The following is a 72,089-nucleotide window of genomic DNA, read 5'->3' as shown; positions in this document are numbered from 1 at the left end:
ATAAATAAATGTTAACATAACCTTGAGTCCAAGATTTCCACCTCCCCGAATAAAAGTCTGATACTCCTTACTGATAGTGATTTATCCTGTAGTAGATAATTAATTTCAGGGGAAACCCTCTGTGATTTCAGTATCCCGGGTGCCTAAGAGTTTGCATGACTGAATGGACCATGCTGCATCTTCGTAGGGTTTCAGGACAGAGATGCCAGAGAATGAGAACTTTGTGATTATGATAATGAATTGAATAAATATTATTCAAAAGTACCAAGGATTTTGTTTTCTTAGGCAAGCCACAGTGCTATGGTTTTCTATTTTTAATATTATTTTACAATATATAATTTTCATATTAATTGTAAAACTAAACAAAAAGGAAGAGTGTACAAATGTGCCTGCATCTTAGACTAATTATCACCCACTTTCCTATCTATCTGTGTCTGAAAGTCTGGATGAAGGTGTTCCTTAAGTGTTAGACATAATAAATATTCATATATTTTTTTCAGGTGAAAAGTGAATCTGCTTTTGACATGCTCATGCTTCCTTTTATAGTAATCAAGAAGCAACTATAGTGATGGCTCCATTGCGATATTAATCATGCAATGGATATTAAAGGAGGCATATGTCCCAATTTTAGTCATATATGATTACAGTTTTCAATCTGGAATTACATTTTGGAAGTCTTTTGTGTTTACCACAGCTATACTTTTTATCTTTTCATCAGGATAGCATTTACTGATCAACGGAGATGCAATTTCCAGGTGGAGAAAAACTATAGTATAAATTAGTCAGTTTAAAGTGGAAACTGAAAATCAGGAAGGAAATGACTTAATTGTCATAGAAAGGCATGAGTTAGATAATTGGAGCCCATATTTCAATGCTTTCTTTCTTAGCTTTCCAGGAGCTATAACATGAGCAAGCCTTTGAAACATGTAAAAAAACAACAACGTTGCTTCCCTGCATCAAACATACACTTCTGTTTTAGATTGCAAGTCTCACAGCTGTGCTGAAGAGAAGATATATAGTGATCTATAGATGGCTACAGGCAGCCTGTGAGTTACAAACATCCAGCTTACATACTAATAATTAAGAATGGGGGTGAGACAATAGGGAGAAATCTACACTTAGGAAGAGAAATTCACTTCTGATAGAATTCTAATGGGGGATATGTGTCTCCACTGAAGCTTTATCACCAATCCTTGTTTCCACAACAATCCAAAATTTTCAAAATCCAATTGTCATAGGGACAGAGAGTGAGGTGAAATCTAAACACCACATAAGTATTAATCCTTCCGTATGGGATCCAAAGTGCGCGCGTACGCACACACACACATTAGGGCTGTGCAAAATTATCGTTAGTTCTCATAATTCAGATTAAATTTGATTTACTAATAGACTACTGCAATGCACTCTACATGGGGTTGCCTTTGAAGACTGTTCAGGAGCTTCAAGAAGTTCAACGAGCTGCTGGGTTCCTTGCTGGAGTGGCGTACAGGGAGCATACAACCCCTCAGCTGCATCAGCTCCGATGACTGCCAGCCTGCTACTGAGCACAATTCAAAGTGCTGGCTTTGGTCTATAAATACCTAAATGGTTTCAGTCCAGCTTACCTGTCTGAATGCAACTCCCTTTATGAACCAGTTCAAGCATTAAGATTAGTGGGGAGTTCCTGCTCTCAGTCCTGCCACCCTTGCAGGTGCAATTGGTGGTGATGAGAGACAGGGCCACCTCGGTGGTGACCCCGTGACTATGAAACTTCCTCTCCAGCAAGGTTAGATTGGCCCCCTCCTTCCTGGAGAAAGAAAAAGAAAAAAAAAACTAAAAACCTGGCTATACAAACAGGCATTTTATGAGTGATAGTACTATTGAAGCAGCTAAATGACAGTCATAGGATTGGTGCAATGTCTAAATGTTTTATGTCCATGTTTGATGTTTTAGTACAGTTTTAATGGTTTTAATTCACAGTTATATAATATTGATTTAGATATGTCAGGTATTTCTTTCATATGTATGCCTGGCATTGAATTTTTGCCATTTATTATGTTGTACACTGCTTTGAGCACCCCCCCCCCCCCCAAGGTAAGAAAAGCAGTATAAAAATGCAATAATAATAATGATTGAATTTGTTAATTACAATGCAATATCAGACATGTGGGCATGGTCCACGCCAAAAACGTAAGAATCGAAACTTACCAAATACTTTTTCATTTGAATTTTGTAAACCACAGAAACCTCCCAAAGTCAGTTTCATTTTCAGCACAAGCAAGCAAAGCAAAACCAAAAAGGTTGCCATTTCTCTTTAAATTAAATTTCTCTTGCCATTAGGAGAGGGAAACACTAGGGAGAAAGCGGAGTTTGCTGAGAAAGAGACCAAGAAAACACAGAATTCTGGCAAATGTAGTTTGGGAAGGCGAGGAGCCCTAAGCCAGAGAATTCAAAAGGCCCTGCCCTAAACTACGTTTTCTAGAATTCTGATCAGCATCAGAAAGCCCAAATCTGGAAAGGGGAGAGATTTGCCCCTCCGTAGCAGCAGCCAGCCAGAGTTGCAACAAATTGTTGAATCCGCAAAGAGAAGGACTGACTTATACTTCTAGTAAGTAAATCTCTGTGCTGGGCTGGGAAGACATCCCTAAATGGAAGTTTTATTAATATGAGAGACATTTAGTAAGATATCTGTTGTGGGTTTTTTATAATTACAAAACGTTTTTGTCAAAACTTTTAAAAATAGCCCCTGAAGTTTCCCCAATTACAGTAATTTAATTATGCACAATTACCTGCTATAACAGGTAAAAAAGTAACAAAATTTCATGACTCTCGTGATAGTAACAAATTTTTCACTAACAATATTTTAGAAACAGTTAGAAATAGCTGGAGTTACATTTAAAATGTATCTGTTCTGACTTACATACCAATTCAACTTAAAAAGAAACCTACAGAAAAAGAAAAATGGCCTATTTTAGCCATTTTTGTTGACACAGTTATTGCCCTGCCTACTGCATTCTCGGAAAGATTGCTAGTTTGAGTGAAACTGGATGTTCTGGCAAGACATTTCTTAAAACAGAGCCTGGCAAAGTAACCTTTTAGTATTCAGTATCATTTACTATAGACTGGCTATGGTCTGATTACTAATTGTGCACTCTTGCTTCAAATTAGCAAAGAACACTGGTTGTTAAGCAGGAGACGGGTCTAAAAAGGAAAGGAAAGGAAAGGAAAGAAGCACAAGCAAATGTGAAGGGCATTATCACACAAGGTTTGTCATGTGAGTTGCAGCCTCCCCAACCATGAACATAATTACTTACCATCACATGATGTTGTCCTATTTTCATTCCAAACCAATGTTCAACACAATTGTAACTAGTACCTTTCAAAAAACAAGAAACTCACATTTTTAGGCAGCGGAAAGTACTTTGAATCTGTGTTCAAAGTGTTTCCAGGTCTGTGATAAGACTAAAAGCGGTTCAGCAATGTGTTTGGGGACTTTGTTTTGTAGTTGTGGACATGTTGGAGGTGTCATATGGCATTGCTCCACTTCCCCATAACCATAGTTCTAGGCATTTTATTTCTGGTGATCAGAACAAGAAAAGCTTTGGCTGCATAGTCATAAATGTCCCCTTGTGCCCCATATGCTTCCTTAAAAAAAGAAAGAAAAGAAAATTACAGTTTCAGTTCTAATTCCAGGTACTTATGGGACTTTCCTTTTTTGATTTGGTTTTTGTGCACTGTTTGTTAACTTTTCTTTGTTCTTTCACCAATGTGAAATCAAAGTGTTGGAACTGCACTGTTCAAACCACAGCCCGAACTGGTTTGGCAATTATATATACACAAACCAGGGAAAAATCTTCTAATCGCAAAATACATCTTTCCTTTCTTATTAATTGAAATAGTCTTTTTTACAATATAGGAAAATGCTACAAAATAGCAGTCTTTGCAGATTTGCAATGAGAAGTAGTTCTCTCCCTTGCAGAATACATAAAACAGGCAAATTCAAGTAAATGCAAAATGCATGTTTACTTTATTATTCATATTTAAAATGTTTAAAGGGACATGCTTGTGAACTTGCATAAAAACTTAATTCAATAATCTCATGAGATTTTGAACTTATGAAGCTGAGCAATTCCTTTGGAAAAACTGGTGGGGAACCCATGGATGAATTGAATGGACAATGGAAGGAGACAAGTCCCACCTGTTGCAGCAAGCTAAAAGTGCTTGCAAGTTGTAATATGATTTTTGATTGGTTTAATAAGAAGAGTGGCTATCCTCATGTGCTTCAGCTGAAAGACAAATTTGCATTGCTGGATCCATGTTTATAACCTCATGCGGTAATGTTTGAAGCCATTCAACTCTGCCTCCAGGGCTAGCTCTTCCATGATGACAGGTGAATTTGTTGTCTCAACCTTATTGTGCCTTTGCTCATTAGCTGCCAAATTTTTCATTATTTACTGTATTTGTATACCGCCTTTCTCAGCCTGTTGGCGATTGCATCCCTCTCTCTAAGACTTTAGACATAACATGTATCCATACCATTTTCTTTCTGTTAGCCACACCCTCTTTCTTCCTGCAACAGTTTGAGTGTGATTGTTCTACATTTTATAGTCTGCTGTTCTCTTTTTTCCATGTTTGAAAACACATGTACACAGCCTGTCATCAGAAGATGTTATGAAATCTTTAATATGAGGGTTATCTGGAAAGTAAGGTTACAAGGCATGGGGAATTTTCTCAGGGAAAGTTGGTATCATTGCCGTGTAGCGGGAAGCCAGCAGAAGCGAACAAGCAGTGCCAGTCATCAGTAGCTCATCAACTGGCATTGTGGTGAAAGTTAGAGATGAGAATTCTCCTTCCATTTCACTTCAAGTGTGAAGTTTGCACTGTAATATGCTACCTAACATCACACTGGCAACAAAGATCCGCCTAGCTAAAGCCATGGTATTCCCTGTAGTAACCTACGGATGTGAGAGCTGGACTTTAGGGAAGGCTGAGCGAAGGAAGATCGATGCTTTTGAACTGTGGTGTTGGAGGAAAGTTCTGAGAGTGCCTTGGACTGCGAGAAGATCCAACCAGTCCATCCTCCAGGAGATAAAGCCCGACTGCTCAATGGAGGGAAGGATACTAGAGACAAAGTTGAAGTACTTTGGCCACATCATGAGGAGACAGCAAAGCCTAGAGAAGACAATTATGCTGGGGAAAGTGGAAGGTAGAAGGAAGAGGGGCCGACCAAGGGCAAGATGGATGGATGGCATACTTGAAGTGACTGGACTGACCTTGAAGGAGCTGGGGGTGGTGACGGCCGACAGGGAGCTCTGGCATGGGCTGGTCCATGAGGTCACGAAGAGTTGGAGACGATTGAACGAATGAACAACAACAAATGCTACCTAAATGCTAAGGGCATGAACACCGCTGCAGTTAATCACAAAATTGTTTCAGTTTATGGAGAGGACGTAATGTCAAGACAGCATGTGGCAAAATGAGTACGGAATATATTGTGTGACCATGAAGAAACTTTGCAAAGCCATCCAAAACAAACATCATGGGATGCTGACAGTGAGAGTCCGTCTCCTTCATGACAATGCATGTCCGCACACTGCTCATGCAACACAAGAATTGTTGACTTCCATTTGTTGGGATGTTTTAAGCCACCCCTCTCACAACCCTGATCTCACATCTAGTGACTATCATCTGTTTGCTAAATTGAAGGAACACCTTGGTAAAAAACACTTTTCTGACAAGGAGAATGTGAAAATCGAAGTGACTAACTGCCTGAAGAAGGTGGAAGGAAACTTCTATGACACAGGCATCAAAAACCCATCTTACAGATGACAATATGTATTGAACTGAATGGTGATTATATGGAAAAATAATAAATATCTATACTACAATCTATGTAAGTTTTATTAAAATATATTCATTTTTTTTGCATTTTTTTAAAAAAATCTTGTAACCTTACTTTCCAGATAACCCTCATATTTACACATGATGCCTCCTTCATATGTTTTTATTTGTTAGTATTTGTAAGAGGGTCCTATTCCATAGGCTCATCCATCAAAGAAGACTAAGCTTGCTTTATTTTTCTCTTAAACCCTATATTTGTGGAATGATTGCATTGCATTGGTCCATGTTCATCTTCTGCTTGCAAATACAAATTCGTCTGATTGTGAGATACACTACTATCTATCCTTCTTCAACAGAATGTACTCACATTACCAAACAGAATATGCTGATATATCTCACATTCCCCAAAAGAGGAACTCTTGGCAGAATTAAGAAAACTAAATTTCACATCTCTCCCCCATGGAAGTTCCTCATTGGAACTGCCTTTATTGGAAAGAGGCAGTACTGTAGCAAGTTCTCAGGAGAAACCCACTGGTGCCACATTTCCATCACAACAAATGTTGGAGAATAACTGGTGGGGTCTAAAGCAGCACACTTCCTTCTGAATCACTCTGCACCTGCTGTTTTCAGAATGATTTCTCTCTGTGTGCAATTTTCTTTGGAAAACCATGCCATCTGGAGAGAGTAGCCAGAGTACTTTTTGATAAAGCTGTCCAGGTTCTGGTTTTGGGGCCATTCTTCCTTTGAGCTAAACCCCTCTTAGCTGCAGGGAAAACAGCTGCCTTGATCTGGATGAGGCCAGGGTGAAAGCCTTCCCACCCAGTAATCATGAAGGAGAAACAGCAGGTCATTGGAGGTGCCTGTGGATTGCAGTTGCCTGCTCCCTCCCCCTTTTCTGTTGCAGTGTGTGTGTGTGTGTGTGGGGGGGGGGGGGATTCTCTTTTTTTGCTGAAACAGAAAAACATGGAACTGCTCACTTGCCTTCCTTGTGCAGCTAAATAGCTGATTCTTTGGGTAGTTGAAAGTAATGGATAGAACACTATTGCTGCTCATGGGACAGCAAGACATATCCTAGGTAGTCAAATCAATTGCAGTGGTTTGTTTTTAATGAACAGTATCTTCTTTTCCTCACTCTCTTCTGTTCTCCTTTCTTCATCTTTCTCCCTGTGATTTTCCTACATTCCCTTCTCCTCAGCAAGCAAGAGTCCAAAAGTGGCAGGCTACAACCCAGAACCTCAATCAATGGCTGGTACCAAATGAGGGACTCCCTCCTGGGTACACAGAAAACTGGGCGACTTGGAAGGCGCTAAACAGACTGTGCTCTGGCACCACAAGGTGCAGAGCCAACTTTAAGAAATGGGGCTACATAGTGGAGTCCACAACATGCGAGTGTGGAGAAGAGCAAACCACCTATTACAATGCAACCTGAGCCCTGCCACATGCACAATGGAGGACCTTCTTATAGCAACACCAGAGGCACTCCAAGTGGCCAGCTACTGGTCAAAGTACATTGAATAGAATGCCAAGTTTGCAAACTTTGTGGGTTTTTTTGTTTTTAAATACAATACAACTGTTTGGTTTGCTCGTGATATGATAAATAAATAATAGCAACATCAAAAGTCTAGTTTCTTATGGCAATTTACAGAAAAATGCACACAGAAATAAATTGTGATACATTTGATGTTTATTCGTTGTAATCCTACATATGTACATGTGTGCATGTACAATTCCACATCCTCCAACCTTCTGGCTGCTGTTGAATCCCGAGGAGATCCCTGAAGCTGTTGCTTACCACTGGGGAAAGGGCTGGGCATTATCTCAGCTTGGTTGAGGGGAGAGAAAGAATTGACTGTGTATTCTCAGGTGAAGTGATGCCAACTTTTCCTTTCCTGAAGAGTTCAGAGCAGCCAAATCTTCATGCTCTGAATTGCTTCCCCTTCGTTTTGGTAAGAAGAAACAGCTGTAGCATGAGCAGTTTTTGTCATAGTTTAAGGACAAGTGAGCAGCCCATTGTGTCACACACCCAAAAGGGGACTTACACATGTAGGTCTCCAACCGGAAGACAGTGATTGTATCATCTATATATCTGCTTTCAGCATAGTGAATACTGTAATACGATGCAAGAGGAAGCTGATATTTGAAAACTCAAACTTTACTTAATCTTGTACAACTGATCTGGTTATGGCTAACCTTCTGCATTTAAGCTCCTCACCCGGGTGTTCCTTAGAATGACTTTCCTTCACGAAATATTTTGGCATAGAGACCTTCATTCTTACTTACAAATGGATTCAATATCCATGGTTTTAAGGATCTACGTGCCAATAATATTCTTCATTTCCAGAATTGTTTGTGGGCCTCTTTAGGTTCTCCAGTGTAATTCTATAGTATGCCACCATCCTAGGTGCAGCCAAAGTAAGGAATTTACTATTATCCATATTTTCAGATATGCATAAGCATGTGTACCACCTGTTGACTATTCTTTATCAAAGTAGCAAAAAGCTCTATTTCTCCTCCTTTTTATACATTTCAGCCCTCTCATATTAATTTCCTCATTATTCTGAAAGATATCCCATATGTAGCAGGTTCTCTAGTATATGGCACAGGGGCTCTGAATGGCTATCAAAGAGGATAAAATGTCCTGCACTGTATTGCATAGTTATGTCCCATTTCTTTTAAGTAGAGATTCTGTATCTCACATTCTTTTAGCCCTGAAAGTTAAGAAACTTCACTTTGTTGCCTTCAAATCCAGTTTGTGTGTTTTCATCTGGCTACCAAGTGATGGATCCACAATCCTTCTTGGCGAACAACACACAAACACAGGGGAACTCCAGACAGGAAACAATCAGGAACAACTAATCACCTCGCAACAAAAGATTTCCCCAGGCACTAACAAGCCACACCTAAAAACTGCCAGGCTATCAAATGCTATTCAAGGTGGCTAATTGAAACATTCACACCCACCTCCAACAGACAAGAGTTCCTTCTCCCACCCTGGACATTCCATAGATATATGAACCCCATTTTCCTAGTTTCCAACAGACCTCACAACCTCTGAGGATGCCTACCATAGATGCAGGTGAAACATCAGAAGATAATGCTTCTAGATCATGGCCATATAGCCCAAAAAAACCTACAACAACCCAGGACAGTTGAATTTCGACTTCAATATGTCAATCAAGTGAATGTGCTTCTTTCTGGAGTGGTTATATTACCCAACAAGCATGTTACACATATTGGTCAATGCCAACAAATTTCATTCTTTTACCAATGTAATTTTAACTTGCCAGGCGGACCAAGAGCGGAGCCAATACTAGACCAGATGGTAATTCTGAATGCAAGCCAGTCTTAGCATAGTGTGTTGAAGATTACCTGATAATATTCTTTTCTGGGCCTAATTCTGTGGCTGGCATTGTGGTTGTGGCCCTGGATGGGAAGAGATTTGATTTATTAACTCACTTACCTATCCATTCTCTATATCTCCTTCTTCTATCATGCTACTCATTCTCCAATCCTGTTTTGGCTCTTTTGATGCAAGTTATATGTACATATAACGGATACAGCAAATGTTACTTGTTTCTTTTTTTTAACGTTGCCCCCTTTTCTTTCATCTCTCATCAGTCCCTGAAGAAACCTATTAAATATTACTAGGCAGAAATGCATCAGGCTAATTGGAGAAATAAAAACATCTTTTTCAACCTCTTGAGGCTGTCTCTTCTCTATATTTCTTCTGCCAACAGGTCTTAGTCAGCAGAGCAGTTCTGCCAGCAAATTGATCTGTTGCAGTTCTATGAGTTTTGCCAGTGGAAAGACATGGTTGCAAAAAGAAAAACAAAACAAAACAAAAACCATCAGTCTAATCCTATCCCAGGACAGACAGCAGATCTTTATAATAATAATAATAATAATAATAATAATAATAATAATAATAATGTATTGTTGAAGGCTTTCATGGCCGGAATCACCGGGTTGTTGTAGGTTTTTTCGGGCTGTGTGGCCATGTTCTAGAGGCATTCTCTCTTGATGTTTCGCCTGCATGTATGGCAAGCATCCTCAGAGGTAGTGAGGTATATTGGAACTAGGAAAAAGGGTTTATACAAGTCTACATAGGGACCACCAAACGCAGCATTGCCCAAACATGAATCAAGGAACATGAAAGGCACTGCAGACTACTTCAACCAGAGAAGTCAGCCATAGCAGAGCATCTGATGAACCAACCTGGATTCAGCATTTTATTTGAGAACACAGAAATGCTGGACCACTCTCGCAACCACCATGTCAGACTACACAGAGAAGCCATTGAAATCCACAAGCATGTGGACAATTTTAACAGAAAGGAGGAAACCATGAAAATGAACAAAATCTGGCTACTAGTATTAAAAAAACTCTAAAATTACAACAACAAAACAACAGAGAGGAAACAATCTGGAACATCTAATCACCTCTCAACAAAAGATTGCTTCAGGCACTGCCAGGCCATCAAATGCTAATAAAGGTGGTCAGCTGAAACATTCACACCTAGCTCCAGCAGACACCCTGGTCATTCCACAGATATATAAACCCTTTTTCCTAGTTCCAACAGACTTAAATACCTCTGAGGATGCTTGCCATAGATGCAGACGAAATGTCAGGAGAGAATGCCTCTAGAACATGGCCATATAGCCCGTAAAAACCTACAACCAGGGGCGGTTCTTCCATTACGCGAAGTAAGCGACCGCAGAACACTTTGTTTTTCCCAGGGGCGCTCAGGCGCCTCCTTAAATGCCCCTCCAATTGGGCCTCATCCCATGAGCAGCGCCGGTGGCAGGGGCAGCGGCGGGAGGAAGCAGAAAAGCCGTGCATGGGGCAAGGGGGAAGGGAAAGGCGTGCGCCTCTGCCCTTCCCCTCTCGCCCTGCATGTGCTTTTCTTGGTGGCAGAGGCAGGAAAGGTGTGCGAGGGAGAAGAGAAAGGTGCACGCCTTTCCCTCCCCTCATGCCCCGTGCACCTTGTAGAGCGGTGAGAGGAGTGTGGGGAAGCAGCGAGGCTTGGCCATCTCCTTCTCCTCTGGGCTCTTCTTCCTCCTCCTCTCCGTTTAGACACCTCCAAATGGGGAGGAGGAGGACTCTGGAGGAGAAGGGGGGAAGACCTCGCTGCTGCTGCTGCTCTGTGCCACCCTTTCTCGCCCCCTTCGAGGTCTCGCCTCTAAGGGGGCGAGAAAAGGAGCGTATGGCGACAGCAGCAGCGAGGCTTGGCCATCTCCTTCTCCTCTGGGCTCTTCTTCCTCCTCCTCTCCGTTTAGACACCTCCAAATGGGGAGGAGGAGGACTCTGGAGGAGAAGGGGGGAAGACCTTGCTGCTGCTGCTGCTCTGTGCCACTCTCTTCTCGCCCTCTTCGAGGCCTCGCCTCGAAGGGGGCGAGAAGAGGAGCATAGGGCGGCAGCAGCAGCGAGGCTTGGCCATCTCCTTCTCCTCTGGGCTCTTCTTCCTCCTCTCCGTTTAGACACCTCCAAATGGAGAGGAGGAGGAGGAAGACTCTGGAGGAGAAGGGGGAAGACCTCGCTGCTGCTGCTCTGTGCCACCCTCTTCTCGCCCCCTTCGAGGCCTCGCCTTGAAGGGGGCGAGAAGAGGAGCGTAGGGCGGCAGCAGAAGGGAAGCTTGGCCATCTCCTTCTCCTCTGGGCTCTTCTTCCTCCTCCTCTCCGTTTAGACACCTCCAAATGGAGAGGAGGAGGAGGAAGACCCTGAAGGAGAAGTGGGGAAGACCTCGCTGCTGCTGTTGCCCCACTCTGTGCTCTTCTCTCTGCCCTTTGAAGCCTCTGCTTCACCTGGAAGGCTCAAAATGTTCCAGCAGCATTCTCTCCTGACGTTTCACCCACATCAGTGGCAGGCATCCTCAGAGATTGGGAGGTCTGTTGGAAACTGACTCGCCCCCATTTCCTTCTCAGCTTTGGAATTATTACTATTATTATTATATTTTATTATATTTATTATTCTATTTACAATTATTATTTATTACGTTATTATTTTTATCATGAATTATTTATATTTATTAGATTGTTATGTGTTATAAATGGCAGACATCTTCAGAGGTTGGGAACTCTGTTGGAAACTAAGCAAGTGGGGTTTATATACATCCCTGTGGAATGATGTCCAGGGTGGGAAGAAGAACTCTTGCCTGCTTGAGGCAAGTGCGAGTGTTGACATTGGCCACCTTGATTAGCACTGAATGACCTTGCAGCTGGATGCCAAGTTTTTAAACTTTGTGTTTTCTATATACATTACAAATTTACCCTTGGTTTGCTTCTGATGCAGCAAATAACCTTGCAGCTTCAAAGCCTGGCTGCTTCCTGCCCGGGGGAATCCATTGTTGAGACGTATTAGCTGGCCTTGATTGACTCTTGTCTGCAAGGCCATTGAATGCTAATCAAGCTGATGGGATTTGGAGTACCTTCAACTGATTCAGCTCAGACTTCCACAGACCATTAAAACTCCCATTAATGACAGATCTGAACCAAACTTGGCACACAGAACCTCCATAACCAGCAGAAAACACTGGAGGGGTTTGGGAGGAATTCACAGTAATAGGATCCTAGTGTTGCAAGAGACCTCCAAGGGCCATCCAGTCCAACCTCCTTTTGCCATAAGGGAAAAACACAATCCAAGCACTCCTAACAGATGGCCATAGAGACTCTGCTTAATTATTAATAATAGTAATAGAATCATAAAGTAGGGAGACCTCCAAGGTCCATCCAATCCAACTTCCTTCTGGCATAAGCGAAAAGCACAATTAAAACACTCCTGATAGATGGCCATTTAGACTCTCAATAATAATAATAATAATAATAATAATAATAATAATAATAGCAGCACCCTGGGGTAGTGTGGTGGTATGCAAAATAAAGTAATGAGAAGCAGCCAGAGATTTTTTTGTTTGACAGACATAGATTGGATTAGTATGTGTTTTGCTGCCAAATTTGGTGCCAATTTGTCCATTGGGTTTTGAGTTATGTTAATCCCACAAATGAACATTATATTTTTATTTATATAGATAAGGTTATTCTATCTTTAGTCGTCTCAGTGGACTTACTTGTCGTGGTCCAAAATATTTTATTTTCTTTGGAATTGCTATGCATTGCAGAAGAAGTCCTTGCAGAAAGGAAGCTGTTCGTTCCGTAAACACACAATATTTATTTAAATGTGTGTGTGATGGAATGTATTGCAATTTGCAATTCCAAATAAAATAATATATATGTGTGTGTGTCTGTGTGCATGTATGTGTGTATGTGTATGTATATGTATGTGTATGTATTAAGGGCTGTTCTGTCTTCAATTGTCTCAGTGGAATTGTCATAATGCAAAGATCTTGTATTTTCTGTGAAACCTTTGTGTCGTACTTGTAGATCAAAAATAACAACAAAAACTTAAAATTGTTGCCAAGTTTAATAAAATATTTGCATTTAAAAAACATTAATTTGTGTTAATTCTATGTAATGTAACTATATGAACATAATGTAAGTAACCTTCTGGTTTTAAGGTAACTCTTTATTCACCTCTACCTTTTTTTTTTCAGTGATTGGTTTTTTTTGGGGGGGGGGGGGGGGATAATGTTTGCTTACCATTGAAAATTACCTAGGGCCGGCCCTGCCTACAACAACCCAATAATAATAATAATAATAATAATAATAATAATAATAATACACTTTACTTCTATTTTGCTCTATCTCTCTTAGGAGACTCAGAGTGGATTCCAGTATACACATATAGGGGCAAACATTCAGTGTCTTTTATTCAGTGAACAATGACATCCAATACATAAACAAAGGGAAAGGTTTCCCTTTCCATCTCCGGTGTCTGGAGATGATGCTCAATTCTGGCCATGGGGAGGTGCTCTTGTTCCATTTTTCCATGCTGAGGAGTCTGTTGTCCATAGGCCCTCCTGGTCATGTTTGCCAGCATGGCTGCCAATGTGGTAACTGTTGATCTACTCACATTACATGTTTTCAAACTGCTAGGTTGACAGGAGCTAGGGCTAACAGCAGGAACTCACCTCGACCCATGGCTTCAAACTGCTAACCTTCTGGTCAGCAAGTTTTTCTGTAGTTAGCAGTTTATCCCACTGTGCTACCATGGGCTAAACTGTTTGAATGATTTTCTTTCTAGTACTTTGCACAGGTGTAATGGTAAAATATCACTTGGAAACAGTTTAAAAATGAATTGTAATGTGAAATGTTTGTTGGCTAGACATGTTAAGGCAATAAGAGTTTAAATTTTATACATGTAAGAAATTTATGAGTCAGAATAATGCAGGAGTTGATGGGATCAGATGAAGACTGGGGAAAAAATAAAGCTCAAAGCCACTGTGAACTCCATTAAAATGTTAACATCCACAAAGAATGCTCAAATTTAGTTCTACATTGGCTAGCAATTGCGGATTCATAGTCTGTAGAATGAAACAATTATACAATGCTTATATACCCTCACAAGGAACTATGGGCTTTAATTTTGACAGCAAATAACAGCTACTCTTTTGACTATTTTGTTTAGATTCCATTTCAATTCATCTTATAATGCCAAATATTGCACTTTGTCTCTCAAATTTAAAATGTTATAATAACAATAAAACATTTACTAATAGGAAGGGGAATACTTACCAGCAGAAAATAATAAAGTGTCTTCCTTTCTGCTGCTAGTAAATGAAATTCCCCAGGAAAGGAGCAATCTGAACCCTTGTTGAGCAACCATGAGTGAGTTGCGAACTTTCAGTGTCATCTACCCCACAAAGAGGTTGCAACTAAAGCATTGCAAAAGATATTGCCAATTTGTACTCATGGGCAGTTGGAACAAAGTCATACCACATGAAAGAACGAGAGGAAACATCAAGAGAACATGAAATGTTAAATATTCTATGCTCTGGTATCATTGAACAGGATTTACATTTGGAGCCAGATGAAAATTAGAATCTAGTCTTATGTGGTGAAAATGGTCAAAGACCTGTTGAACCCAATCTGGTCAGGTGAAACGAAACCCAACACAGCATAGAAATCAATCTGTTTGTTTCCCTGGTCTAGAAGAAGTTTGGATTTGGCAAATAACAGGTTGTGCCATAACTTGTACTCCCCCCACTCATTTTGGCTCTTCTACTGCCACATCCTAGCCACTAGCCAGCAGCCACGCCTAACTAAAGTCCTATTGATTTCAATGGATCCATTCAGAATACAGTTATCTCACTCCTTTGAATTAGGCTTGTGTTCCTATTCATTAAAGGCGGGAATTATATAGTCTACAGGAGCATTCCATCTCCTTGGTTCAGAACAGCAACAACAACAGTTATCCTCTGCAGAAAGAAATCTTAGGCTTTCTCCCCCCTGGGCGAAATGAAGTTCTGCTCGCCCAAAGCATTTTGTAAATAGATATGGATACCAAAATCCATGAAATGGACATTGCTTATTAATTGAGAATGCCTAAAACCAAACATAACCATTTTGCAATTTCCCATCAATGCACCCTATGTTGGGTCCCTAACCAAAGTTGGCCACCTATGCAAAATTGGCCTGCAAGCTACTCACTGAAGTTGTCCACCTATGCTGTGGGTGGAGTAAATCTCAATGAATGAATCTTGCTTTAGAGATATTTCAAAATGTACTGCCTGTAAGTTTATAAAGGCCACATAAATTCAGCACATGAATGTATTGCTATTTCTCAGTGTCAGCAAAATCAAATAGTGCATGTCATGAATTGTGATGTTATTTTCAAATTGATATTGAAGAACAAACAGATTGAGTGCACAACATTGATTTGTGATTGCCACCGTCTTATATGTATAAAAAAGGAAACCTTTAATTTAACGTTTTTCTCCAATGTTAGATGATAGTTAGATGAAATTTACCACCTCATACAGCCGTACAGTTCTGACTCTATTTCATTGACTGTGTGAGGATGAGAATGAAAGCTTACTGGTCTCAGACTGCTTGCCCTTCATCCCACAGCAAAGTTTGCAAAGATCTGTACAGAGAGGATTTTCATGGATTCACAGGAACTGAATGTCTCCCATCGAAACCAAGGTGGGCATCTAAATTCTTTGTTTTTCTCCCGCATTTACTTGTATCAAAATAGTTTAATAAATCAAATAACTTTGTATTTATTTTCTAATAAATATTCCATATTTCAAGTTTTATTCTTCTTATCTGTCTTGGATCCTTTCAGATAGATTAATAAGTTCAAACATTAGAGTAAAACTAAACAAATACATTAAGGGCATGTATGTATATACCAGACAACGTGGCCTGGAGCAGCTCCAGATTTAGGAAGTTGTTCAAGTGAAAGAGATGGAATCAATCCAAATTGTATTCAAAAACCCATCTACAAATATAGGAAAGAAAGCAATAGCTCACAGACCATAAATACTCAGTATAATAAATCCCCAAGTAAGGGGACGACAGAGATTACAGTTACCAATAACCGTCAGACTAATCTCTTATCCTAGGAAAGTGATGCTCAAGATTTTTCAACAAACACTTCTATGATATATGAAACAATAAATGTCAGTTTGTCCAAGCAAGGCTAAGAAAAAGAAGAGGCCCTAGGGATCATAGTGCAAATATATGTTGGATAATGAAACACATAGAATTTCAGAAGGAATTAAACCGCATGACTTACTGTTTGGAGCAGTTGAGAGGTTCAATAGTGATGCCATTGGCAGCATATATTTTCTGTCCAGAATTGCTTGGTACTTGCTTGCTTGTTGGGGATGAGTTGGTCAATGTCATTGGCTAGGCTGGCAATCACTTCATTCTGATCTGATAAAGATGTAATTAGCTTCTTGCTTACCGAAGCTCCATGTGGTGCAGTGGGTTAAACTGCTGAGCTGCTGAACTCACTGACTGAAAGGTTCAAATTTGGGGATTGGGGTGAACTCCTGCGGTTAGTCCCAGCTTCTGCCAACCTAGCAGTTTGAAAACATGCAAATGTGAGTAGATCAATAGGTGCTACTCTGGTGGGAAAGTAATGGCGCTCCGTGCAGTCATGATATGTCTGTTTTTTGTAGTGTCTCAACTTCAAGGGATATGGATTAGCAGTATTCTTTAGCCATTGGTAATGTTGAATAGGTCCCCTTACAGGACTTGTGGTGTGTATGGTGGAAGCAGGCCTGGCCTTGACAATAGGATCAGAAGCCTTTGTGGCACCTTCTAGTGGCAGGGAAGCTATCATCTCAAATCTTAGACCCACACAGTTCCTTTCCTGTCTGGCAGTAGGGTGGAATATTGGGATCATTAACCCACAGGTGGGATCCATGTGCTTGGGTGAACCCTCTTTACAGCTGTAATCTATAAAGCTGTGACCCTTTTCCTACTACATGGCTGTTCTGTGTGTTGGATTCTTTTTATCGCAGAGGGGAATTGGTCTTGAACGTAACTCCTTTTATGTTTTATAACAAAGCATCTCACTGTGTCTGTCTTTGCTCCACTGCCTTCCCTTTTTCTTAAGTTATGTCGTATCTAGATTATAATGATGAGGACAGGAAATTATTATATTAAGGATTTGGAAACTACTTTGGGAGTCCTTTTGATTGAACGGTGAGGTATAAAAATAGATAGATAGATAAATAGATAGATAGATAGATAAATAAATAAAGCCTGGTAAATTAGGGTTGGTTCTAACATAAATAGGTATGCCACATCATCTGATTGTCTTGATGCATAAACTCTGTTCTGGACAAAATATGGAGAAATCCAATGATTTTCACTTGGTAAGGAAATAATTCAAAATTGCATTTTATTGCCTAATCTGTTAATGTATACAAAGGACTACATCATATGGAAAATGGAATTATAATCAGAGGAAGGATATGTGAAAACCTATATGTAGAAGACACAAGCAGAAAATACAACTACTGAAATGACTACTGATGAAAAGATAACAAAGGAAGTACAAAAGAAGGGTTACAGGTGAAAGTAAAAATATTGACTGAAAATTATTTATATATCAAAAGCATTGCATAAATTAGTATAAAACTGATAGAAATAGAAGGAGCACAGGTGGCTAAATATCTTTTGACCAAAAACAGATAACAGCAATGGCATTGTCTGTGGCCTCCAACAATTCCTCCTCTGTACATGAGGCAGGGCATAGTGGACAAGCATACAGATGCAGAGTTGTCTGTTGTGCTCCACAGTTACATAAGGTGTGGGATTCTTTTAGGTAGTGCCATTTTGCCAGGTTGTCTTTTGATCTGCCCACTCCACTTCTGAGTCTGTTCAGGAACTTCTAAGTTGCCCATTCTTGGTTTGCCCCTGGAGGAAGACCCTCGTGGGGGGCCATCCAGTTGGGATTTCCTGGTTTTGCTGCCAAGAGGGATACCCTTGCAGTTGCTGGAGGGATGCCAAGGGGAGTGGTAGTTCTCATAAAGCTTTGACTTGATTTGAGTCTACTGGGAGGAGGCTGGTAGCCATGTAGTGGATGGCTTTCACAGTGTTCAATGGGTGATGAAGACATTGAAATAGTCTGATTACATTATCAGAAATGCTTATGGATTCACCTTGCATTGGGGCAAATCCATGGGCTCTTGGTTGAGGGCATGGAGAAACTGCTGCTCCATGCCCGCATTGTCCGCCTTACCTCCCTCCACATTCCATGGGGGGAAGTGTCCCTGCCCAGCTTCTCGCCATTGAAGGGAAGGCAACACGGGAAGACTCCCCTGTTGCTGTGGTGGTGGTAGATGCTGCTTCACCTCCCCTTTTGGTACAGGGCCTAGCCGGAAGTTCCTTTATGTTGTTTGAAGGGCTCCATGCCAAAAAGTGAGATGAAGCAGCATATGATGGGCAAATCGGCCTATCTGTCTTTCTGTAACTTGCTTCAGCTACTAATTAAAGTGGAGACTGTAATAAAAATAGCAGAAGATTTAGGCCCCTTCTATACTGTCCTTATACCCCAGCATCTGATCCCTGGTTTTCTAATGTGAACTGGATTATATGAGTTCCCACTGCCATATAATCTGGGATAAGTAGATAATTTGGGATAAGATCCTGGGATATAGGGGAGTGTAGAAGGGGTGTAAGAGCCATGAAGAATCTAGACCTTCAAGTGTAAAGATAAATCATTAAATGTAGAAGGTAGTATTGTCCATACTATAGTATTTCCAATTTCTATGTGACAGTTGTGAAAGCTGGGCAATGAAGATAGCTGACAGGAAAAAACATCAATTTATTAGAAATGTGGCGCTAGACGAGAATTATGTGGATTCCATGTACTGCAAAAGAACAAATAAACAGATCAGAGTAATTCAAGCTTAAAATCTCTTAGAAACCCACATAACTAAGCTGAAGCTGTCTTACTTTGGATGGCTCCTGAGACAACGTGACATACTGTAAAAGACAATAATGTTTAGTAAAATAGAATTCAATAGGAAAAGAAAAAGATTCCAATACAGATTGATTTATTCAAGCCACAACCTTGACCACCCTTCCAGAGAGACCATATCCCAGGATCTGTTCCCAGGCCTTCTGCTTTAAACTGGATTATATGATTCCACACTGCCAGATAATCCGGGTTAAACAGAAAACCTGGGATCAGATCCTGGGATATAAGGCCTGTCTGGAAGGGCCCTGAGTTTGACCTTGATGGAGGCCTCTCATTCAGAGGGACACCATAAGTAAAAGCTGGCTTGATGGCAAGTAACAAAAAGAATAGAAATGAATAAATGTGGGAAAAATCTCCAACTCTTAGATGAAGTTATTAGCTGAAAAGAAACGAAGCTTCATTTCAATGTCCTGTTATTCAGACAGAAGAGTCTGATTCGTTATCCCCAAGAATTATTCCACTAGAGTCTTTGAGCACTCATTGAAGCTTCAAAAAGTCTAGAACTGTCTGCTGGAAAGTCATTCTTCTTGTGTTGAAGTACCAGCATGCCAAATGTCACCGCTGACAAGACCAGAGTGGCCCGGGAGGAAATAGCAGCCTGCCATAGCCAGTAATGAGCCATTGGGTACCAGTAAGAGCTATGGATAATGCTTCTTTTCTCCCACGTAGTTAGTTCTTGAATTCAAAAGCAAGTGCTAAATACAGAGTAGTCTACTTTTCACAAGGGAAATGTATGGGAGAAAATGAGGCTTTTTGGGATAGGCCCTGGAGCCTCAGAACAGTTTGCAGATAAAGTGTGAAAATATGTCTTCCTCACCATTTGGGTAGGCAGAAGCAAATGTGATACCTGATATTCCACTGTTAAGTGGTATCTGGTTGCATCTATTAGCCTAACACTCTGGATGTAAATAAGATACAGCTATAGTTAATTAACACTCAGTCGCAGAGAAGGCAGAGATTTATATTAAGCTCTGTACACTTGTCTTCTCCATGTGAAGAGTTACGGTGTGTGCGTGTGAGATGGTAGTAGAAAGGTCCCGGAACATGATGTTGAACACTGTATTGGTGCCAACCTCTTCAGCATAGAAATCTTCCTTGCCTGGATGTTTCCTCTGGTCTTCACGATGACCAGTGGCTATGTTGGTTGTGAAATGTTCAAGCTCTGCCAGCCCCTGGTTGCTATACATTAAACACAGATGTCTGGTAAATGGTCCCTGTATAGGAGTGGCTCCTCACACATGAGTTCCCCAATGAATATGTTTGTGTTCAGTGAACAACCATCAGGGTCTGGGGTCAACATGGCACACAATGTTGAGAGCAGAGAGTGGAGCATTTGTCTCATCCATATTAGCTATATGCTTTTTTTTGGGGGGGGGGGGGGACAAGAGAAGAAAGATTACAGTCATGATAAATTTACTCTACCATTTTCAGGGGACATGCAGTAGACTGCAATCCTTCACACAGAAATCTATGAGTCAAAGTACGTTTAGTGGGCACTAAGTGTGTTTTGGATTGTAGCCATAAACATGCTTGCCTTTGCTGTCTTGGAGCTCCAGTCTGCCAAGGAATTCCATTGACATCAATGGATTTCCCCCACAAAGCAGTAACTTTGACCTCAATGTGAAAAGCCATGTAGCAATGTAAACATCTTGCTCTGCTTCAATGTGCTTATCAGACTTAATAATAAATGCCACAGTACACATTGCAAAACATGCAAATCTCCCGAGCACATAGAAAAGTACATAGAAGGAAGTAAACAGCCGGCATGAAATGATGTACAATAATCGCATATAGGGAAATAGTTATCTATTCAGAATGGAAACTTTAAAAGTCAATCTCTGTTCAAGGAAATGTGCCTGCTGCAGTTTGTTTGAAAAGTAATTAGTCTGCCTTCAACTTCACTTTTATTGCTTCTAAATATGTTATTTCTCATTTAAGAGAAACCAAGTGGAACTCTGTCAAAAGGAGGGACACATCAGCTTTGTTAAATGCTGGGAATCTGGAGCACCTGCCATGGTGCTTAGCACAGCGGGGCTCCCACTGTTGACCTACTGTTCCTACTCCTCCTTGATGTTGCCGCTCACTCACTTGCTGCTCCAAACACACAGAATAGGGACAAGAACAAGGAACAGAAACAACTTCTGTTGGTTTCTCTCTCTTCTTCTGAGCAGTGGTGCTGAGCAAGTAACCCATAAAACTGCAGTGACAGACGCAGGGAAGTCATGGATAGATATAGATATGGTTATATCAGTCAATTCTAGTTCTTCCAGCATGTAAAAGGTTTAAATTTCAAGCTCTTTCCATTCTATTCAGGAAGAAATTGGTAGTTGGGGTGGTGATGGTAAATTCTTATCAAAATACAAGCTTCTGGTCGCTGGGTGAAGGAAGAACCACAGAGAGCATCTTGCTCAACCTGCTTTCCCAAATTCTGGAGCCAGCACTGACAGGCCTCACCAGAACAGTGAAAGAGAATGGCAGTGGTAGTCAAGTGGTAGATCTCTGCTGAATTGGATAATTTTTCCCACAGTTAAAAAAATCTACATCTCTATAAAAATTGCTGAGAGGATTGCAGATTCTAGTTGGAGACTTCCCTCAGTGGTCATGCCATTCAAAGACTGGTGACAGGATCAAGCAGCCATTGGATTTATAATTTTTTTTCGTGTCAGGAGCAACTTGAGGAACTGCAAGTCTCTTCTGGTGTGAAATAATTGGCTGTCTGAAAGGATATTGTCCAGGAGACACCCAGATGTTTTACCATCCTGTGGGAGGCTTCTCTCATGTCACTGCAGTTGATTAGAGCTCACCCTGTCCGCCACATTTGAGCCACTGACCTATTGGTCAACAGTCCTGCCGGCACAAGGGTTTAACCCATTGCACCATCAGGGGCTCTGAATTTATAATGAACAGTGCCCTCTCTTCTGGTTGCCCAGCTCAGCAGGAGGGTAAAGGAAACTCAAGTAATGTCTGTAGTAGCTGGGGACAGCTTTGAAACAAATCCAACTATTATACTGATGGAAGTGGGTGCCTGGAGTGTTGAAGTTTGGCCGCCGAAGAGAAATGATGGGGACTGGAGGAAAAAGTAGGAACAGCCAAAAGCAAAGTGTCTTGTGGAGATGGAAGACCGAAAAAGGAGACCTTATGAAGCAGGTAGAGGCAGAGCTAAAGAAGGCAGAAGGCAGAGCCATGGATAGGATAGGGAAAGTAAAAAAGGAAGAAAAGCCAAAAAGTTTGAAGCTCATCATCTAGTTGGGGATGTTTCTAAAGGGGATAATCACAGCTCTCACTTACCTGAAAAACATGTTGTTTTGATCACACCAGGAAATATGGACAGGAATATGGAAGATCTAGCTTAGCCCACTGGACTCTGCTCTATCGAAGCAACTCTCCAAGGCCTTGGAACTTAGTCTATACCCTCCAACATTTCATAGATCAAAAATGGAGAACACACAAGCTACAAAAAGCAGTAACAGTTGCTTTTGCCTAATTTTTTTTGAGAAGGCAATGTTCCAGTTTCCTCCTCTGCTGAGTTAAGTGAATGCAAATTACTCTAGATCTTTACTGTATTTGCAGTAATTAAAGCAAGGTGAGGACAAAAGAGGAAACTGGTATTTTTAAAAAACAGATAAAAAGTGATATGACAGAGGATTAATTAGGAAAGTCTATGTAAAATTGGGACAGTTGGAGGGTATGTTAGCTTGACCATGAATGACTACCTCTTAGAACAGTGGTTCTCAACCTGTGGGTCCCCAGATGTTTTGGCCTAAAACCCCCAGAAATCCTAATAGCTGGCAAACTGGCTGGGATTTCTGGGAGTTGTGTAGGCCAAAACACCTGGGGACATACAGGTCGAGAACCACCATATTGGAATGTCAAGTAATTCAAATCACCAACTATCCATCAAGGATAGCTGGACTTCTCTTCTCTGGACTTAAAATCCGCCTGCACAGAACCACCACCAAGGAGAGAGAAGACTTTAAGAGGTCTTGTAAGTAAGGATGGATTTTTGAGTAAGCATCATTTATAATAAAGACAAGGAATGTGGGCTGCCCTTACCTATTGAGTACGCTGCATGCTTTAGAAAAAGAGTGAAACGTTTCCTTGTTTTGCAATGAACCGATCTTGTAATGATTACAGAATTCCTTTCAGAGAAGACGCCTTTTGTAATCAGATTGGGCAGAAAAATGTCTTCAGAAATCTGCACGTCCAATCACTTGGTTGTGTGGAGAAGAAAGAATGCTTCCTCTGTCCTTCTGAACTTGATTCAAAAATATTTGAAAGGGGTAGGTCATTTGCACATTCTTCGAAAGGCATTGCTAAACTCCAAAATTAAATAAAGTTCACATAGAATGTGTTGGGTCTGGGATCTTTCGTCCATGGGAAAAGTACACAGCTGACAAGTGCCACCACCTCGGCTTGTGAGATACCCTCTCCATCTATTTCACAGCCTTCCCCATCCAGAAGGAGTTTCTGTTCTCCAAGTTGCCTTTTCAGGACCCTTCTACAAAGCCATATAACTCAGAATATCAAGGCAGATAATCCACAGTGTCTGCTTTGAACTGGATTAGCTGAGTCCACACTGCCATATATCCAGTTCATTTTATACAGCTGTGTGGAAGTGGCCTCAGTGGGCTGCCATGAGGAGGGGCAGGAAAGTCTTCACAGCCTAGTTGGAAACTATGTAAGGAGAAAGGTGGGAGATAATTTAAATAAATATATAATTGCACACACACAAATCTGGATCTAACAAAGTGCGATGGAAATACTTCACTAAGGTTATCACAGAGGCATAAAAAGACCACAGGGTAATTTTGGATTTGGTCTGCAGTAGGCATGGGCAAACTTTGGTCCTTTGGGAGTTTTAGATTTCAACTCCCAGAAATCCCAGCCAGTTTACAGGATGTTAGGAATTGTGGGTCTTGAAATCCAAAACACCTGGAGGGCCGAAGTGTGTGTGTGTGTGTGTACACACACACACACAGACAGACACTATCCACATGGGAAACAGTGATGGATGTCCCCTCCCACACACAACAGCTTGCCCTGCCGCCTTCCCATATAGCACTTGGCTGGCATTGTTCTCAGTCTGCTTAGGTCAAACAAGCAAACAAAGAAAAAAGAGTCTCACTCTCCCTCATGTGCGAACTAGTCCTGTTCCTGTAAAGCAAATACAAAATTAGCCCTTCATCTTTTTATATCTCTGTGATAAACTTAGTGAAGTATTTTTATTGTACTGTGTGGGATCCAAAGTGTGAGCACATTGGGAATGTCATCACAGAAGCAAAAGGTTAGGGTAATGTCCTGTTCCTGTAAACCAAATACAGAATTAGCTGTGGTCTTTTTTCCTGTCTATGTGATAAACTTAGTGTGGTATGTTCATTAGAGTGAGGGCACAAAAGCAAAGACTTGAGAGTAATGTAGTGGCCTGCAATGAGCTGCTCTTTTATAAATGGCTAATTATGGCTTAACAAAAGTCATAAGTAACACAATAAGTGAAAACAAAATCACAGTTTTAATATTTGGAAGTTGGTTTTGAGCTTTAAGCCTTTTTAGAGATTTAATTTTCAAGAATTTCCAGAATTCTTTCAAGGTTCATAATGACAATGAATGAATTTCTGAACAGTGCAATGTGTAATAGCTATACATTACATTTTTAGAGCCCCCAGTGGTGCAATGGGTTAAACCCTTGTGCCAGCAGGACTGCTGATCAACAGGTTGGTAGTTTGAATCCGAGGAGAGCAGGTTGAGCTCCTTCTGTCAGCTCCAGCTCCCCATATGGGGACATGAGAGAAGCCTCCCACAAGGATGGTAAAACATAAAACATCAAGGTGTCCCCTGAGCAACATTCTTGTAGATGGCCAATTCTCTCACACCAAAAGTTTTTCAAGTCACTCCTGATACTAAAAAAAAAAAACTTTTTAGAAAGTAACTTTTCAACCATTGTGGAACCCCCATAGATGCTTTTCACCTTCTGCATCCTCAAAGCAAAACATTGGCTGGGGGTATTTTGGAGAGATTTGCCAGGCTCAGTAGCTCATCAAGAAAAATGGATATGCCTGGCCCAATCCAAGCTATGTATTTTTTCACAATTCCTGTCCCCTTTGAAGTGTTCTTTAATCCATAAAATTATTTATGGAAGTTTTATTTAAGAGTTTGGGTACATTTCATTTGAACTGGCCCAAAGAGGATGAATGAAAACTGTGATGTATTTGAGGACTTTCTGTGTATGACACAACTGTTTATCTCATAAAGGCAGTTGCAGAATGAGTTTTTTAGACCGTCATTGGGAAATGTGTGGGGAATTCCCTAAGCAAAAGTAATTTTGTGCCTGCCTTCCTTCTCCCTCACCACCATTATTTTGAAATATGTTTCAAGTGAATGTCTTCTTTTGCATGAAAGAATTGTGAGGGATTGGTTTTAATATATATATGTGTGTGTTGATAAATTTTTATGCCCATGTTTTGCTTATTCTGTACGTGTCTGTATATTTTGTTTACGTGGACACCACCCTGAGTCCCCTAGGGGAGTTAGAGCGGCATATAAATAAAGTTTTTTATTTATTTATTTATTTATTTATTTATTTATTATTCTTTGTTTCCACTTGTGTAATCCTCCTTATCAAGCTTTGATAGATTTCAGGTGATATTATTTTCTTAATTTATACACATAATAAAAATGAAAATATGTATGTATGTGGCTTGGCTGTCCATTTATACAGACAAACTCCCACCTCCACAAACAGCTATAGCTCCCACTACTCAGGAGACACTAATGGCCCTCCCTCCAATAACATTGCAGGTTATAGTGAGTGCCATTAATATGTATAAGAGCTCTGCCAATGTCCTCCACAAACACCTTACTGCCCACTACCCAAGTGAAGGCTTTCATAGGGGACAATTTCATCCTAGATTGTATGTGTTTCCTCCACCACAGTCATCTCAGTCTTTCTGACTCTCTCAATTGGTGTGGAATTTGCATGACCCCGCCCACTGCCTTTCCCTTAACCCTTTCCTATTCTTTTCTATTACTTCCAAGAGGCAGTAATTTGGTCTGTACATGTTTTACCTAAGTTGTAATCTCTTTTGTCCCCGTGTTGTTTATATTTCAATTTTCATACTCACATTCTCATAGCTCTTTTTTCCGAGCTGGCATTTGTTCACTGTTTGGGTTTCCATGTAGATATTCAACAACTGATGTCTGCAACTCTCTGTATCAGTTATGAATGCATACTGGAGTGTTACACACACATGACTGTTACATGTTCATGACTCATGCATAGCCCCCAGTTTAGGGGCTAGGTAGTTTAGGGGTTATGTATGGACTGTGAATGTCCCACAGCTTATACAATACATACGTATCTACCATATAGGACCTTGGTTGTAGTTTTCTTTGGGTGAGGATTTCCAAGGATTTGGGATCCTACTTGAGTCATCTGTGCTGAGAGTTATCATTATTATCTCAAACACACACAGCCCCCCCCCACCCTGTAAAATCATGCTCAATAGTGATTACCAAAAATATAGAACATTTCCAAACCATCCAAATAATTGCAACTCAAGATACACGTAATCATACATTATAATAAGCAAATCACAGTAAGAAGCATGTACTGAAATTAAAAATCCATTAATAATTCGTGTGGCGATCGGACCCAAGCGAGTCAAACCGAACACGGTTTGTGTCCTTTTTGAGGGCATATGCCGCGGCAATAAAAGCCGCAAAGAAAACCTTCTTTGCGGCCACTATTGCGTCTGCAAAAAACCGTCCGGCGGAGTTGTTCCGGGTTGTCAGAGGTCTTTTAACTCCCCCCACGGGTGGGAGCCCTGACAACTCGGCAGCGCGCTGTGAAGCATTTGCTCGGTTCTTTGCAGACAAAGTCGCTTTGATCCGTTCTGGGCTGGACGCCACATTAGATGCAGTCTCTGTGGATGTGACCCAAGCACCTGCTTGTCAGTTTTTGTTGGATTCTTTTCAGCTTGTGAAACCCGAGGATGTGGACAAGATACTTGGAGGAATGAGACCCACCACGTCCATCCTAGACCCCTGCCCATCCTGGCTTCTTAAGGAGGCCAGAGGGGGATTGGCCGAGTGGGTAACGGTGGTGGTTAATGCCTCCCTTCGGGAAGGCAAGATTCCAGCGAGCCTAAAACAGGCTGTTATAAAGCCGCTGTTGAAGAAACCATCACTTGACCCCACCAAATTGGACAACTTTCGGCCTGTTTCCAATCTTCCCTTTTTGGGCAAAGTCATGGAAAGCGTGGTGGCCTCACAACTCCAGGTATTCTTGGGAGACACGGATTATCTGGATCCGGCACAGTCTGGTTTCAGACCGGGACATGGTACCGAGACGGTCTTGGTCGCCTTAGTGGATGATCTGCGCCGGGAGCTAGACAGGGGGAGTGTGTCCCTGTTGGTGCTCCTGGACCTCTCAGCGGCCTTCGATACCGTCGACCACGGTATTCTTCTGGGGCGCCTTGCAGAGATGGGTCTTGGGGGCACTGCTCTGCAGTGGCTCCGGTCATTTCTGGAGGGTCGCACTCAGAAGGTGTTACTGGGGGACTCCTGTTCAACGCCGCAGCCGTTGACCTGTGGCGTTCCTCAGGGTTCCATCCTGTCCCCCTTGTTGTTTAACATCTACATGAAGCCGCTGGGTGAGATCATCCGGAGTTTCGGGGTGCGGTGTCACCTGTACGCAGATGACGTCCAACTCTGTCACTCCTTTCCACCTGCTACTAAGGAGGCCGTCGAAGTCCTGAACCGGTGCCTGGCCGCTGTAACGGTCTGGATGAGGGCGAACAAACTGAAATTAAATCCAGACAAGACAGAGGTACTCCTGGTCAGTCGCAAGGCCGAACAGGGTATAGGGTTACAGCCTGTGCTGGACGGGGTCGCACTCCCCTTGAAGGCGCAGGTTCGCAGCTTGGGTGTGACCCTGGACTCATCGCTGAGCCTTGAGCCTCAGGTTTCAGCGGTGACCAGGGGAGCATTTGCACAGCTTAGGCTCGTGCGCCAGCTGCGCCCGTATTTTGGGAAGTCTGACTTGGCCACGGTGGTACATGCTTTGGTCACATCCCGCCTCGACTACTGCAACGCTCTCTACGTGGGGCTGCCCTTGAAGACGGCCCGGAAGCTTCAGCTAGTCCAGCGCGCGGCAGCCATGTTGTTAACGGGAGCTGGGCGCAGAGAGCATACAACGCCTCTGCTGTCCCAGCTCCACTGGCTGCCGATTCGCTACCGGGCCCAATTTAAGGTGCTGGTGTTATCCTACAAAGCCCTAAACGGTTCCGGCCCAAAATACCTTGCAGACCGCATCTCGGCCTACGAGCCCACGAGGGCCTTGAGATCATCCGGGGAGGCCCTTCTCTCGGTCCCGCCTGCCTCACAGGCACGTCTGGCGGGGACGAGGGAGCGGGCCCTCTCGGTGGTGGCCCCCCGGCTGTGGAACACTCTCCCTGCTGAAGTTAGACAGGCGCCCTCCTTGATGGCCTTTCGTAGGGGCCTAAAAACATGGCTCTTCGAGCAGGCCTTCAATTGAGTGTAGTTAAATTGATACTGGAATGAACTAGGACTACGAATTTTGGCTATGACCCCAGGACTTGACGAAGCGGATTTTTAGTATAAGTATATGTTATGTTGTATCTGTTCGGTTTGTATCGTCTTGATTCACTGTACATTGTCTTCTTGTTGTTGTTGTTCACCGCCCCGAGTCGCCTCCGGGCTGAGAGGGGCGGTCAATAAATGCAAGAAATAAATAAATAAATAAATAATAATTCAAGCAAATGTCTAATAAAAAGAGAGGAAAAAATCAAAGAGAAAAAAAGAAATCAAATAGCAGCCTTTATGGCTGGAATATATAAAGGTTCTGAACTATTGTTGAAAAAGTGCAATCCATGTTTAAAACACCTTAATTTTTTTAAAATGCTATGTATTAATAATACTATGCAATAATAGTAATGACAGAATTAAATCATTCCTGTCCAGAGTATTTCCTTTCAGAAACAAAACAGCTTGTGTTTTCAAAAAAAATAATGTGCAAACCAGTTGCCTCTGAAAATGTACAGAAAGCTATAAACGCTATCAACAAAACAAATCTTACTTTTTAAAAAGTAATCTTAAAAGGGAATCATATACATTAGGCTTGTGCATTTTGGCTGAACCTCAATCCGTTTCTGCTGGCCAAATTTCAGGAGACCCCCAGATCAGTTTTTGTGTATCTCCTTAAAATGGGCAGGTAGCTGAATAGCTGTTTTTAGTCTGCAGCTGAAAAATGTGGCTCTCCCTTCCTATCATTTTGAGGGCTATTGGGATGAAAATGATCACACTTGGAGGACACATCTACCACTGTTAGCCCACCAAGTTTCATAATGTTTGAGTTATCCCTTGATTTTTAGAAATGTCTTTTCTTTTTGGAAATAAGATCTCCTTAAAAATTCCCCAAAAGGTATCCCCCTGCAGGCCCCACCCTTTAACTTCTCTAGGAGCAGCAGCAGGGCACCATTCATTTCTGCCAAATGTCAAAGATGCACTTCCACATCACACGGCCCAGTGCCCCGCTATTTCACTTTCCTCTTTACAAATAAAAAACAACAACCGCAAGTAACTTTTTCTAAAGCCTTTGTATTTCTTGTTCATACTTTCCCAGATTCCAGTCCCACTAAATAAAAAAAAAATCAAGAAAATAAAGAAACATAAAGAAAAATAAAAAAGACTAAATGCTAGAGAGAGGCCAAGCCAAGCCAAAAAATAAAGCTGAAAGCGAGCAGCAAGGCAATTGGACAAGCATCTCTCTAGAGCCAGGATGCAATTGAGAGCAATGGAGGTGCTCGCCCCATTAAATATACATAATTTGCATAAGACACATCACGGCATTCTATTTTGATTGCCCTAACAGGCAGGGCTCACAGGGAAACCCCGTGCGAGCATGTGGCAGTCTCTTTTCGTGCCACATTATGCTGAATAGGAGAGGAGGAGCCATGACTGGATACTGCGTGGCCCATTTTGGCCAAAAAAAACCCCAAGGTGGCTGAGCCCTTACTGTTATGGACAGCCGAACAAACCGAATTGGCCAAGGGAACTGACCAAACCGAATCCGTGCACAAGCATAATATGCACCTGATTCTTCTCATTATGACATCCAACCCAGGCAAAAAGCTAAATTAAGATGGTTCAAGCAGTATCTCTACTTCCATGGAATCCCTATTTCTGGAAAAGTTATTATTATTATTATTATTATTTGAAACACAACAAGATGAGTCCACAGCAGACAATATCACTCTGCTGGCTGTTGTATTGGATCACACGTCAGATCCTTCCCAAGTGTCTAGGACTGTGTGATGTATCAGCAAATAATGCATGCAGATCCCAGTAAGGTGGCCTTTTGCAGCTGGCAGATGGTAATTTTGTCAGCGCCGATTGTGTTTAAGTGCAGGCCCAGGTCTTTAGGCACTGCACTCAGTGTGCCGATCACCACTGGGACCACATTGACTGGCTTGTGCCAGAGTCTTTGCAGTTCGATCTTTAAATCCTCATAAATCCTGATTATTATTATTATTATTATTATTATTATTATTATTATGTTAATTTATATCCTGCTTTTTCTCTCCATAAGGAGACTCAAAGCAACTAACATTAAAAACATTACAATACAATTTAAAATATACAATATTAAAACAGTATTAACCATTATTAGTATTAAAATAATTTATATTAAATCCATAAAACATACAAGTTATAGATGTTAAACAGTTGCTCTTTCCCTATGATAATCCTTCTCTCCTGGCTTTTCCATGCAAAAGAAAGCCCAGACATATCACGGAAGGGAGAGGGAGGGAAGGGAAGGAAAAGGAAGGGAAGGACCCAGAAGGGCTATTTAAAAAAAAGAAATTGTTCTGGCAAAGTATGCCACCACATTACAGAATTGGCCAAACATCCAGATCATTACCAAAAATCCAGTTCCTCGCCAGCTCTTGAAATGTCTGAAAAGAATGCTGCCCCCCACACTTAAAATACACAAAGAATGCTCTATCCTACACTTGAACCCAAGTAATGTGATGAACACAGTAGCTTATCACTTTTTAAGTGTAGCACTCAGTGGAATTTAGTAAATGAGATGAAGTGGTATATCAGGTATAAATTGAAGTCAGGTTTTGGGTCCCAAATTATGGATTTTGATATAATTTGGGGGTCAGAGTGGGGGAGCCTTAGGGGAGCCTTGTCCTTGTCTATTGTCATCTTACCACCCAGACATTCAAAAAGGCCAGAAATAGGGCCACAGCCATGTAAATAGAAAGGTTGGTGCTTCATTCTCCCAAGATGGCCTAAGCGCTTGCCTGTCACTACTCTACTCAAAGAGTTAAGGTACAGTATGCACATTGATCTATAAATAAATTATCCCAGATTTTTTTTAGTTTAATTTAGATTTTTATCCCAGGTTTTTTTTACTTTATTTTAGTATTTTTAGTTTAATTTTTAACCAAAATTTCTTGACCTATACATAGGGTATATAGGTAAAGGTAAAGGTAGTCCCCTGGCATTAAGTCCAGTCATGTCTGACTCTGGGGTGTGGTGCTCATCTCCATTTCTAAGCCGAAGAGCCAGCGTTGTCCGTAGACACCTCCAAGGTTATGTGGCCGGCATGACTGCATGGAGCGCCGTTACCTTCCCACCGGAGCGGTACCTATTGATCTACTCACATTTGCATGTTTTCGAACTGCTAGGTTGGCAGAAGCTAGGGCTGACAGCGGAAGCTCACGCCGCTCCCCGGAATCGAACCTGCGACCTTTCGATCAACAAGCTCAGCAGCTCAGTGCTTTAACCCACTGCGCCACCAGGGGTATATAGGGTACTTTAATGTCACGGTATTATAGTAATGCCCAAGAATGAATTGATAAGGATGCTTGCTGTCATTTTTGGAGCATAAAAAGAACAGCTTGTGGATGTCTATGTTTTAACAAAATTCTAGAACAATAAAATACATATAAGAACTGCATAGTAAAATGACAGCTGGTATTCATATTTCCTAGTACGTTTCATAATCATTTACAATCATGCTGATGACCTAATGGCCACAATCCCTGTCTTTTGTAAGAGGGAACAAACAATGGAGTAAATGTTCTTGTTCAGTTGCCTTGAGAAATATCTAATGGTTCATTGTATACCTGGGTGAGTACTAAAGTCAATAGCAGTTGTGTAAGTTCCTCTTTCTAAGGACAAATCATAGCAGGGAAATCCCCAGTACACAGTATAAAAATCTTTCCCTTTCCATTCTTCACCACATCTGTGTCCAGGCTGATAAGATGCAGCTTCTCAAAGCAACTGGGCTGCTGCTTCTCTTACAAGGTGCACTTGCTGCAGATGCCTCTTCTACGGTACTTCCATCACCCTCAAATAGAAGGGTAAGACTGATTGTGGGCAATTTTGTAGGATTGTTATATTGTTGTTTTGTACGATCAAGTCATTACAAATTATGGAGATTCTAAGGTGACTCTATAATTGGATTTTCTTGTTCAGAGGGGCTTTTGCCTTTGTCTTTGTCTGAGGCTGAGAGAGAGAGAGAGACTTGCCCAAAGTCACCTGGTGGCTGGTTCAAACTCTAGTCTTCCAGGTTCCTAGTCCAATTCACTATACCATGATGACTCTTGCCGTTTGCTACAAGCTGCATAAATCATTCCTATCTTCCTTCTTCCACGAGCAAAGCCCAAAGCTAGGCAGGTTATACGGGATGACAGTTTTCAAAAGAGCCTAATCTAAAATAAATGCCTGCAGCATTGTACCACTGCAGTGTTCAGGTCACAGGGAAGCATTCTTCAAAAGGCGATAAGAAAAGGTCAGGACGCGGTCTTAAATTTAGAAAGAGAACTGATTTGCTCATCAATTCATTATGGAAACAAATACTTTAGAAATGGATTTGAGGGAAGAAGTAACCAAAGGCAGGGATTCCTATTACACCTTTTTGTTTATACATAAATGCCATTGTGCATTATGTTTTATTACTCCTGCAAAAGGACAGATTTCTACCTCAAGGACTTTACAATTTACACAGAGCAGGCAATAGGACTTGAAAGGTGAAGAACCTGTCATTATTTCAGTTTGCATAAACTTAGCAGTTTAAAGCTAATAGGTAATATGAACCATGAAAATGAACAAAACCTGGCTACTGGTATTATAAAATCCTCTAAAATTATAAAAGTAAATAAAGAATAACACTCAAATACAGGGGAACTCCAGATAAGAAACAATCAGGGACAGCTAATCACCTCTCAACAAAGGATTCCCTCAGGTAGTAACAAGTCACATCTAAAAACTGTCAGGCCATCAAATCTAATCAAGGTGGCCAATTGAAACATTCACCCCTAGCTCCAATAGACAAGAGTTCTTTCTCCCACCCTGGACCTTCCACAGATATATAAACCCAATTTTCCTAGTTTCCAACAGACCTCACAATATCTGAGGATGCCTGCCATAGATGCAGGTGTAACATCAGGAGAGAATGCTTCTAGAACATGGCCAAACCTACAACAACCCAGTAATAGGTAACAATTTTATCACTAATTATTATGGATTTGTTCCAAGAAACAGCAGAGGAGGCCACACACTTCTTCTTATCCTCTGTTTGACATTGTAGATGGAGAGCCATCTGCTCTACATATTCACATGCAGACAGGTGAAAAAGACTAGTGTATCAACAGTGGGACCTACCAACAAAATATCCTTCCCACCTCCTCTCATAGCAGCGTTTCTGTTTATGATGCCAATAAGGTTGTATCTACACTGATTTATATTCCAGGTTCTGATCACAGATTATCTGTTTTGGATTGGATAATAGGAGTCTCCACTGTGTTCAATTTTAGCCTGTTCTTGTAAGCCGCTCCGAGCCCCAGGGGAATGGTGGCATATAAATTCAAATAATAAATAAATAAATATATAAATAAAATCTGGGATAAGAAGATAATCTGGGATCAAATCCTGGCCTACAGGGCAGTGTAGAGGGGGTCTTGGCCAAACATTCCCCTGAAATAATAATAATAATAATACTAATAATAATAACTTTATTTTTATACCTCTCCTCCATCTCTCAAAAGGGACTCGGGGCAGCTTACAAAGGGACATGCCCAACAAAACAGGTTAAAATAAGCATTGAAAAACAAGCAAATACTTGCACTGCCAGGGCACAGGAGGAATCATACAGCCCTAGAAGGTGTTGGACTGCAATACTCAATATTTCTTAGCACTTCCTATACTGTTAGGTCCACTGGGGTTTGCAGTCCAACATTGTCTGAAGGGCCACACAATTCCCAACCTTGCGTTGGAGGCTCTAGCAAGTCTCCTGTCCATTTTCCGTTTATCTTTGCAAGTTGACATTTAGCATTTTGTGACTCCTGGTGCCCTCTGCACATGCTGAAATGTCATTAGGCTGGAGTCTACATGTGCACATACTTATTTCCTTTTGGTATTACAAAAAGTTTCATAGATGCTTGCAGAAGAACTCTTTGGTTTACTATTCTGAGACAGTATAAAAGCAAGTTACTACCATTCTAACTTAACAGATTCAACAACCCTTCAGACAGAAGTGTGAGTAATCAACAGAATCCAAGATGACCCTTTTCAGATGAAGAGGTGAAGCTGTGAAGATTAGAGTAGCCTACATTTTCAATGGCCAGAGTCATCTGGAGGAAAGAACAGCATTGTGTTTGCCTCCAGGGTGTCTTCAGTTGCCCCTCATTTACCATCGCTTGCAAAAGTGAACATTGCTATTCAATTTGATGGCAAATGATGAAGCCTAGTAGATTTTTCCCCAGCATCACTCCAGGGTAGTTCCTATTTTTGGAATTGCCTCTGTATGTGCTGTTTGTATGTATGTGTGCACATGTATATAAATGTGTTTGCATGCACATATCGCAGGTGTACATGACTGACAGTAGATACAATCCACCTCTGTTTCTAAATTCTCCAGAAGTAGACTGTTACTTCTATTCATGCCCTAACATTCAATTACAAGTCATCATTAAGGAGTTATTTTAAAATATTGTTACCTTTATCTCTCTAGGACTCAATTCCTAGTCTGCTGAAGCCAGAAAGTCACTTGGAGGTAAAGTATTTTGAAATCCATCTCTTTGTATTTATAGTATAACTGCATCTTTTGTAATTTATTTTATAGCTGAAGGGAAGTGTTATCTGCATAGCCTCCCCTCATTCATTGCGTTGCAACACGGGAAGCCTCCCATGTTGCTGCAGTGGTGGTCTACGTGGGTTCCACACTAGTTGACCCACAGAACCCTTCTGGAAGTTCCTTTGTGTCATAAGATGAGAGCCAATGGGCTCTGTGGGTCAACTAGGGCTGCCATCGAAGTAAGCCCCATCTGATAAAGTCATAGTTCTTTGATGAATCCTTTCCTATTGCATATATGTCAATCATTTACTCAATCCACAGACCTGTGGAGACTTCAGTTAAAAAAGAAGCAGAGCACTGATGTCACTTCAAAGCCACCTTCTGACTCATTCTGAATGCAGCTGCATGCTTTGCAAAGGACTTGACTTCTGTTGACATACTGTGCTGCTTGCTTTGCTGTTGCCACTGCTGTCTTATTTTTTTAAAAAAATCTCAACTCAGATTAAGAAACAGGATCTAGGAAAGGGCTTGCAGGGAGAAAATAGCCTCAGTCTTAATAGCTGTCTTAAAACCTGGAGGTTTAGCTCTGGGGTTGTACTACTTTCCCCTATGTTTTCCCTATTTATTATTATCTCACTTTGACGTGGACAAGGGGTTGCCTTGGTCCACTCCACCACATGGCATCTTAACCCTTGTCCATCTTGATTTTTAAGGCCTAGCAAATGTGGATTGATTGGGTGGGTTGGAGGGATAATAAATGTCTCACTGTGTCTGGGAGATTCACTTGATGCCTCAAAAGAGGCAAAAGAGCAGACTCTCCTGAAGAGGACCTCCCTGGACCTAGAGACATGTGAGAGCTATTGTCCTACCACTAATATCCCGTATTTGGGTAAGTTGCTTGAGTATGTGATGGCTAGGCAGGAAGCAGATTATCTGGAGGAAAAATATTATCTTCACTCCTTTCAGCCTAGTTTCAAGTACAGTACTGAGATAGGCTTGATTGCTCTAATCTAATTGATGACCTGCTGTGAAGAAAGACAGGGGAATTTCTACCCTGTTGATCTTATGGGCTTTCTCAGTGGCTTTTGATATCATTGGGTATGGTTTCCTACTGGATTGGCTCTGGCAGATGTGAGTATGGGCCGCGTATTACAGTGATTCTGCCCCTATTGGCAATGCTGCCTCCAGAGATTGTTGTAGGTTTTTGGGCTGTATGGCCATGTTCTAGAAGCATTCTCTCCTGATATTTCTCCTACCTCTGTGGCAGGCATCCTCGGAGGTTGTGAGGTCTCACAACCTCTGAGGGTGCCTGCCACAGAGGCAGGTGAAATTTCAGGAGAGAATGCTTCTAGAACATGGCCATACAACCTGAAAAACCTATAACAACCCAGTGATTCTGGCCATGAAAGCCTTCGACAATACATTGCCTCCAGACGCCTGCTCAATCCCATGGCTATTATTGAGTAGTTGAGTAGACCACTGCTTCTTAAACTGTGGCTCCGAAATGGGGTCCCCATAGCTCAATGTTGGAAGTCACAAAAATTGACAACAATTAAAGATTTCTGAATACCACTCATTTACCCAAATATGTTAGCAACAACATACCGTATTTATAGAAAATTCTTCATCTGTTCTCCACAAAAAGGAAATCAGCCTGCTTAAAAAGCCTTGCAAATGCTGATTTATTATCAATAAAGGTTTGATATTTGTATCTATTTTATATGCCTATATACTTACGGTCATATAAAAAGTTCAGGCAAAAGGGGTTCGCAAGTGGAAAAAGTTTAAGAAGCCCTAGAGTAGATTACTAGCCCTGGATGGGGTTGCACTTCCCTTAGATCTGTCCTTACACTGTCCTTATATCCCAGGAGCTGATCCCAGGTTATTTGCTTTGACTTGGATTATATGACTCACTACTGCCATATAATCTGGGATATGCAGATAATCTGGGATCAGATTCTAGGATACAGAGCAGTGTAGAAGGGCCCTTAGATCCATCTTTATCTGAAAACCCAGATAAATTTGATGGCTCAGAATACTTGGGGCCAGCTTTGATTTGTCCGCAAGCTGTAGCCCTTCTTGGACAGGAATACCCTAGTTACAGCAGTCCATGCACCGGTAACTTCCCAGTTAGAGTACTGCAATGCAGTTTACCTAGGGCTGCCTTGAAGATGACTTAGAAACTGCGCCTAGTGGAAAATGCTACAGTTTGAAAGCTCACCAGGATTTCATTCATATACCATGCAATAGCAGTTCTGAAAGAATTTTATCGGTTGCCAAAATGTTTCTGGTCTGAATTCAAGGCGATGCTGATAATACTGAAATCCCTAACGTGCTTGGGACTTTAATACTTGAGGGTGTGCCCTTCTCTCTAAATATCCTGCCTGATAATTGAGATCTATTGGAGAGACTCTCTTCTGTGTCCCACCAGTAACAAATACATTGTGGGAAAGTATCTTCTCTGAAGTGGCACATTAGTTGTAGAAATCCATATGTCCTATGGTTGTAGTTTTAAAAATAGTATTAATCAGTTTTAAATCAGCTGGCTTTAATTCATAAACTTATTTTTATCTTTTAAAAACTATTTTTATTACTTGTTTTAAATGAATGTTATTGTCAGCTGTGCCAAGATCGTTGGATAAAAGTAATAAATAAACAGGTCAGAATTGTACCTGCAATTTTGGGCAAGGATGCAATGGCTCGTGTTTCCTTCCTGCTATTGAATGACACCAGTGAAATCTTGATTATGCAGAGTCTCATTATGTGAAAAGAGCCATGCTCTGACTGTGGAGAATTCTGAAAGCATCACCTGGCAGAGAAAGCTGAAAAGGATGGCAGAGCTGCTGGTGCATTTCTCCTTTTCTTGGTTATCTCTGCCTATCTTCTAATACGGGAGCAGAGACAGTAATTATCTGTGAAAGAAAGATAAGATGAAGCAGAGACAAACAAGAGGGCAATAAACAGTCCTCTGGAAATTGAAAACAGAAAGAAGAATGGGGTCAGGTGCTGTCTCATCTCTTCCAGAGTTCGCTCTGAGTTTTTTCTTTTTTGGAGAGAGGGAGACCATAATATTATTCTCTGCAGTGCCCCCTACTTGCAGAGAGGCGTTGTAGGAATACAGTAGCTTTGGTCCTTTTGGAATGAGGGGTCTTTAGAGATGTACAGTATGCTCCTTTTAAATAGTTTGTTGTAATTATATTGTAGGTTTAATATTAAATACAAGAAAGCATTTTGAACACTAGAAGAAAGAAAATCCCACTGTCCCACATTAAACCTCTATATCCCTTGATACAGATATCTTATAGAGTGCCCCAATTCCAGTTCTATCCCCTTTCTGACCCTTTCACTAGTTCACCTTAGTCTTCATATCCAAACTTCTGTCCATTCCCAAATTATACCAAATGGTAATGAAGAAAGGTGTGCCTCCTAGTTTCTCTGTTACAAAGTATATTGTCTATCAAAGGACTATGGCCAACTATTCTCATTCCTTTGTCAAGTCCAAGGGCAGATTTGCACTGATCCATAATCTGGGACTGATCTGGTGTGTCCCATGTTGGATATGTGTCATGCCCAGGATATGTGTCATGCACTCAGCCCCGGACACTGCAGAGGTGAGAGAGAGTGTATCTCCAATGCCCAGGTGGGCAGCCACCCTTCCTGTCTCCCCTACCCTCTGTGACACGATGGTCTCCAACTGTGATGTGGGTCCCTACACATCTGTCAGCCCAACTATTCCCATAGGTCCAAAGTTGGGGGAAAGCCCGAATTCTGTGAATGTGGGAAAAGGCTGCATTAAAGTGGCTTTGCTCTGCATTACCCTGGATCAGCCCCATGTAGCATTTAGCTGCCATGGGACTGATCCGGCTCTACACCAACCTAATTATTCAGTGTAGATGGGCCCCAGGACTTCATGTGAATATTGTCTCCGGGCAAAATCACAGTGATAGTCCATTTCATAGAAATCTGATAGCCAGATCCAATTTGGGTTACTCTTGTTGCTTAAAGGATTTTGGAATGGATGTGGTACCATAAAGTTCCTACAAGCTGGACAAAAGCACCCTCCCCTACACCATTTTCCAATACGGCTATTTCCTCAGAGTTTGGAGAGGGGCAGAGAGGAGTGCTGGGCTCTGTTCTTGACACAGGTGCACCCATACTCCACTCCCATTTTCCACTAGAGATGCAATAGCCAAGTGGGAAGGGAAATTTGTAGCTGAGACTGGATATGCACTACTGTATAATCCAGTTTCTAAATCCAGATTATTTTCTTTGAATTGGATTTTATGAGTCTATACTGCCATATAATCAAAAGCAGATTTTATTTATTTTATTTATTTGAAACATTTATATACCACCCTTCTCACCCTGCAGGGGACTCAGGGTGGAACACAGCATATATATGGCAAACATTCAATGCTGGGACATAAAACCATAAATATATACAAACATTAAAATAAGTTATATCTGCTTTAAATTCAGTTGCTTAAAAACCATCTCAGGACACCATTCTGTTATTACCTGGTTTCAAAAACTGGATTATATGGCAGTGTAGATGGGTGTAGAAAGTGGGGATAACTGTTTCCAGATAGCAAGTGACACTTTGGGAACTAGAATGAAGAAGATTACTTTCTTCAAGCATTATTAGGGTATGGACAAGGGATTGTTTTGCTTTACCTTTTCAGTTGGGTCCTTCAGCTTCCAGTGTGGAGGTCTTGTTCATTTTGTGGGAACAGGGATTTGGACCTTTCCATGACAAAGAAGAAGAGCAACAATAACACAGGAACATCAACTATTGGTGTTTATAAAATTATGAGTTAGGGAACACTTAGGGGAATTGTTGACCTAAATATCCAAGTTCCTTTTCCTTACTTTGAACATATTTCCGCCTTGAAAACACAATAACAAGAAGGGGAAAAATCAACATTCAAATGCTGGTTGAACCTCTAAACAGACTGGCGTATGGATAATGAGCAATTGAAAGGTGATCATGGCATGGGGCTGATGGCTCATAATACAAGCAATTCAGTCAGAAGATTGAAGTAAAAGTGATGTGCAGTCTTCACAGTTCAAACCTTCAGAGTCTATACACTCCTTTGAGTATAAGCATAAAAGAACCAGAGCTGGAAAAAGGCAGAGCCCTGGTAAATTGGAAATCTGGTTGATTAAATAGCCCTTGTGATTCTCTGTAGGGTCAATAGATACTAAGGGCAAGGAATCTTTCAGTTGAAGAAATTAACCTCTGGATCTGCCCAGTCTCTACCATCTGTGATTTGGTCTCTCTAGAAAAATGGATCTCAACCTGTGGGTCCCCAGTTATTTTGGCCTACAACTCCCAGAAATCCAGTTTACCAGCTGTTAGGATTTCTGGGAGTTGAAGGCCAAAACATCTGGGGACCCACAGGTTGAGAACCATTGCTCTAGAACAAATTGGGAGGATCTTCCACTCATTGTTTAAGTAATTATAAATATATTGCAAACAGTGTGTCAAACGGAGCTTGAAATAAACACAGATGAACAAGTTATAAAGGTACAGTTGACCTAAGAGAGCTTCTGAGCACCAAAACCCACACCAGTTCCACAGAAAGCTGCTCAAATAGCAATTAAGTAGTTCAGTTGCTGTACTTTTAGTAATTTCTCATTTTGGGGAAAATATTTACTTGCTCATTGTTAATATACCAGTCAATTTAGACAATATTCTAGTTGTTTTTCATTAGCTCATCCCTACAAACCATTAATATCTGAACATGGGTTCAATTCAGAAATCGTTTGGAGTGTAATAACAGCAACAACAACAACAACTGTTCTCTTGAGATTTTATAAATAATTTTATACAGTGTATGCTTCTTTCCCTTTGCAAGTATCATCATCAATGTCACCATTCAACTATGTCACTTAATTTTTTTCTCTTTTTAATTTTCTTGCAGCCATTTGCCAATGTGACTGGGTCTTTGGATGACCATGGTGTGTGCCAGTGCTCTGTGTACCTCCCAGATACTGCATTTCCTGTGGATAGGGTGGAGAGAATTGAAATCTTAGCTCAACAGCTCTCTGTGAAATTTGACATAGAAATTTCCAAAGTAAGTGATTTTAGAACTTTTTTTAGATAATGAAACTCTATAGTTAACAGACATGTATTGCCAAGTCCAACATGAGAGAAATACAGATTGTGTATTTCTTATCAGGAATTCCTAAACTGAAAATCCCCCCAAATCTATAATTTTTGGATCTCCAGCATGTATGTACCTGTACTGTATTTGTATATGGAGAGAAGTGCAAGGATCTATGAAATGGCAGGAATCTACACTTCTCAGTGTCACAGGTTCTTGCATTTCTCGCCAACCAAATAAAAGAATAGATATGCTGTTGCCATCTGAAAGGTGAAAGCAGATGGCTGGCAGCCTTACAATTGACATTATCAGAACTGTTTACGATCATTGGGTTCCACTCCACAGAAGACTTGGACACTAGCTGGGCTTTGGGTTCTGGAGGTGGAAGCAGAAGGAAGATAGTCACCACCAGGACCAGCAATGGCTGCTGTTACATCCCACTCCAGATCTTACTTTGGCAAAGTGCTGCAGGAGTAGCAGCAGGAGCCACTGTAGTCACTGCCATGTCATCTTTGTTCCTCTTGGCCATGTCATCTTTGTCTCTTCCTCCCTCCCTAAGGCAGAGGAGTCTGAAGGATATGTGCCTGGTAATCGAGGCTTACCATAGTCTCTGCTGCTGCCTTAAACAATGTTATAAATGGACACCTGCACTTCATTTTCAGAAATCTTAAATATGGCACACTTCTGGTTCCAACCCTTTTGGATAAGGGATACTCAGTGTGTACTACTAATATATGCCTGCCAGAAGGATATGTAAAGGAGAAATTGGTTCTTCCAAATTCCTAATGCCATCAGCTGTCCTTGGGTGGCGGGTGGGTGGGGACACTTACTAGCAACTAGCATGAGTATAATTTTCAATCAAATCATTTTGATTTAAGCAGCTAAGAGTGGATGAGGAATTGTGCCTTTCAGGACTCCTTTCCAAATTTTGCTCCCATGGGGACCATGGGCACACCATTTCTAATAGGAAGTAAATGGAGATGGATTTCTGGGTAATTTTCTATTGCAAGAAAAGACACTATATGGACCTACCAGAGACCTAACATAGCCGGGGAATTTACATAACATGGCGAGATTACATTTATGGCCTCCAGAGAGCATTCGAGGGCAACCCCTCCCACATTTAAATATGGTGTGTGATGGGGCAGGAGATATGGTCTTCTGAGGTCTACTGGGGGTCAGTGTGCAGCCCTGATCTAAGATTTGAAAGGTTCAGGGCTAGATTCCACCATTTCTTTTTTTAAAAATTATTTTTATTAGTTTTTATTTTACAAATTTATAATAAAAACACAAGGTAGGTACAATAGGATATTGTGCGTGTGGGGGGGGGGGTAAGAGGGGTAGGTGAAGAGGGGAACAGGGGGAAAAGGAGAGGGAGGAGAAAAGAGGGAAGGGAGGGCGGGAGGGTAGTGCGGGGATAGGGGATGAGTAGGACAGGTAGATTCCACCATTTCTGTACCCTTTCTCCATGTGGCAGGTTGGTTTCATTCCTGCCTCACTTTAACTATGGGGAAAGATGAGAGTGAAGTCAAGCCATTGTTTTACCCCTCCTCATTTTTTAGGGCTTTTAAGAGGGATGTCTCACTCCGAGGCTCTAGAATTTTTCAATTGGTTGTTTACATTTGTGAGGGTTAGTCTCAAAGAGTAGGGCAACAAACTAAAGTTTTCTTGGATCACTGTGAAAACTGTATTGTCGAAGGCTTTCATGGCCGGAATCACTCAGTTCTTGTGGGTTTTTTCAGGCTATATGGCCATGTTCTAGAGGCATTTCTCCTGACGTTTCGCCTGCATCTATGGCAAGCATCCTCAGAGGTGAGGTCTGACCTCACCTCTGAGGATGCTTGCCATAGATGCAGGCAAAATGTCAGGAGAAATGCCTCTAGAACATGGCCATATAGCCCGAAAAAACCCACAAGAACTGACTGTGAAAACTGTTTTGTTATTATCGTGTTAAGACAGTTAGATAGGATCAAATTACTTTCCAAAACAACCCAGTAATATACACCCTAAAGCAGTGGTTCCCAACCTTTGGTCCTCCAGGTGTTTCGGACTTCAGCTCCCATAATTCCTAATAGCTGGTAAGCTGGCTGGAATTTCTGGGAGTTGAAGTCCAAAAGAGCTGGTGGACCAAAGGTTGGGAACCACTGCCCTAAAGGTGCCAAATTTAATTTGCTCTTGGAAGCTCAGAAGGGTCAGCTCTGATTTGTACTTGAATGGGATTCTGCCAACAAATACCAGGTGTTGTAGGTTTGTATTTCAGGAGAAGGAACTAACAACAACACCTTTGAGTGTTCTTTGCCTAAAGAAACTCAATGAAATTCATGGTTCTGTTATAAGTGAAGAAGCCTGAAGGCACATGTTACGACAATAGGACTAGAACCATGAAGCTTCATTCTTAAACCTTGTAATTATCAAAGTGTCCAAAAGCTATTTGCACTGCGAATGGAAGAATGATATCTATTGCTGAATTAAAAACCGAGACCTAAATGCCACTGCCAGTCCTGACTAGGACAGCTCCATTAAATCAATTAGATTTACCTATAGATTTACTCACCATTCAGGAGTTTATTCAATGGCTTTACTTTAATTGGGACTTCGCAACAGATCTGTGACCTTTTTGTATTACAGTCATATATGTACTGCTGGAAAAGAACTAATTACAAGTAACTAGTTATTTGTAAGTCATTTCCCCATGATTTATTATATTTTTGTGAAATAGTCGGTAAATGAAGTAGTTAAATGTCACTCCTCCTTTTGGTGCATATGTGAAAACACCTATGTGGAAAATAAACAGAGAATTTTTTAGAGTCTGTGGATATAAAATTGCCTTATTAGTCTTGCTTCTGCTGTAACCTCAGGGGAAACTCCTGTTAGAAAGGGGAGCAAGCAGCGTATGACAAAATCAAATGAAAAGTGGCTTGTTGATCATCTTACACTATAAACAGGCACAATAATAGCCCGACGTGCCCCCTTTTGCCTAAAAATATTGTCAGAAGGGATGGGAGGGGATCAAGAGTTCTCCATAATATATCAAAATGAGTGACAATCAAATATTTTCACAATGTTGGGGATCGATCCTAATTAAAGCAAAGCTCCCTGTGCTGTTTGGGTTGTTTGCTGCAGGAATTCAGATCCCATTTCCCTTGCAAAATTCTAGAGAGAGAAAACACCCATAAATATGCCTCAACTTCTGTAATCTCCAGGAAGCCGGAAAAAAAAACCTACTACACAGCCAAGATCCAGCATTTGACATTGGTTGCTTGATGAAAAATATGCAGGGTTTCAATTAGGTGTCCAGGAGAAATGGTTTGACTGCTTCAGGAACCAGACGTCGTAACAAATGAAGTGTCCTTGAATTAATCAGGAGGAAAGACAGAGCACTAAATTATAAATTCTAGCCATAAATATTCATAAACTTTCTCACAGTATAATCAGAAAGAGATAAGAAGTTTATGCATTAAAAAAATCTCACAACAACAGGGAGGTGGTAGAGGAGACTGAGGCAGTCCACTGGAAACACTTGTTTTTGTTCAATTTTCTTTGAACTCATTGGAGTACGATACACAGATCTCTTAATCTTGCAGGAAAACAAAGTAGCGGGGGATAGGGAGAGCATTTCTGCATTTGCCCACAAATGTCTCAAGCTATTCATGTTGTGAGCTATCTCTGTATTCATCTCTCATATTGTTGAAATTTCCTTGTATCTTTATTCACCAACACTGAAAGGAACTGTTAATGGAAATTATTTATGTAGAACATTGTTGGTTCTGAAGCCTTCAAAACAACTAGTGCTGGTTGTTACCTATAAAGCCCTAAATGGTTCGGGTCCAGGCTCTTTGTCTAATCACATTTTTCCATACAGACCATCTCAGGCACTGCAGTCAATGAAGGAGGTCCTCCTCTCAGTCTCACCCCCATCACAAGCTTGGTTGGTGGGAACGAGAGAGGGGGCCTTCTCCGTGATTGCTCCCTGTCTCCTAAAGAAGTAAAAATGGCCACTACCCTCCTCTAATTTAAGACACTTCTAAAAATGCATTTATGCACTTTAGCGTATGGAGGGGAGGAGGACTAAAACACATTACCCAATTGGAATGCTGGCCAACTCCACTTGCACTATATGGCTGACATGATACATCTTAAAGGAACACCAGTGCCAGCCATTTTTAATGTAACTGTATTTTAAAGTGTTTTGAGGGTATTTGTTGTAATATTTATTTATGTTTTAGTTAATTAAGATATGTCTTACTGACTACTCTGTATATTTTATCTCAATGCTTCAATATTTCATGGTAAGCTCACTGTTATGATTGTGCTCTATCATGTATTTTGATATGTTTTTGATATATTTTGTACTTACTTAGGCACTGAATGTCTGCCTTCTTATGTGTAAACCGCCCAGAGTCCCCTCGGGGAAGGAGAGCAGTATAGAAATAAATAATAATGTTATTGTTATTATTATTATTGGAGGATCTAGGTTCAGAAAGTGCTTCCCTTTGGTATTATGCCTCCAGGTGCCATCCTTTTCCTACTAGTTATTTTAGTGGCAAACAGAAACCAAGCTTTTCCATTAATCTCTGAAGAAGCTATTGAAAGGACTGGCTGAACCTAATGCAATGTCGGGAAACTCATTGCCCTCAGCATTTTAAGTCAGGGATGCGTGATGATGGGAATTGCAGTCCACCAGTATTCATGGTGCCATAGGTGTCCCACTCAATTCAAAAGGAAGCTTTCTTTCTGCCTAATCTGCTCCCCATGATCCAATGCTTAGAAGGAACTGAGCTGCAATAAGGGCTTTTAGAAGTTCAGCCAACCATTCCCACTCTTCCAGGTGTTTGGAAGAGTGTCCATCTAGGGAATACATGAACTCTTTTTTTCCAGTTTCTTCCTTTTGAGCTCCCGTTTGTACAGAGGGAAAAAATACTTGCCTCCAATTTACCATTGGTCAATTTTCTAAAGCATTTCCTATTCTTTTGTGCCTATTAAGTGGACATTTTGAGTTAATAGCTAAGAAGTGAATACAGAAAGAGTAATCCTCTCAGTTGGTAGTTTGACTTTGAATTACGAGTGTTGTTCTCCTTTGAACCAGTGTCTGATTAAAGTAATGAATCCTGGGAAATCAATTCCTCCCCAACCCTAACCCCAACCTCTGTTGCACTGCAGTATGTCTGGGCAGCTCAGCCTAGCAGGGTGGCAACCATCAAGCTAGATACAGAGTGACATATCCTCCGACATGAGCTTGGCAGATAACACATCAGGTCAGACATGAAAACAGAGCTTCACTACAGGGGTGTTAAAGATACTAGCTTACTTATGACAGTTTTATATATATATAAAGAGAGAGAGTGGGGGAGGGAATAAAGAGCTTTGTCAGGAATGTCCTTTAGTCTTCAACACTGAGGTCATTTGGTAGAAAAGTAAAACAAATGCAGCTCCATATGTAATTGTTCCATATAAACATCACTCTTGTTATTTCCCACTGTCAAATGATTGATGGTGCTTGTAAATGCATTACTGTTCTTGAAAATGACTCGGAGACAAAGGAAAGATAGGTACTCCAATACCCGACAATTGAGACTGTACTTCTGAGCGTCTGCCATATACGTTCTTGCGCAATATATACAAACTCTTTCTTTTGGAATTTCTTTTTGGGGTCACTCTTCTGAGGGTTTGGTTTACGCAAATTGTTGCCTTGACACAACAGTCCATTAAGACACATCAGTTTCTGTGGTTTGCTTTTGCAACATGACAGGCTAATTGGTGGTTAAACTGAGCTGAAAACCAGGAGGGGAAGAACGTGTATGGTTGCAAATTCTTTGAGTAGCCCTTGAAGGGATGCAGTATTTTTTTGGTTGGTTGCACACATTTGCATTTAGGAAATTGCGAAATTACAAGGAACCATGAGGCAAGTGGATGTAGTTAATTTCATTTTACTCAGTTATGGTTAAGATATGTATTTTATTTGATAAACCATTGAAAATTGTAAAAATAATAATCTCATTTTCCCCTATTGTGCAACCCACCCCAAACATCCTTTCAATCATAGCAAAGGGCTTCAAACCAAATCTGATGGAAATTTCAATTCTTTTTCCAACTTCAGTTTTCCGAGGTGCTTCTAGTTAAGGCCAACTTGCCTTCTAAAAATGCCAACAGGGATGCTTCCTGGATCAATATTGACCTTCTTCACTGCATCACCTAGTTGGTGATGACAGTTAAACTGGTGTGAAACAACAGTACTAGTGAGATTATTGAGTTTAAAACTTCAGGTAATTTTTGCTCTTGGAAGTAATTCTGGAATGATTTCATCAGAGCATTTTTGTAGGGTCTGGAGAAGGATTTTTTTATGTCATTCTGCTGTACTCTGATGCAGTTTTCTGTTGAACTCAATAAAAAATCACTGAGAAGAATGTAACTGATCAGTGATTACATTTTTCCTATCCTGCAGACATTTTACTTTATCTATGTCATTTATCTGTAAACTTCGCTATGTATTCTGGTCTAAAAATAAAGACAATGTTAGATAAGCCTCTGTGCTTCAGTTATACCCATGTAATCATATTTTGATCTCAGCAAGATTGCAGAGGTGCAATGAGGCAAAACTTATCTTTGAAAAAGGTACCTTAAATACATTTGCTCAAATGGAATGCATCCCTTTGTATATTTATAGGTTAGCCAGTACACCAAAGACATTGAATTGTATGAACAAAGGATTCTGAACTTAACGAAAAAGATCGAGTATTTGGAGAAGACCAGCGTTTCTTACACTGAACTGGACTTCCAGTTAATCAGACTGGAAATCAAAGAAATGGAGAAACTGGTGACTCAATTGAAAGTATCTCTAACCGGGAACAACGTGATTGTTGAACAGTTATATGTAGAGGTATGGTAAAATCTTTCTATTTCAAACTATCCTGTAGCTTTAATGTGATCTTCCTGAAAATGTTCAGGACAGAACCTAAACTTTCCATCTTGTCCTTTCTATTAGAGTAGCCCCAACTGCTTGAGGTAGGAAGAAACTGGAACTGCTTGTACCTTGAGTGGAGGTCACTGTTGGGATACACTGTGTGAAAGTGAACCCTCCATTCCATGCACATTTCTGGTGCACATGGCATTGGTGATTTTTCATCTCAGTCCTATCATAGGGCTTTGGAGCCAGACATTAAAAAAAATAGATCAGTGGTTCTCAACTGTGGGTCCCCAGGTGTTTTGGCCTACAACTCTCAGAAATCCCAGTTGGTTTACAAGCTGTTAGGATTTCTGGGACTTGAAGGCCAAAACATCTGGAGACTCACAGGTTGAGAACCACTGCAATAAATAGTTAGGGAGAGCTGCCCATGGTAGCCATTCTCCAAAGCAGAAAGTGTTGTCTTGGACAGGTATCAACAAAAGCAGTGACAATGAGAAGTGGTGTGTTTGCTCCCCCTTTGCACTGGTACCTGAGGGCCACACCACATAGAAGGGCAAACCCTGATACTAACCAACTCTGAAGGACTCAAAAACAAATGGCCCATGATAGTGAAACTATGGAAAAGTAAGAAGATGGACACGGGCATGTTTTAAATTAAAAGCCACACTCCAAATTGCAATTTTGTGCATTTTTAAATTAGTAGATTGATACAGAAATGAGATTAGCCCACAGATTATAAATGACCAGAAAGAAACAGAAAAAGACCAGAAAGAGAGTGGTCCACCCAACCCTTTTAAAGGAGATTCCACCTGAACATTAGGAAGAACTTCCTGACTGTGAGAGCTGTTCAGCAGTGGAACTCTCTGCCCCAGAGTGTGGTGGAGGCTCTTTTTTGGAGGCTTTTAAGCTGAGGCTGGATGGCCATCTTCTGGGGGAGCTTTGAATATGATTCTCCTGCTTCTTGGCAGGGGGTTGGACTGGATGGCCCACAAGGTCCCTTCCAACTCCATGATTCTATGATTCTAAGTCATCTCACAATCTGACTATAGCAAGGAAAGCAATGCAATCACACAATTAAAAAACCCAGGGAATTAAAAAAAAAACAGCACCATACTAGGAACAAAGACAACCACTTGTAAAACCAAATGTTTTCCTGTGAAGTGTAGCATCTGCCTGACATCTGTCCCATAATTGGTGGTGGAGGAAAATGTATTCCTAGAAACTCCACCTTTCCTCTTGATGTATTTGCCATTAATAAAGGGAAAAGAAACACGGAAAGCACGAGTTTTCTAAATGAACACGAGTGGAAGCTAAAGTCATTTGTGCCATTTTATTTGCCTAGATTAAGAATTTGAGTCTTATGGTGAATGAACTGGAATCACTCGACAAACATAACATCCTTGCAGTCCGCAGAGAAATTGCATCTCTACAAAGGAAATTGCAGGACTGTGAAGCAAGCAGAAACCAGAGCACTAACCATTACTTTCCACCTGGTAAGCACTTATTTTTAAATGGAAATGCTTGTATAGCAGAGAGCCATTTTCCTGTTTTTCTTTCTTGGTCTACATAGTTTATCATTCGTTCTGATAATTCTTCCTCATAACTGCTTTGCTTTTTAAATATGTATTTATACTCATCCTCAAGTGATGACCAGCATTATTAATTTTTCCTGCTCCCAGTATAGCACTCCGTGCCTTTTCCACACTTCATCAAACTGAATGAAATAATGAGCATATAAAAGAGGAGGATGCTATCGAGGAGACTTTAATTGATTATTTTTATTTTGAAAGATTTAATTCACACATTTCATCCCAGCAGTGTGTTCCAAGGCATCTCGCTATACGATGGAAAGCATCAATATTATAAAGAGAAACATTCACCCCCAAACCTTTCAAATAGTATAACAAACAGAAGAAAACAGCTACACATGTTATATAGAAAAATCATCACATATAAATGTCATCTAAAGGCTGAGTAAACAAAAGCGACTTCAGTCTGTGCCAGGGCTGCGCGGAATTGACAAGGAACATTTCTCAGCCTGTTCAATGATCTCAAAGCCGGCTGAGTTTTTCCTCAGTTATATTTTGGAAAAAAGACATAAAGGATTTTTGTGGGGAAGGACAAAAGATAGACCGACTATCATTCTATTTTTTTCACAGAATCGTTATTCTGAAGTCCTTTTTGAACTTTGAGAAATTCAAAATCTCTGCAATGTTAAAAACAGCAACTCAAGCTCCTTCCACACAGCTGAATAAAATCCCACATTATCTGTTTTGAACTGGAACCCAAGTTCAGATAACCCAGTTCAAAGCAGATATTGTGAGATTTTCTGCCTTGATATTCAGGGTTATATGGCGGTGTGGAAGGGCCCTTAAAGGTAAAGGTTTTCCCTGACATGGTCTAGTTGTGTCAGAGTTTGGAGGGTGGTGCTCATCTCCATTTCTAAGCCAAAGAGTTGGCATTGTTTGTAGATGCCTCCAAGGTCATGTGGCCAGCATGACTGTATGGAGCATCTGTGTGGTTTTTTTTTCTTTTTCTTTTTTTTTCTTTTTAATCTGTGCATTTGTTTTGCTCTGTTAGAATTGAAATACAATGGTATGGTTGCTGATGACACGATAAATAAAATAAATAAAATAACCTTCCTATAGAAGCGGTACCTATTGATCTATACACATTTGCATGTTTTCGAATGGCTAGCTTGGCAGAAGTTGGGCCTAACAGCAGGAACTCACCCCGCTCCCCAGATTCAAATAGTCAACCTTTCAGTCAGCAAGTTCAGCAGCTCAGTGGTTTAACCAGCTGCGCCCTTACTAAACTACAAATACCAGGACCCTATAGGATGGGACTGTGAAAGTTAAACTGGAGTGGAACTGATGTAATTGTTTAGTGTGGATACACTAGGGATAGACCTGCAAAACACATGGTGGGAGAAAATAATGGATCGGGATATAGGAAGACTACAAGCCTGATTGGAATGGTTAACAATAATTAGAAAAGGCAGAGCTCTTCATGGTTTAAGTACCTACAATAGGGACCCTGTGTCGTGACCAGTGCTTTCACTCAGATCTCTAGAACCATTTTCTGGTCAGTCACACAAACTCAGACCCTCTTACTGTGTGTGTGTAAGGAATGGCTGTGGTGCATCACTCGATATTTGTTTATATTAAGCAATGCTTACTATTCTTATGCCCATCTCCCCAGTTCAGAAAGATCCTAGAGAAATTTATTGGATTTGCCATGCATCATAGCGAATCTGTGGGGTTGCAGCGAGGGGTATGGAGAGCACGTAACCCTAAACCCTGTATCGCCCAACTAACTGCTGACCCCATCTCACAGGGGGAAGCATCCATTGCCCAGCTTCCCTCCATTGCTCCAAAGACAACGCAGGAAGCCTCTTGTGTTGCTGCAGTAGTGGCATGTGCCACTTTCTTGCCCCTTTCACCACAGAGCCTGACCGGAAGTTGGTGTGTGTGTAATGGACTCCGTGGTGAAAGCAGCGTACAACAGGCAAATCAGCCCATCTGATGAGGTCATAACTTTCTGTTTTCTGTTATTTAACCTGTTACTAATCCATGATGGAATCTCACCTCTTTATCCATGATGGTTAAATTATCACAGAGCCATTTAGTACTGTTTGTGTGCAAAAGGCTTTTAAAGAAAGGCCCTTTCACACTACACTGTTGTATCACTATGATTTCACTTCAGCTGTCATGGCATCATTATATAGGGTCTTGAGGTTTGCAATTCACAGAAGGATATTTAGAATGATCAGAGAGCTTCTCTAGTGCCTCACTAAACTACAAATCCCAGGATTACATAAGATGCAGGTATTGTAGTTAAAAGTCGAGTTGTAGTACTATAATTGTGCAGTTTGTAAGGGCTGATTGTCAAAAGCCTTTTGAGAGTCTAGGTAAATAGCGGCAGAAGATGAAGTTTCCTTTTTTCCCCTAATACCTTTTTGAACTTTCTTGTCTTGGCAGCAGCTGCTATATTTTCTGTCTGGAAGATGAGAAACCTTTTGTCTGTCAGGTCAGGTGGGGAAGAAAAAAAAAGCATTTAAAATCCACAAGACCAGAAACAACACCTCTAAACCTTTAAAGGGTTTAAAGGGCATTGAACTCTTTCTAGAATACTTAAGGAGTTTGAAAACATGCTTGAAAGCCACCTTTTGATTTATTGTGGGTGACAGTGTGCCAAAGGAGACCTTCAATTCTGTCTGAAGTATCTCCTTCAGTTTTTGAAAGTACTTCAACTTTAGTATTAGTATCAGGAATGAAGTGGGGAGGGGACAAGATGAGGAACAGGAAGATAATATGTCAGGTCTCTTTCATGAACTATGTTAAAGGCAAATGTGTGTGAGGTGGCCCAGGTAGGTTCATGAAACCCACTTTAGAAGGCTTCAATTTTGGATGGAAGAGACCTGCAGGCACAGCTATTGCTTTCCATTTCTGTGGGTCAGTGAATCTACTTTAGGCTTCTGAACTGTTAAAGAGCAATCCAGGGTCCTAAACCCTGTCCTTAAACAAGTTCATCACACTGGAGTAGCTCATTTAACAATTCAGATTAAAATTTAGGCCGGCTAGGTGGAGCCCCCGGTGGCGCAGTGGGTTAAACCGCTGTGCTGGCAGGACTGAAGACCGACAGGTTGCAGGTCTGAATCTGGGGAGAGGCGGATGAGCTCCTTCTATCAGCTCCAGCTCCTCATGTGGGGATATGAGAGAAGCCTCCCACAAGGATGATAAAAACATAAAATCATCCAGGCATCCCCTGGGCAACGTCCTTGCAGACGGCCAGTTCTCTCACACCAGAAGTGACTTGCAGTTTCTCAAGTCGCTCCTGACACACACACACACAAGGCTGGCTAGGTCATCTCATTTATACTACACCCATCAGTGGAGATATGTGGAGCGCCTCACTAGCTTCTTTCCCTTCCAAAATCACTCTAACTCAGTTAATTGTGGTTTGTAGTGATATTTAGATGGACACAAATAATAAAAATGCATCTGATGGTGCAGTGGGTTAAACCCTTGTGCTGGCAGGACTGGAGACCGACAGGTCGGAGGTTCAAATCCAGTGAGAGCATGGATGAGCTCCTTCTCTCAGCTCCAGCTCTCCATGCTTGGACATGAGAGAAGCCTCTCACGAGGATGGTAAAGCATCAAAACATCCGGGTTTCCCCTGGGCAATGTCCTTGCAGACGGTCAGTTCTCTCATGGTAGAAGCTATTTGTAGTTTCTCAAGTCTCTCCTGACAAGAAAAGAATCTGAAAAAGAAAATGCATATGAAGGGATAAGATATTGAACAGAAAAACAGCTATGAGAGAATGGGAAGAACATCCCACTACTACTCCTTTGCTGAAGTGTGATAGTGCCAAGGTTGCCACTAATGGAAAAAAAGCATTAACAGCTGCCTTACTATTAGCATTTACATCTCATTTGGCTGTAATAGAAAGTCAGTTTGAAAACAGGAAGATCTTGCAACCCTTGTACATATACACAGAATCCTAGGAAAGGTTCTCAGCCTTGATCAGAATGGGTGCTTCAACCTACCATGGGGAAAATATCAACGTCTGTACTGCAAGGGTTATTGTTGTTTTATTTCTGGGACTATTTTGTAAAAACATTAATATGGATAAAAGCCCCACATTTTGGAAAGAAAACATTTCCTTGTGTAACAGTTGTTTTCATCAATGTTTTTGTGTCTATGTAGCCCTCCAAACCCCTACCCAAATGTGAAAAATGATCAAAAATATAAAAACTCCTATTATCATGCACAGTGGGGGGGGGGGGGGAGGTTTTGAATATTTTTGTTCTTGCATGCGAGAACAAAACAAACAATGCAGATGACGAAATCTGTGAGATATAAAAAGAGTATTACTTTCTTTACAAGGGAAGCAGGAAACCCAGTTCCACTGGAGTGAGGAATCTTTTTGCTTTTGGCAGCAAAAGGGCCAGAGCACAATGAACAAAAAGGCAAACCTTCTTCCCGCTGTCTCTTTCTGCCATGTCTTTTTGTGTCTTTGTCTCTCCCTACTTCTTCTTCTTCTTCTTAAAATCCTTTCTCCCGCTTCATCTTCATCCAACAGGCTGCAAGGATTCCTTTACCAGACATTTGAAGTAATAATCTATGTACTGAGAGGTTTTGAAATAGCATGGTTTCCCCTCCCTACCCAGTTTGGTTGGAAAAGATAAGTCCTCCACCCGGCACCCAGGGTTCTTCCCACTTGGTCCTCAACCGGAATCTGACAGTAATGCATTACAGATAGCGGTGTTACATCTAATGTGTTCCTTTGGGAGGAAGAAACATTGGCACAAGAAAAAATGTACAGTCTTAATGGGGCTGAGTTTCTTTTTAGAGGGCATAGCAATGAGTAGCAGAATGAGTTGCTTTTACAAAAAAATAACATCTCTTCCAACTTAGCTCCTTTTTCGTGTCAGAAACAACTTGGGAAACTGGGTTGTTGTAGGTTTTTCGGGCTGTATGGCCATGTTCTAGAAGTATTCTCTCCTGACGTTTTGCCTGCATCTATGGCAGAGGTTGTGAGGACCTCACAACCTCTGAGAATGCTTGCCATAGATGCAGGTGAAATGTCAGAAGAGAATGCTTCCAGAACATGGCCATACAGCTCGAAAAACCTACAACCCAGTGATTCCGCCCTTGAAATCCTTTGACAATAACTTGAGAAACTGCAAGTCACTTCTGGTGTGAGAGAATTGGCTGTCTACAAGGGCTTTGCCCAGGAAAAGCCTGGATATTTTACCATCCTGTGGGAGGCTTCTCTCACATGGGAAGCTGGAGCTGACAGACAGGAGCTCACCCCGTCTCACAGATCTGAACTGTCGACTTTCAGGTCAGCGGTTCAGCCAGCACAAGGGTGAACTGCCATCACGACTCCAACATAGCCCTAATGTCAAGAATTGCCCCAGCAACTAGTTATATAGCTCAGATGCTTTCTGACATTTGATGGAATCGACAGAAGATATTACCTTGCAGCAAACAAATTGGAGAGGTTATTCTAACTACCTGCTAATTTTTTGTGGCAAGGTTAGGTTTTTTTCCCTCCTTTATGGAATCTCCTGCCTCTATTGTAAATACTTCCTCAGTCCTTATGTGTTTGAATGGCATGGGATTAGTTATTAATGTGTGCTAACATAGATGAAAAGAGATGCATGGGATCAGATTCCCTCCTCATGTGGATGAACTCAACCTGTGTACAGTAAGAGTAGTTGCCTACGCATTTGAATGTGTAGAGCATTTCAACCATAACAGATTTTGGCAACTTTGACATTTCAGATAGATTTGGGCTGCGTTCTCATTAGCACAAGCCCAGTGTAATCTTAAAGGTGGTGGATTATAGGAGTTGCAGCTCAGAAGCCCACAGTTTGACCATCTCCTGCTTCATAGATTATAATGTTGGAGCTTGTCTTCAATATAATTTGGTCTCTTTCTGTATAATTTCAACACGAGGAGGTGCTCATGTGAACCATCTTTCCACTTGCTGCCAGTGTTTTGCAGCACCCCCCTGCACAACTCTGGAGCTAGATAGGAAGTAATTCAAACAATATGCAATGCACAAAGCAGCCATTGTAGTGTTGCAACATGATGCCTACATAAAATAATAATAGCATATTTGATTCTTTTATTATTGAAAATCTCTTTGGGAAATCACTACTGAATTATTATTTCTTTTCCATGGAAATGCAGGAAGATAAGGGGAGGTCTTGTGCCTCAATTCCTAAGGGGCTTACTTTGGAAAGTGTACTGCTCCCCATTATGCCCATTAAAGCAGGTGCGGAGATAGTTAAGTGCATTCTCCCAGCAGCCTTCGATGCACCTGTATTGCTGCCAGCCCATTTGGCTTCCATTTGCTTGGGGTTCATATTATATTTATAATGTTTGTATTAAACTGGGAATATTTTTGTCCTGTTTCCAGTGCTTTTCTTTTCCCCCCCTCTTTCTTTCCTGGATATTTTGTGGTGGGCGTGAAGAGCGCCTAGGAAATCCCAGAGCTGTCTCCATTTATGAATCTAATGAGAATATATAAAGTTAACGGCTACGGCAGAGCTTTCGAAAGTCACCTCATGAGATGCACTCTTGTAAAGCTTCTCTTGTGGCTGTGCTCAATAGAATGGATTAGCCTACTTTGCAGCAGAATGTTAAAGCAAAATATGCCCTCCATTTTGCCTACACATTTCTAGCTAAGAGCTCATTCGGAGATAGAAAAAAACATTTGGCAGATACTGAAATGTAGTCTCATTTTCTGTTAGAATATTTTGGCAAATTGTTGATATTTTCACTGGTTTCATGCATCTTCCCTTGCGTCTAATAATCATTTGCCTTCTCTGCACAATTAATTCACTTTATAACAATGCTAAGTATGAATCTGACCTGTATATCTCCATGGAATACTACTGGAAATATAGTATAAATATGGTGGGAATTTTTTCCATGTCAGGAGCAGCTTGAGAAACTGCAAGTTGCTTCTGGTGTGAGAGAATTGGCTGTCTGCAAGGACGTTGTCCAGGGAGGCCCGAAAATTTTGATGTTTTACCGTCCTTGTGGGAGGCTTTCCTCATGTCCCCGCATGGGGAGCTGGAGCTGACAGAGAGAGCTCGTCCGCGCTTTCCTCGGATTTGGACCTCCGACTTGTCAGTCTTCAGTCCTGCCGGTGGCACAGTTTAACCCACTGCACCACCGGATGCATTTTTATTATTCATGTCCATCTAAATATCACTACAAACCACAATTCACTGAGGTAGAGTGATTTTGAAAGGGAAAGAGGCTAGTGAGGAAAGTGCTGGAGCTGGCAGAGGGAGCTCATCCACACTCTCTCTAATTCAAACCTCTGACCTGTCGGTCTTCAGTCCTGCTGGCACAAGGGTTTAATCCATTGCACCACAAGGGTATAAATATGATAGTAATGCCACAAACAGACTATTGGTGTTATCTTCTTGATAAAAGGGAACATTGTGGAGATGATTTCTGATTATAGCAAAGAGGAGATCCTATTCCTATTGCATTAATTCTTATTCATGAGTTGCGCATGTTCAGGCAGTGTGCTTCAGGAACTATGCCACATCTATACTGGAATAATAGTTTCTGCCTTGTAGATGAAGATGGTGGGATGGTGGTGCAGAGTTGCAGACTGCATGGAGATTCTCCCCCATTGAAAGCAATCTTTCTGCCAAAAGATCTTTGCACACTTGTGTTTGTGTGTTGGGAGGGAGAGAAATGTGACAGAACAGGTTGATCCAATGAACACGTCACCAGCAGCCTCTTATGTGTGGGTTCTCACACTTTCCATACTGCGTGAGGGAAAGTGATTTATACTCAGATTTAGATGCATTTTGAGATTTATTTTTTAAAGTAGATATCTTCAAACCATTTTCATTACCGGGTTGCTGTGGGTTTTTTGGGCTGTATGGCCATGTTCCAGTAGCAATTCTCTCCTGATGTTTCGCCCAAATTTATGGCAGGCATCCTCAGAGGTGTGTTCAGAGGTCTGAACTCTCTTGTTCTGATTACTCATAGATAATATCTGTTTATCATCTGAGAAAGAAAGATATTTGCAAGGTGAAAGGATTCTCAAATGGACATTGTTGGACAATAATGATGTTCCCACACTGTCTACTTAAGTGGATTTTAGACATTTTGGGCATACCTTTATTGTCTATCATGTCACTGATGCTTGGTGTAGACAGGAGACAAGGTCTTCTTGGTGGCTGTTCCATGGCTCTTAAACTCCCTCTCTGGCCCCTTCCACAAAGCTGTATAAGATCCCACATTATCTGCTTTGAACAGGGTTATATGGCAGTATGGACTCAGATAACCCAATTCAAAGCAGATATTGTGGGATATTCTGCCTTGATATTCTGGGTTATATGGCTGTGTGGAAGGGCCCTCTGAGGGCACTTCCAGACAGCCCTTTATTCCGGAAACATTCGTGTTTTAAAAACGCGAATATTCCCGGGTCCCCATCAACATGAACCCCATAAAGTGCGTGCTTTCTGGGGTGGGTGTCCAGATGTTCTCCTGGACACTCTAAACCCCTCCCCAAAAGCCCCCAAAAGCCCTTTAAAAAATAAAAGAAGTCCCTGGTCTCCATTTGCATTGTGCGGGAGTTCTCCTGGTGTGTAGAAATGCTGTGCCAGGAGAAAAGGGGAGGGGGGAGAGCTAATTTATCCCGGAAAACCATGGGACTCCTGTCTGGAGTGTCATCTCAAAAGGCCAGAACTTTTGAGGGAGCAGTCCAGGATAGCAGAAGTGGTGGGTTTATCCCACGCCTTCGAAGAAGGCACAGAATAAACCCACTAACAAATTAATTCACCACAAACCAGGGTTTTCTTGGTTTGTGGCTAATTAATTCGTGTTTCTCAGGGATGTCATCTGGACAGCCCCCTTTTAATTGCTGGAAATCCCACGTTAAAGGGGCTGTCTGGATGGGCCCTAACAGGGCTGGAATAGCTCCCTCCTTGGTCTCCTCCCAGATTTAATTCAGACAGATTTTACGGGCCTTGAAAAGGCATAGTATTATTTGAAATTTAATTTTAGCTGCTCTCTTATTATTTTCAGTGTATGTGGTAAATTAAGTATGGTCAAAATCATACATTGAGGGCTACATGTCTGTCATATAACAATGCCTCCGTAGCTGTGTCTTCAGATGTTACCATCCAAAAACTCACCTTACAAGTAGCACAATCCTTGGCCCCCTGTAAATTTTGATGCCTGCGTGGAGCAGGGATCAGGGAAATGAGTAGGAAGATACCTAGCTGGATGTTCTGCAATAAGCATTTGCAGACACTTTTGGGTGTCCTTTTGATGTCTCTACGGATGACATCCTTGAAGCTCATCCAACTACAGAAAAATAGTTGGAAATGGCCATGTTGGAGCAGGGGATAATACTATTTACAAGGTGATTTAGGGGGATTTTGTTGTTTTATGGCTTGAATATACCATATGTAATGATATTTGAAAGCCAATTTGAGTCCTAGTTTTGGGGAAAGGGCAGGGTATGAATAAAGATCGTCATCATTACTGTATAGACTTACCTGGTATGTGACTGAGTAAAATGTGTATTTTTAATCATCTCTGAAAAATGTAACAGCCATGCTGACATTTCCCCAATTACTTGAATACTTGGGAAAGTGTGATATGTCGTGGTTCCCTTTGAGTTATAGACAAGGAAAGGAGAACATTCTTCAGCATATTTGGGGGACTATGTTGGCTTTGCGTAGTATAGAAACAAGTGCTCGGAAAGTTATTTTTTAAAGGCAGTCATTTACATTTACAGGGTGAAATCTGGATAGTAATAGGTATAATTCAATTTTTTTTTTAGCAAAAACAACTATAACTTTCTTGCATTTTTGAGTAACTGAAATAGGTATTTTTTTATAACTTTAAACGGTGTGAAAAATAAACTACATGGCCTATGGTGCAAAACACACCTAAGGTCTGAGGCCACAATCACGTATAAATAAACATAATGGAAATTTGCAAAAGACGTTGAGTTTCCTCTTATTATGTGACAATCATATTGTAATTTATTTATTCCTTAGTTATTGCAACAGGGACTTGTTTATTAGTCACTATTTATTTTAACTAGCTGTCTCCATGCCATGGTGGCGCAGCAGGTTAAGCCGCAGAATTTGCTGATTCGAAGATCGGCAGTTCAAATCCATGGATGGGGTGAGCTCCCATTGTTATCTCCAGCTTCTGCCAACCTAGCAGTTTGAAAACATGCAAATGTGAATAGATCAATAGGTACCACTTCTGCGGGAAGGTAACTGTGCTCCATGCTATCATGCTGGCCACATGACTTTGGAGGTGTCTCTGGACAATGCTGGCTGTCAGCTTAGAAATGGAGATGAGCACCCCCCGGTCCAAGTTGGATATGACTAGACTTAATGTCAAGGGGAAACTTTTACCTTTACCTTTACCTCCAAGCAGTCTTCTAATTCCCATTGCGTATGGGACATTCCTTATATATCTGTATTGAGGATCTGTGTATTTCATAATGAACTTTGAACCAAGTAAGATATCTGCCATGGATACAATAAACAGAGGCTTAACCAGAAGAAAGAAGGTACAGTCTCAATAATTGATGCACAGTTATTTCATATGCCTTCCAATATTTACAGAATCAGATGATGCTTTGTTTTCTTTCACTCCCCTTCACCCCATCCTGGGGTAGCCAGCATATTTGCATTAAAGAGTCTTAACAGAAATGCAGCCTTCAGAATTTGTACCAGATACAGATAACCCTCCCTGAGTATTGTACTGTTATTTGGTTTTAAAATATATTCATAAGGATTTGATTTTTTAAAGAGAAAAGCCTATATGGAATATTGAACCTGAAGCCATTTTTTATGTTATTAAGCCAAACCCACTTCTAACTTGAATAATTCATGCATTATTTCATAAATAAAAGACAAACAAGTGTTCGGGAGACTGAACTCTTTAAGAAAAAGAACTTTTTTCTTATTTCTTTTGTACAATAAAACCCCTCTTGGCAGGAATACACATTTTTTTTATTTATGAAACAACGCATGAATTATTAAACCTCAGAGCTCATCTGTACTTGGTCTAATGACATGAAGAATTATTTCTAGCTAAATCTGTGTGACACTTTAATACCTTCACAATTTGGTATAGTTTTGTTTTTAAAAAACAAAATATTGAAGATTTATGCAAGCCATTAATAAGCATTTAATTTGAAGATAACATTACTGATTTGAGTGTACTAATTCCATCAATGTGTTGACAGTTAAGGATGAACTATAAATTACAATGGCAACATTACCTTACATCTCTCGTCTATAAAGAGCTCCCATTGATTGAGAGAGCTGGGGAGCTGCAAGGCATTTAGCAGTAAACCTGGCTCATAAAACCATTACAATCAGTGTTGGTTTTCTTTTTATTGTACTGATCGTGGTATATATAAAACTCTAAGTACAAAAGTATATATATGCCAAGGGCTGAGATAATTCTGATTATATAGTGATTCACAATGTGCGCAGCAAGTTGGAAAGTTTCCAGTTCAAATTAATAGTCAAACAATTCAAAGTAATAGTCTTACTATATTCAGGCCAAATCTGGAGCAAAGTGTTCAGTTCTGGACAACAGATAACCCTCTGTAAGATATAGAAAAAGGACAATAAGGATGATAAAAATACAGAGAACAAAGCATACCAGGAAAGAATGTGGGCCATGTTTGTTTGTTTATTTATTCATTCATTCATTTACCATATTTATATCCCACCTTTCTCACCCTGGAGGGGATTCAAGGCATCCTTACAACAGGCAACAATTCGATGCTATATATACAACTATCAAATAAACCATTACATTTAAAACTAAACAATTAAAACCTCAATTATTAAAATCTCAATTAAAAGTTGCATCAATAATAACACTTCTCAATGGAGGAAATACAGTTGGAGCTATTGATGCAGGTTTATCTGGCCTCCCCTCCCCTCTGTTTTGCTGTTCATGCATGCTTTGTAAGGGATTCTGGAAGCAGCTGCTATTCACCTTGCCTGTTGTAGTCAGGCACACATGGCTATGGGAAGATAGAATTGAATTTTGTGCTTTCCCATCTCATGCTTTGTTTGTTGCACTGCTTACTGCAGATATGCTGCTGCAACCTGACACCAAGGGTCTTTGTTTTTTCATGTCTCCTTTACTACTCTCCCAATGCTAATTATTCAGGCTCTGTTTCCATGCTCTTGGAAACGGAGCCCCACTGGAGTCCCTCAGAGGCGATCAGACGATTTAAGGGGATTGCTGGTGGGATGCTGTGGTGCTCTGTTTCCCAAGTACATGGAAATTGAGCTCAAAGACCTCTATCAGGAGTCAGATATCAATCAACTCCTGATAGAGAAAGATGGGGTCAAGTGGGGAGAAGGTGTGGTAAGCATGTGGGATGGCTGGCCATCCCTGAAGATGGGGAAAGACTTGAAGGAACGGGTTAAGATGGTCCTCTCCACTTTCCCCATTCCCTTCTCCCTCCACTCTGTCTGATGAGGTCCTTAGATATGGGATAGAAAAGAGGTGTAGGCTGGACAGGTATTAAAAAACCCTCATTAAAAGGATCTTTGCTGTTAGAAGGGGCTAGCTACACATCTGCCTACCTGGCCAATCCATGTCATGCTTTCCTTTTGTCCAGTTAATGGCGGGTCAGGTGCCCTTGAAATGGGACATGAGCAGGACATTGCTTAGTCAGGCACCTGGAACTTTGCAACATTCCCCGAGTCTGTAACGGCTCGAAGCTTTCGGAATTTTCAGTCTCCTGATATCTGCTCCCTCCCTTTCCTTTCACCTGTCAAATTTCTGAATTTGACAGGTGAATGATGGATGAACAGCTCCTTGAGAAAAAAAATGGATGTGTAGATCCCGTATCTCAAAGGCAGATATGGGTGGCAACAAAATGTTTTGATTTTTGGAAAATTTTGGATTGTCAGGATAAGTATATTCAATCTATATTCTGCTGCTCTCTGATGATAGTTTGAGAAGACCCAGGGGACTAGGAGAGTGGAGGACTTTAGTCCTGGGATCCAGTCCTAGGTATACCATTTCCTGCCAATTTCAAATCTGTTCTAGGCACTTTGGGAACTGCTTTGGACAAAGTGGGGTGTGGCTTGGGTGATTGTAGGAAGCAGGGGTAAAGTGTGAAAATTCATCTCTTTTCCCATTTACAAAAGTCTTTAGTAGAGCAAGCCTTTATGTTTAATGCAATCCATAATGTGCAACATGATAGTGGAAGCTGAAAGTTGTCATCCCCTTGCAAATTTTTCTCTCACCTATGAACTATAAGATCATTTCTTGTAGCACGATGTTGCTAAATTCTGCATTTCCCATCCTTGATGTATATCACTAACTGTTTATAGTAGCAAAGTGTTCTTGCAGCACCTTAAATAGCAAAAGAACAACGTTAGTAGCATAGGCTTCCATAGCGTAATGTATTTACTCAATCTAAGTTAGCAGAATGGTGAATATACACCACAGAATTAGTGCAGTTTGGGACCACTTTAATCACCATGGCTCCATGCTATGGAATTTTTGGATCTGTAGTTTGGTGAAGGACCAGCACTCTTTAGCAGAAACTGCTAAAAATCTTATAGAACTACAACTCACATGATACCATAGCATGGAGCCATGGCAATGATCAAACTGCAGTAATTCTATACTGTAGGCACACCCTTTATCTACAAATGCTTATGCTACCAACTTCATTCTCACATTTATGTGGTAGAGGAACCTTTTTGCATACTTTGAGAGATCTTGTACATGATTTGAGGATTCCATACATTTTATGACATTTTCCTTTGTTCACAAACATTTGAAAACAAACTTTTACAAGACGTTGCCAAGATGTGAGACGTTTTGCAGCAATTGACCATTTTTGAAGTAACATCCTGTTAAGTCAACTTACCCTTTCTTTTTGAGCAGGCAAAAAATGACATGTATTCTTTATGTTCCCTGGGTTAGAATATGACATACAATGGAGCTAGCTGGAATCCCATCTTGAGCACAACTTGTCATTCCACCTTAAGCAACTGTAAATCAGGTCTCCAGAAGTTGTGACTCACTTTTAAATGCAACCCATTAATCATGCAGAATAGTCTGTGAGGAGTTTGATAAAGTTGTGTTAAAAATAGCCCTGTTTTGGAAGGGTAATGGAAGTGTTTCACACTAATTTTCTTTCCCCAGAACAAATGCCTGCAAACGGTGGGCTGGAAGTGCAATTGAATGAGGTGTTAGAGAATGGGTTGTACCACTTCAGGCAGAGATGGAGGGAGAATCTTCTTTCTGACTGTTGCCTTACATGAAAAACCTCCTGAGGACAGAGGGAATTGATTTGGCTTGAGGCTGCCTCCCTGCATGTATTAATTCTGTGATCTTTTTAAAATACCTCCCATGCCTCTAATTAGTCAAAGAAAAAGCAGAGCCATTGCTGCAAGCAAGGTATTAAATGTGGAGTTTGAGATTCAGAATGCAACAAGTAGGGATTGGGCTTCAAACTGCGTCTACCATACTTTAGTATCTTAAACCTAGCTCAGGATGAGGACATGTAGCCCTTAAAATGCCCCCAATTTCCCCCTATATGGGGCCACATGGAACAATGCCACATTTTCCCCAGGCCATTACAGTGACCTGGAAAATAAATTCTAGGTAATTTCCTGTTGAAAATAGAGCACCGATTGAGCCTAAGCCACATTTTGTGCACCAGTTGTGCCCCTAGCTTGAGAAACCAGACTTAGCCACAGTGATCCACACTCTTGTTACATCCCAAATAGATTACTGCAACGTGCTCCATGAGGAGGGTTGTCTTTGAAGGCTATTTGGAAGCTTCAAGTGGTCCAACGGGTGGCAGCCAGATTCCTCACGGGAGTGGTATACAGGGAGCATACAACCCCCCTGTTGTGTCAGCTCTGCTGGCTGTCATTCTGCTTCTGAGCACAATTCAAAATGCTGGATTTAGCCTATAAACCCCTAAACGGTTCTGACCCAGCTGACCTGTCAGAATGTATCTCCCCCTATGAACCACCTCGGAGTTAAGATCTTCTGGGGAGGCTGTGCTCTTGGTCCCACCTCCTTTGCGGGTGGGAATGAGAGACAGGGCCTTCTCAGTGGTGGCCCCTTGGCTGTGGAACTCCCCCCCCCAGGAAAATTAGATCAGCTCCCTACCTCCTGACCTTCAGAAAGAAATTAAAAACATGGCTGTAGGATTAGGCTTTTGGGCAGTAATTTCTTAGTGCAATAAGAATACACAATAGTGCAATTATGACTGGAATGGCTTTGGACTATGATTTGGATTGTGTGGTTTTAATAATCAGTTTTAATGTTGAGATTTTGGTTTTTAATGTATATGCTTATTTTATTTTATTCTATCTATGTTTGTGCGGCATCAAATTGTTGTCTACTATAAACCACGCTCAGTCCCTTTTGGGGTGAGAAGGGCGGGGTATAAATACAGTAACTATATAAATAGATAAATAAATAAATATTTTTTTCATCAATCCCAATTTGATAGGGTCAGCCCTGATCAATCCTTGGTAATCTTTTTCAGTTGCTTGAAAATTGACCATCCTGTTCTGCATTTTTCCTTTTATCTTCAAACTAAGCTCAAAGTTTTAAAGTAGTGTGCAATCCTTTAACTAGTTTGGAATAGGAGAGGAAGGACAAAAGTTTGCCATTCTCAGTGGACTCAGGCAAAACCAAACTGTTGTAACCTTTCCTATGCTGTCTGATTTTCCTCATTAATAGCATTGGCCATATTGACTGCGCTTTAACATTGTTTGGTCATAAGGGTTCCAGCGAAATATTGAGAGTATGCTAAAATGCCCCAGGCAGTGCTGAAAATAATATTTATTTATTTATTTAAAACTTTATTTATTTAACACTTTTGTATCCCAATCTTCTCTACCTCCTTAGAGGGACTCAGACTGGCTAGATAAGGAGAAATTGTCACCACACAGTGTCAGTACGAGGATTAGTCCCTTCAGATTCCTCAAGAGAGGCAAAGTGGGTCCAAGTTCTGGATGGTTGCCTACTCATGGTCTAGAACAGAGTATCTGAACCCTAGGGGTGCATCTACATTGCAGAATTAATGCCGCCTGACGCCCCTTTAAGTACCATCACTCAGTGCTATGGAATCATGGGAATTGTAGTTTGGTGAGGCAATTTCCATGATTCCATATCATTGAGTCATGGCAATTAAAAAGGTGTCAAATTACATTTCATTCTATATATAGATGTACCCTAGAATTCTACAAAACATCGCCAGGGGTTCTGTGAGCGATTGTCTGCAATCAACAGTTGAGCTGTAGACATGATATTTTTTTAAGCAGGGGTTCCCTGAACACTGAAAATTATTCCTAGCTTTCCTGCATAGTTGTTTGGGAGAGGCTGGTCCAGATTATACCTCACACATTTTGTTCTGGATGCCAGGATCTGTCATAAATATTTCTGCAATTGCATTTGCTATGAATAAGACAAGACAGATATCTGTTAACAAATACGAAGTAAAGTGACCTGACCCATACTGGAAATGAAGAAAGCCCTGAAGCTAATACTGCAATTTACTGATAACTTTCCCATGACAACTCTTTTGGTATTTTACCTCCTGGCTATCGTACCTAACAACAGGGACCAATCCAGGCTGGCTAGACAGCTGCAGTGAGCTGTTCATTTGTGTACAACGAAAGCAATTGAGTGTACAGATCCATTTCATTTCTGTTTTTCTCAACTGTTGATTCTGATCGCTGTAAAATCTGTTACCTAATTGTGGTAGAATGTCAGACTTAAAATCCTCCAAGGGAAAACCTGACAGTTTTATTTATGACCTTTGCTGAAATAATAAGATGCCAATAATGCACCTGTCCTTTTGATACACACATCAAAGCCGCACATGTTTCTCTAGTGCCAGGGGAACGTCTGCTTGGGAACTTCACCTCCTGATTGGCATTTTAAGATGGAGGAATGTAGCAGTATTGTACCTGGCATCATTTCAGCCATCTGGTCTGACTGCTTACTTTTGCCCTCCTTGGCTGGACAGCTGAATGAAAGTTCAGCTCAGGCTCCTGTCTAGATACCCATGGCATTAAATAATTTAACCTGCAAATTAAACCTTCTGGCCATGCTTGTGCAGCTGAGAGATATGTTTTTCCAAAGGGACTGATGGCCACAGCTCAGGAGAGGAATGCATGGATGTCAAACAACAGGAAATATACGCACACACACACACACACACACACACTGTGGGGGGGATATATATATATATATATATATATATATATATATAGAGTTGCTGTGAGTTTTCTGGGTTGTATGACCATGTTCCAGAAGTATTCTCTTCTGATGTTTTGCCCACATCTAAGGCAGGCAACCTCAAAGAATATGAGGTCTGAGTATATTTATTTATTGATTGACTGATTGCAGAACCCACACACACAGACACGTAGCCAGGATTTCAATTCAAGGGGGGGGGGGGGCTGAGTTTGTTTGGGGGGGGGCTGAGTCTGAGTGAAAGAGGTTCTACCCTAGCAAACCTTTTGTATCATTACCCCAATACCCCCATGCATATGGGATATATTGAGTATGGTGATCAGATCATGATATGAATAAACATAACAGTTTAAATAATGCACCAGTAAGGCCTTTTCGCGAACCATCATGAGAATTTCGGGGGGGGGGGGGGGCTGAAGCCCCTCAAGGCCCCCCCCCCCCCCCGGCTACATGCCTGCACACACAGGACAGGACATGTTTTGCCAGGTGACATCAAAGCAATGGTCCAAATGGCAAACGTTATTAATGAGGAAGAAAGGACAGCCTAGGAGAGACTGGAGCATTTTGCATTTATGGAGCGTACTCTTTTTTCTCTCCTGCTGAACTGAATGCAAGCTACTTTTGCATTTTGAACTCAGTTCGCTGAAATTTAGGTACAAATGGGGAAAGTGGAAGAAACCGGGGCATTTTGAAAGTGGGATGGTAAAAGATGAATTGGAACTTTTCCAGCCAAATTTGGGAAGTTGGAGAGTGTGTAGAAAGGTGGAGAAATTATATTTGATGACAAAAACCCCTGGGATGGTATTGGGGGGAACATACGATAGGAGCGGTGTCATGTGAATAAAGCTCCTTTGCTTGCCAATGCTAACCCACCTCAATTTCACTAAAAAAAAAAAAAACCTTATGTAAAAAGGACTTGGTTGCTAACCAAGAAGTGAGTATGTTCAGTACTCTGACTTAGAAGAAGTCGTAGGCCCCATCTACAGTGCCATATAATGCAATTTTAGAATGCATTTTGCACAGTGCAGACTGACATAATCCAGTTCAATGCAGTTAATCTGCATTGTAAAATTGCATTATGCATCAGTATAGATCCAGCCATACACATACAAATATTTGACAGAAAAGCAATGTATAAATCCTCATAATAAATAAATGTTTAAAACCTTGTTTTTTTTGCAAAACAAAAACACTTGTTTGGTATGTTACAAAAGCTACGTACTGCCAGTGGCCATGTTAGAAGACGGCTGCCATGAGAGAGGCATGAGGTGGGGAGCCATGCTGAAAGGCCACTTACTCTCTCCTCCCCTGCTTCTTATATCTGTTTCCTTTTGTACTGTATTGTGGGCAAAGCTTGCTTGTTTTTATTGATTCTGTGTAATCAGCTCTGGGAACATCTTTGGTGGAAGAGCAGAATAAAAAATGCTGTATATAAAATACAATTCTCATGGTGAAGAAGTTACAGCAAGGGTCATTAGACAACAGCCATATTTCCCCTTTATTGGCCCATCTCTTGGACAGTACAAAGGGAACAAGAAGTAGTACAGACTCTAAAATACAGTTTTCTTTTCCGGGGAAGACAGTCTACTCCATTTTGCTTAGAATGTTGCATTTAATTTGTGAAAATGAACCCCATTTTGCAGTAGCTTTTATCTAGACTGATTCATTGGCCAGATACCTGGTCTAAACAAAGTATTAAGGAAGGTGAGAATTTGCGAAGAGTTGGAAGAGACAAGTGTGTGTGTGTTGAGTAGATGATGATGATGATGATGATGATGATGATGATAATAATAAGATTTTATATTCCACTCCATCTGCCTGAGAGGACTCAGAGTGGATTATAACATCCACAGATTGGCAAACATTCAATGCCTTTCATACAGTGGAATAACAATGACATAGAAATACACAGAACAAAGGTAAAAGCTTCCCCTTTCATTTCCAGCTTTCTGGAGGAGGTGCTTAACTCTGACCATGGGGAGGTGCTCTTGTTCCATTTACCAACCGAGGAACCTGAAGGGGTACCTATTCATCTAGTCACATTTGCATGTTGTCTGTTGACACCTCCTGGTTGTATTGCCGGCATGCTACATGGGCACCTTTATTATCTTCCTGCTGAAGCGGTACCTAATGATGTTCCCACATTTGCATGTTTTCAAACTGCTAGGTTGGCAGGAGCTAGGGCTGACTGCAGGAGCTAACCCCGGCCCATGGCTTCAAACTGCCAATCTTTGGGTCAGCAGATTCAACAGTTCAATGGTTTAACCCATTGCACCACTGCTTAAGCTTAAGATGTAAAAGTTTGGTGGGTGGTGAGCATTTGAGATTTAGAGGTTTGAGAACCTTCTCTGCCTGGAAGTTTATACTTTTGGAATACCTTTCCCAAATATTTAATGCACTTTTCTTTTGGTTAAAGGAACCTGCAGCCATGGCGGAATTGTGAACATCAGCCAGCCCTACATGGTTCAGTTGAACTGGAGAGGATTTGGCTTCAAACAAGGCGGCTGGGGAAGGTATTCCTCTCCTCTTGCTCCCGGAAAGGAACTCTACTGGATTGCTCCACTGACAAGTGCAAGATACATAGAATACTACAGGCTTCATGAGTCCTACGATGATTTGTTGCTTTTCAAATATTCAAAGGAAAACAGATATCAGTTTGGTGATGGCAGTGGTGCTGTTGTTTACAACAATTTCATGTATTTTAATGTATACAATTCTAGAGATATGGGTAAGCTAGATGTAAACACAAACACCCTGGTGCTGAGGAGAGCTCTCACAAATGCTGCTTTTAACAACCGGTTCTCATATGCTGGTGTTTCCTGGCAAGATATGGATTTTGCTGTGGATGAGAATGGGTTGTGGGTCATTTATTCAACAGAAACCAGCACAGGGAATATTGTGATCAGCAAAATTAATGAAACAACTCTTGAAGTGCTTGATACATGGGAAACGAGACAGTATAGGCCTTCGGTGTCAAATGCCTTCATGGTCTGTGGGGTGCTGTATGCCACGAGGATTGTTAATACTAGGAAAGAGGAGATCTTTTACACATATGACACAAACACTCGAACAGAAGGGAGAGTAAGCATCATTATTGATAAAATGTTGGAAACCATCCAGAGTCTTGACTATAGTCCTATAGATCGGAGACTTTATGTGTACAATGATGGATACCTTGTTCGACATGACCTCATTTTCCAGCCTATTATACCAGCATAGTTTTCTATATATGTTTGTTCACAAATAAACCAACATATCATGAGGAGAAGAAAAAGCAAGGATCAAATTTATTTGTATACTACTTTTTCAGTATATGAGTATCACAATGTCACTATGTATGTGGAATTACTATTAATCATAGAATGCTGGTTTCTATATTCTGGCTTTCTGAAGATTTTGGATAATGAGTGCTACTGGAGGGAGTTACTGCAAGGTCATTCTGGAGTTGAAGGCAATTATGTTTTTTTTTTATTTTGTTGTTATTTGTTATTTGTTGTTATGTGCCTTTAAGATGATTCCATATTAGGACAACCCAATCAAAGGATTTTCCTGTCAAGATTTATTGAAGGGAGATTTCTATTAACGGAACAGAAACTTCAGCATTGATTAAGTTAATTAATGATCAAGTGTAATAATAAATTTAGCAAACTTCTTGCTCAGCAAAACAATCAAAAATCAATGTTTTGCTTCACAATATGAATTAAATATAAAATGTAATGATAAATGATATGTTCATTGTGGCGAAAATAAATTTGCTTGTTGACAAACCAAAATGGCACACAGATGGTTTTGAAAAATGAATCAATGAAAAAAGAAAACCAGACATTTAGCAACAGCCAGGCACAATTGAGGAGTGGAGGTGGGAAGACATTAAGGCAAATGAACAAAGTATTACTAAGGGCCCTATAGCCCAGGATCTGATCCCAGGTTTTCTGTTTGTCCCAGATTATCTGGCAGTGCAGATTCATATAATCCAGTTTAAAGCAGAAAGCCTGGGATCATATCCTGGGATATGAGACCTGTCTGGAAGGGTCCTTTGATTAACCAGAAAGGCAAATGGAATAAAGCAAGGCAAGTCAATGTTTGTAAAGAATGGGAATTAAGAGAGAGACTGAGAGTGCATTTGCACTGTGGAATGAATGCAGTTCAATACCACATTAAATCCTGGGAGTTGTGATTTGGTGAGGCACCAGTACTCTTTGGCAGAGAAGATGAAAATAACAACTCCCATGATTCTATAACACTGAGCCACTGCAGTTAGAATGGTATCAAACTGCATTCATTGTACAGTGGAGGTGCCCCCCTGAGAGGTCAAATTTGGATGGTCATCAGATGATCTCACCACAACTCTTTCAACAATCTGTGCGACTGTTGTTATCCTTGCTGTCTCTGACTTATGATAATATGTTTTTAACTAGCCCAGTTTGCTTCGTATGTGGGAGGTTAGATGAAACACAGCTATTTGGGCTAGACTTAAGCATACACCATAACAACATAATCTGGGAAGTACAGTTCTGCCTTTGGTGGAAAAGGATTCCCCACAAGTACCACTACAAAAGTTTGCTGGATAATATGAGGCCAAAAAGGGCTAGTAGTAGTAATTCTGCAGGGGCCCCCAGTGGTGCAATGAGTTAAACTCATGTGCTGGTAGGACTGCTGATCGAAAGGTCAGTAGTTTGAATCCGGGGACTGAAGTGAGCTCCCATCTGTCAGCTCCAGTTTCTCATGTAGGGACATGAGTGAAGCCTCCCACAGGATGGTAAAATATCAGGGCATCCCCTGGGCAACATCCTCGCAGATGGCCAATTTTCTCACACCAGAAGTGACTTGCAGTTTCTCAAGTTGCTCCTGACACACACACAAATTATTCTGTATGGACTCTAATACGGTAAGCGGCAAGGACATGCTGCAGATTCACCATTCTAAGGGCCAGGAGTGGTAGGGAAGGAGAACTGCAAACCTTCTTCTAGGAATTTGTAATTAGAGTCAACTGAAGAGCAAGCACAGATGTCATAGATGCTGTGTGTTTTCTTCA

At 41.0% G+C, this 72,089-nt stretch overlaps 1 protein-coding gene across 2 annotated transcripts; it reads left to right on the top strand.

Moving 5' to 3' along the window:
- The first annotated feature begins 32,427 nt into the window (after window positions 1-32,427).
- OLFM4 (olfactomedin 4) lies at window positions 32,428-71,025 on the top strand. Of its 2 annotated transcripts, XM_060766873.2 has the most exons (6): window positions 32,428-32,543; window positions 35,195-35,236; window positions 41,182-41,334; window positions 48,029-48,241; window positions 49,611-49,761; window positions 69,471-71,025. In XM_060766873.2, exons 1-6 carry the CDS (start codon window positions 32,445-32,447, stop codon window positions 70,271-70,273), a joined length of 1,461 nt encoding a protein of 486 aa, XP_060622856.2. In that variant the 5' UTR covers window positions 32,428-32,444; the 3' UTR covers window positions 70,274-71,025. The 2 variants fall into 2 exon arrangements, with proteins under 2 accessions (XP_060622856.2, XP_060622857.2); XM_060766874.2 differs by lacking the exon at window positions 35,195-35,236.
- Window positions 71,026-72,089: the final 1,064 nt, after the last annotated feature.

This window comes from Anolis sagrei, chromosome 3 (genome assembly GCF_037176765.1).
Source record: "Anolis sagrei isolate rAnoSag1 chromosome 3, rAnoSag1.mat, whole genome shotgun sequence".
Classification (NCBI taxonomy): Eukaryota; Metazoa; Chordata; class Lepidosauria; order Squamata; family Dactyloidae; genus Anolis; species Anolis sagrei.
Note: the sequence above shows the minus strand (reverse complement) of the source record. Positions and strands in the feature narration are given on the sequence as shown.

Bases quoted from the DNA above. Each gene is read 5' to 3' on its own strand.
- OLFM4 (XM_060766873.2), top strand. From the start codon at position 32,445: ATGCAGCTTCTCAAAGCAACTGGGCTGCTGCTTCTCTTACAAGGTGCA. The intron at 41,335-48,028 runs GTAAGTGATTTT...GTATATTTATAG, and splicing joins TTGACATAGAAATTTCCAAA to GTTAGCCAGTACACCAAAGA. The intron at 48,242-49,610 runs GTATGGTAAAAT...TTATTTGCCTAG, and splicing joins TTGAACAGTTATATGTAGAG to ATTAAGAATTTGAGTCTTAT.